Below are 66,525 nucleotides of genomic sequence, written 5' to 3' on the forward strand. Positions count from 1 at the left end.
CTAACAAGCTACCATCAACCGGAAGAATTCGGGAAAGGTCTCAAGGAGAGAGGAGACGCCAGTCCACATGTCCTACCAACCTCCCAGAATCCTCCTCGCTGGAATCCATCTTGGCTGAGCGATGCAAGCGCCACCAGGAAGGACCCTGAGTCAGAATGACTGGCCTGAGACAACCTGGAAACTAACCCCATTCCCATAAAACCCGAGACTGCGAGCCACGTGGCCCAGCAGTTCTCCTGGGTTCCCTTACCCTGCTGCTCTCCACCCGGGTGCCCCTTCCCAATAACGTCTCTTGCTTTGTCAGCACATGTGTCTCCTCGGACAATTCATTTCTGAGTGTCAGACAAGAGCCCACTCTCGGGGCCTGGAAGGGGTCCCCTTTCCTGCAACATCTATATATCTATATCTGGGGGAGGCGGGTACTATATATATCTATACAGAGATGGAGAGAGAGAGAGAGAGAGACATCCTATTGGTTCTATTCCTCTGGAGAACCCTGACTAATAAATACAAGCTCCTAGAAAGAGAACAAGGGCAAGGAAAGTCTAGAGGAAGGCTTTAGAGGGCAAGGGAGAAAAACCAGAGGGAGAGCAGAATCTAGTGGCTACAAGAGGCAGTTAGCCAGCTACCACATTGTGAGAAATAACATTTGGCAGATGCCAAAGAGTGCAAGGAAACAGTCACTCTTAACCCACATAAGAGTACTTGAGTGACTCCCCTTTCCTTGTACTTTTTAAACTTGTATTCAATTGTTTTAATTTTACTTTGCAATTTCGTTTTTTCTTAATTTCAGAATTACTCCAAGGAGCCCCTACTTCCTTCAGAGAGGCAGCAAGGCATAGTGAGCAAAGAATCTGAAGCCAACCTGCCTGAGTCTGAACCCTGCCCTGCCTCTTCCTGGCTGTACCAGGCACTGTACTAAACCTTGACCTGCCTCAGTCCTCTTATCTGTAAAATGGGGATAATGACAGTACCTACATCATGGAATTGTTGTGAGGAGTAATTGAGTTGCTGCATTTTACATGATTAATACCTTTTGTGTGGTCAGAGCAGTGCTTAACACATAAGAAGCTTCACATAAACATTTGTTATTATTCACAAGCCCACTATCTTTCTTTTTTTTTTTTTTTGCATTATGTGCTCTAGGCAGAAAAACCATGTAGCCTTCACTGTCTCTAAAGAGAAACATAATAACTAAATCAATGACCCCCACAATTCTAGCCTTTGCTTATTGTTTAAAACCAGTGGTCTCCAACCATCCCATCAATAAACATTTTTTAAGCATGAACCCAATATATGTGTATTTATTTATCTATCTATGAAGTATTGGCAGGCACTACTATCATTAATATTTCAAAGCATAATGCACACATAGGAGGACAGTCATCATGGGTAATAATGGACGTAAATCGATATTTCAAGTAGTTGTGATCATTATGAACTTTTTGGCCAAATTTTAGTCAGATCTCATTAGCTTATCATTAAGCTAATGCAGCCAGTGAAGAGCCATATTAGTGCTCACATTTGTCTGTTCCTTTGCATCTGCAATAGTAGTATCGTCATTCTGCTGTTTCTCTGCGAGAAACTAGGAAACTTCTTAAACCATCTGTCCATTTTGTGAGATTTTGTTTATTTAAAACTAGATACTGTAATCCATAAATCCATTTAGTCAGGCATACAGAAGTTACAATATGTCACAGTACACTGAAAACAAACGATCAACTTTGGGTATCACGGGCCTCCGCTCCCCACTGAGGCCACGGTGCCTTGGGCACTGACTGACCTCTGATGGATGGACAGAAAGGACCACTGTCAATCCAGACGTTAAACATTCGTAAAGCTTTTGTGCTGGTTGTTCTCTTCTTGTCCCCGAAGATCCATTCTCCGCTCCTCTGCTTAGCTCAGCACCCTGGAAGACTGACCACAAAGGGCTGCGTCCCCCAGACTCTCTTGCCAGTTGGCATCTGGTTGGGTTTGTCCAATGGGAGGTGCTGGCAGAGACCAGGGCAGAAAGACAAAGAGTTCAGGGTCCTTCTTGCCTGCTCTCTCCTGACTGGCCCCTGGTCTCTGGCAGAAGCTGCAGCCCTCCTTCACATAAACCCTCCTTATGGCTCCAGCCATCACGAGGCCCCTCCTCAAACCTGGGAGAAGTAATTTTCCTTGTTGCTCATCTCTGGGGGCCTCAGCATCTTTTGTGTTCCCTTAACCCTGCCCACACCTGTCTGAGTAGTCCCTTCAATGGAATTACACGAGATTATTTCCTGCCAGAAGCCTCACAGATAATTTCTTTACTTCTTACTCTTTAACGGAGAAATCAATGGAAGTTTTCTTTTTTTTTTTCCTTCCAGCACCTCACTTTGGAGACCACTGGTTTGAAGAGCTATTCTGATGACTGAGCCAAATCACTTTTCCTGACCAGTGTGAATGGAAGCCTTAGATTCCCATCACTCTTTGCTCAAGCCAACAAATGCAGGCTGAAAAGAGGAGGGCTCACAAGATGAGCCCCGGACAGCCGGTCAGCAGACTCAGCTTCTACTCAGGGCTGTCACAGCAGGGCTGAACCTCAGGGAAGTCACTTCTGTTCTCCTAACTCAGTTTCCTCATCTTTAACAGGCAGGTGGGTTGGATTAGCTAGTCTCTAGGTCCCTTTTAGCTCATATAGCCTTTCGTGATTTTAGGAAATCATATAATAGTTCAGAGGAAACGATGTTATTTTGTCTTTTTATTTCTTGTTATTTTTCCTTCAACACTCTCTCCATCCCCTCCCAACTCCCACAACAGGCACATATACACTCTTTATCAGTTAGAATTTTTCTTGGGTGAAAGTCCTTTAAATTTTATAAACTCCAAGGTAATAAGAAATAAAGGAAGCCCAGCTGCAACATCAATAATAAATTGAATCCTACTCTTTCCCAAATGCTTTCAAATACATTTTTAACTGCCATAGCAACCCTGTAAGGTAGATACAAGTATCATCCTCACTTGACAAATGTGGAAACTGGGGATGCTCAGAGAAATTATATGATGTGTTCAATATCACACAGTGCGGCAGGCTGGAGCTGGCTCGTGAGAGCTGAGCTGAATGGATTCATCTTTTTCCAACCTCACACTCAGTGGCATGTTGGTAAATTAAAATCAGCCATAGTGGGGATATCTATACCTCAGAAATCAGCAAGAGCTACAAATCAGAGCTTTTTTTTTTTTTTTTTTTGAGAGAGAGCTGATTTTTAAACATTTACTATCACCCACTCTCGACACACAGTTACTAAACCACAGAGGTAGGTTTTAAGCTCAGATCTGATCCTAAACCTGGTGTCCTTTTATGACTCTACAGCTGTCTTTCCCACACAGCATCTAGTACGATATCTTGTGAAGAGTCTTTGTGAAATACATATTTCCTGCACCAGGTGCCCCGGGGTCTCCAGGCTAAACCCTCATTAGCCTTGCCATCCAAATGGTCTTTCTTTTAGAGGAAGACTTGCCAGCAAATAGCTGAAAGACTGCTTGGCTTGTGTTCATAACCCTGGCCCTAGTAGACGGGAAGAGATCACGTACAGAGCACAGCCCTGCATCCGTTTCCCTCCTATGTACGAACACAGCCCCCTCTTCCCCTCTCCCAGTTAGGATGCGCCCCTCTTTCTAGGTCGGGCATTTCACAACTCTGAAGTGCTTCGACATGAGTGCAATTTTTTTTGAACTATAATTGATTTACAATATTGTGTTAGTTTCAGGTATACAGCAAAGTGATTCAGTTATGCATATGAATATATATATATATTCTTTTTCAGGTTCTTTTCTATTATAGGTTATGACAAGATATTGAATATATAGTTCCCTGTGCTATACAGTAAATCCTTGTAGTTTATCTATTTTATGTATAGTGGTGTGCATCTGTTAATCCCATAGTCCTAATTTATACTCCCCCATTGCTTCTTCTTTGGTAACCATAAGCTTATTTTCTATGTCTGTGAGTCTGTTTCTGTTTTGTAAATAAGTTCAGTTGTATTATCAAAAGTGATATTATATGCTATTTGCCTTTCTCTTTCTGACTTACTTCACTTAGTGTGATAATCTCTGGGTCCATCCATGTTGCTGCAAATGGCAATATTTCATTATTTTTTGTGCCTAATTAATATAATTTTAACTTGAAAAAAACAGAGACGGGAGAAACCCTGAATTCAGGCAACCCTAAAAGCATGAACTTCATAGATTTAAGGACATTAAACCTAACAGAGATCTCAAGATGTGATCTGGTCCCGCTTCTACCACCTTCCTAAGGCTTTACAGATGAGACAACTAAGGGTTAGAAATGCTAATTATCTGCTGAAAACAGGACCCTACTCTGTAATTTGCTAATTATAGTAACAGGATGTTGAGTATCTCTTGTCCCAGAACTTTGTTGTGGGTTTTTTTTTTCCCATTATGTGTTAATTTTAACTAGTTTAACTATCACAGGTTACCTCACTTCCTAGTTCAGGGGACAACTGTTTTTTTCAAGTACTTCTCACAGGGGCCACATTCCTTAACTCAAAGAGCAGTTGCCTGGGCATATAACTGAGGAAGAAACTCTAGTCACTCTTTTTTAATTTCTGAACACAGTTCACAGAGTCATAGGTACAGGGGTGAAGGGACATACATTAAAGAAACACATTAAACTTTGTGGTCTATTTCACAGAATCACTTATGACATAAAGTGTTGTGTCTCCTATATGATCCCTGGAAGATTTTTTTTAAGTTGGAAATGTCCCTACTTTTGTTTTGGTTTTTGCCCAGCTTTTTTGAGATATAATTAACATATAACATCATGTAAGGTTAAGGTAAAACAACATGATGAATTGATACACACATATATTGCTAAATGATACCACAATTAAAGTTGATCATCTCACTTAATTACCATTTTTTGGTGTCTGTGGTGAAAAGATTTAAGATCTACTCTCTGAGCAACTTTCAAGTATATAATACATTGTTAACTAGAGTCACCAGGCTGTACATTAGATCCCCAGAACTTATTCATCTTATAACTGAAAGTTTGTACCCTTTGACCAACAGCTCCCCATTTCCTCCGCCTCCCAGCCCCTGTCTGTTTCTATGAGTTTGGCTTTTTTAGATTCCACATAAGTGAGATCATATAGCATTTGTCTTTCTCTGTCTACTTATTTTACTTAGCATAATGCCCTCAAGGTCCATCCATGTTGTCACCAATGGCAAGATTTCCTTCTTTTTCGTGGCTGAATAACATTCCATTACATATTTTTAAATATATTATATTAAAATATATATTTCATATGTAATATATATATTATATATGTATATATTTATATATCACATATTCTTTATCCATTCCTATGTTGATGGACACTTTAGTCTGCTTCCGTGTCTTGGCTATTGTGAACAATCCTGCAATGAAGTCCCAGAACTTGGGATAAAACCCAGTGCAGAGGACAAATGGTGCCGAGTATCCTGACATTCTAAGTTCAAGAGCTGGAGCCAGCCACCAACCTGAAGGGCTTATGGAGAGGCCAAAATCAACTCGACTCCCTCCATCCTCTGAATCAGTGTAATAGGAGGAGTGAAGAGAAGGGAGGACAGTGCTCATGGAAAGAGCCTATCCCCTCGCCTACATCACAGCAGGGACTCCAGGAGAATCATTCATAAAGCCCAGGAGTTCCAGTGATCTGCAAGACTGGCATTTCATTCCCCTACAGATGGCTGCTTGGGCAACAGGCTTGCAACTGTTACCTGGGCAGCGGAAGAGAGACTCGGAGAGGACACTGGCCTGGGAGATGAAAGGGCAGCGAGGCATCTTGCCATGTCCCCAGCAGCATACAAGGGTGTGCAAGTTTCCCCTGGGTGGAGTGGACACTAAGAAGGTAGCTGGGCTTGAGCCATCTCCTCTGCGACTCGTGAAGAGGGTGTCTCCCACGTCAGCGCCTGCAGCAGCCACTGAGGGGGCGGGGACTGAAGCGGGGTCGGGGAAGAGGCTGCACAGGAGGCAGCTCTCCACGCCGGGAAGTGGGGGGCGACAGACTCCCAAATGGAATTCCAAAGGACTGGCTCTCACAAGCCACGGGAGCCCCAGCTTCGGGCACCTGCCCCAGAGAGGACCAGCTGCAAATCAGCTGGAGATACAGCAACAACCCGTGTAGAGAGGACGGAAACCTCGTCCTGGACTGCTCAGTAAGGCGAAATCTCTGCCTACTCCCCAATGCCACCCTCCTACCCCCCCCCCACCTAAGCTCCAGGAGGAGAAACAGCCACGGGGAAACAAGCAGCCGCTGCGCCCACAGCCTCCCCTGCACTGGCGGGGAGGGGAGGGGAGCTACGCAGGGAGTCTGAGAGAGACGTTATCAAATAAACCAGGCTGAGGCTCAGGACCGGACTGAAACTGCTAATAACCAGCAGGAACTGAAAAGCTGCAGAATTTGGCCTGAAGGTCATCAAGGAAGCTGTTCCCATGAAGCCTCAGAAAGAGCCATATAAAACAGCTGGGAGCCAATACTGAAAACATATGTATTTTCATGTTGATGCCCCAAAGTGACACTTCTCATTAAGCTACTTCCAATGTATTCAATATTATCGCCTACTGTATGCCTGGTACTAGGTCTACTGAGGCAAAAAAGACAGCTAGAGTCATTGTATTTGAGGAGCCCACATACTTACAGGGGAGAGCCGGCATACAAACCAGTAATTTTAATATTCTACAGCCAGGTATACATGAGGTTCAGCAAAGACACAAGAATATTTATATTGAATAGGCTTTTCTGTGTTTCAATTTCCTCATCTATAAAACAGGAACAGTGACAGCGCCTACCTCATAGGATGGTTGGTTGGATTAAATGAGCTATTTTATGGAGAAAAGTGCCTGGCACAGAGTAAGTTGAACACTTGTTAGTAGTCAATATTGTAGTTATTGTTGTTACTTTTATACTGAATAGCAAGGCACTGTTCTAAGCGTGCTAAATGGTTGCTTAATCTCAACAATTCTATGAAACAGGTACTACTTATTATTCCCATTTTACAGAGAGAACTGAGGCAAAGGAGGATGAGCAGCTTGCCCAAGGACACACAGTGGAACTGGAATTCAAACTTAGGCTGTCTAAATCCAGAACCCGCACTCACTGTGTAACATAGGAGTTAAGACTGGCCGATTTTGCTGGGCACTTCCAAGAATGCAAAGGCGAAAGTACTTTTTCCAAAACAGCAACCGATAAAATGTAGTCCTAAAATAACTTGCAACGAAAAAAGTCTGGCTCTGGACTCTTTAAAAACATTCGCACAAATTTTTAATCCAATTTTAAATTTGAAAAGGCAAAAATTATCATGGGGTCCTGTGCATGCACACATGAGTTCGCTGGTCGATATGGCTGGGGCCCCTCCTGGCATGCTGATCTGTCAACACTGCCTCTGGCTCTGCTGCAGAAAGCTGCATGCTGCCCCTCGGCCAGGTGCCTGTTGTGATTTGGGTGCCAAGCCCTCCAAAGGGGAATTTCAGGTCCTCAAAATGCAGCCTGGACAAGCTAGGCTTGCTCTCCATGTTTATATAACCATCCCAGCTCCAAAACAAGAGATGCCGGTACTCTGCAATTACAGGCTTGCAGGCCTCTCACTGGGGAGAGAAAACATGGGTTATAGCTCCATCTGCCTGTGGGATCCAAACTCTGTCTGGAAGCCTAAGAAAGCTCCATGAAAAGCTCCATGAAATAGCACCACCATTCAAAACATCCTTTTTTATTAAATAAACAGAATTTGGCTGTCCCAAAACTGAGCATGGCTGTAGCACTGTAAATGATATCATCTCATCTGGGTAGCATTTTGTTAAAATTGAGAGGCTCCGATAAAAGTTCCTAGCCACAAAACCCACCCTTCAAACATGTTCTTTAATCAAGAACAGCAAGAAAAGAGTTCAACTTGAGAAGTATTAAAAAAAAAAAAAAGTTCATTAACCCACACTATGCATCAGGATTCCAGATATCGAAATCTTGTTTCTCTTTTACGCACTAAATTGTGAGCTCGTGTTCACTGTTCCCATGGGGGGTTGGCGATCCCAGCTTTCAATTCTACTGCATTTCATCAATCCTAAGATTAACATTCTTTTCATTTTTCATATCTTTGAATTCAGGCTGCATCTTACAATCCACGGCATCTTAGATATAATGAAACACGGACTCATGATTGAAAAACATGTAGCCCATCAAGTCTACTTTTAAATCTCTCTCTGGTCAGCCCCTCCTCTCCTTCTCCACTGCCTTCCCCCCGACTAGGGCCCTCAGCATCGCTTGCCTGGAAATTTACAAGAGGTGCTTGTCTCCCCATCTCCAGCCTGAACCCCTCCAACATATCTACCTTGCTGCCCAAGAGATCTTTCTAGAACACATTATCTAATCATAGCACTTCCCTGTTTATAATCATTCAATAGATAATTGTCGAATCTGAATAATAGGTAAATGAAGATTCTTTTTGCCACTTCTTCTGATTTTAGGTAGGTGTCTTAGTCTCAGGCTGCCATAACAAAATAACACAGTCTGGGGCCTTTAACAACAAAAATTAATTTTTTCACATTTCCAGAGCCTGGAAGGTCCGAGATCAAGGTCTGGTAGGGTCCAGTTTCTGGTGAGTGCTCTCTTCCAGACTTGCAGACACCCATCTTCTCACTGTGGCCTCGGATGACAGACACTTGACCTCATTTAATCTTAATTTCCTCCTAAAGACCCTATCTCCGAATACAGTCATGTTGGGGGTTAGGGCTGCAACATGTGAATTTCAGGGGGGGTACACAATCCAGCCCATTGCAGTAGGTTTGAAAACATACATAATAAAATTTGTAATGCATCACCCAGACTATTAACAATGGCTACCTCCGGATGGGGGGAACAGGGGTGGGTGAGCGTGATTTCAATGGACCCAGAAGAGAGCAGTGAAAGGGGACTTTCACTCTTATTTTTTTTTAAATAAATTTATTTATTTATTTATTATTCATTTATTTTTTTATTTTTGGCTACGTTGGGTCTTCGTTGCTGCGCGCGGGCTTTCTCTAGTTGTGGCGAGCGGGGGCTACTCTTCCTTGCAGTGCGCGGGCTTCTCATTGCGGTGGCTTCTCTTGTGGAGCACGGGCTCTAGGCGCGCGGGCTTCAGTAGTTGTGGCATGTGGACTCAGTAGTTGTGGCTCACGGTCTCTAGAGCACAGGCTCAGTAGTTGTGGCACACAGGCTTAGTTGCTCCGCAGCATGTGGGATCTTCCTGGACCAGGGCTCAAACCTGTGTCCCCTGCATTGGCAGGCGGATTCTTAACCACTGCGCCACCAGGGAAGCCCTGGACTAACTTTTAATTCACATCATTTGCTTTGGAAACTTGCTGCATCCCACTGAGGGGCAAATCAGATATTAGAAACAGGTGCATTGACATCATTTATCTGCACTATAAAGATATGAGGCAAAACCAAAGAAGTTTTTGAAGGCTATGCCAGAGAGAACTCACAAAAGAGAGGGCTGAGATAAGCAAGGGCAGCATGCCAAACGTCCTACTTTATTATAAGCTCCAGATTAGGAGCAAACCACTCAGCTTGACAACCTGTACTGGGCTGGATATTTTCCATTTGCTGCTCCAGATCCACTCTCCACTCCTCTCCACCCTCTTTGTCACCTGAAAGGCTGACCCGTGCGAACGGCATCTGTGGATCTCTTGCCTGTGGCTTCTAGTTAGATCCGGCCAATGGAAGGAAGACAGAGATCTGGAGGCGGAGGCAGGGTGGAAGGCAGCTTATTTACTCCTGCCAACACCTCCCTGTGGTAATCAACTACCACAACCCTAGAGGCGTAGAGCAGCACACATTCATTATTTCACAGTGTTCGGCAGGCCACAAGTCTAGAATGGGTTGGCAGCGCTGGTTCCTCCTGGAGGCTCTAAGGGAGAATCCACTCCTTTGCCTTTTCCAGCTTCCAGAGGCTGCCTGCTTTCCTAGGCTCTTAGCCCCACATCTCTCTGACCTCTGCTTCCACCGTCGCACTTCCTTTTCTGCCTCTTGAGTGTCCATCCTCCACCCTAGAAAGGATGCTTGGTCCCAACGGCACTCTCATCCTGTCTAGCTCATTCTCCACGCAGCAGCAAATCAGATCATGTCACTTGTGTATTTAGGACCCTTTGGTGGGTTTCCGTTACACTTAGAATAAAACCTAATTTCTTACCAAGGGCTGGTAAGGCCCTCCATGATCTGTCCCGCCTATCTTTCTAGACTCATCTCACCCCACTCTCCTTGTTATACTCCAGCCACACTCACTCTCTGTCAAGCCCTTGAACTTGTCAAGTTATTTCCCCACCTCAAAGCCTTTGTACTGTTTCTTCTTCCTAGGCTCTTTCTTATCATCAGGGCTTAAATGTCACGTACTCAAGGAAGCCTTCCTTTAGTTCCCCATGCAAAGTAGGGTCTGACCTTCCTCCCCCATCCCAACTCCATTATTCTATATTTCAACCCTTCGATTATTTCCTTGGTGGTGCCTATTACAATTTGTAATGATTTCACTTGCTTGTCTTTTTTTAAATATTTATTTATTTATCTGGCTGGGTTGGGTCTTAGTTGCAGCACGCAGGATCTCCATTGCCACGTGTGGGATCTTCGTTCTGGCATGCAGGCTCTTTAGTTGCGGCATGCGGGATCTAGTTCCCTGACCAGAGATCGAACCCGGGCCCCCCCTGCATTGGGAGTGCGGAGTCTTAACCACTGGACCACCGGGGAAGTCCTTGTTTGTCTTTTTAATGTATTCTCTACTAGATTGTAAATCCATGAGCACAAGGATTATGTCTTACCTAATATTGTATCCCTAACATCTTGAGTGTGACAAAGCAGACCCTTAATGTAATATTTGCTGCGTGTGGTATACGGCCATTTCTCAGACTCTAAGAAGCAATGGTTAATAAAGCCAAAATTGTAGACTTTATTGCTGTGTGAGCCAGTTTCCTTTACTTGTTTACGAACTCTCTAACCTGACCAGCTGATGCCATCTTGTATCCCCAGCCCCACTATAATGCTGCAGGTAATAAATACATTAAATAAAAATCCTTACCATCACTATTCAATTCACTCGATTCAACAGCTACTTAGAAGCACTACACACTGTGTATCTTACAAGGAGAAGGGTGAGGGTGAGTGTCATCATCTACTTGTTTTTTGTTGGGTTTTTCAAGTTTAAATAATTTTTATTTGAGCACTGATTTTACAAAATGTGATAGATAGTTCAAAAGGTGAACTAAATTTACAACTTAATTTGTTCATGTAAATTGCTTTCAAAATACATTGGAGCTAGATGTGTATATAAGATTTTACATGTGTTTTGGAAGAAATCACACAGAAGCAGCTGCCTTTTTCAATAAAAACTTGGCCAGTTTCACATCTCTTTTCATCAGTCCACCACAGTCATGTGATTTGAGAGTTATCTGGACCTTGTTGTACACATTGAACCACTCCAGGTGATGATTCATCTTCTCTGTTTGTAGGGCAACTCAGGACATAAAGCCAAATGCCTTGGATAGTTACTCCTCCTTCTCAGACTTGGCTTCCTCACATGGGAGGAAGGGGGCGGACCAGTGATGTGTGTGACCCACTGTGTGACTCGATGACCAGCATAAGGAGATAAGTGCTGTGTTCCCTGATTAAAATTTTTGAAAAAGAACTCTTTGTAGATGGCCTCTCTCTTAGTTCCGACCATCCTGCTGCTTTAAGGTCAAGTGTAACTCGGTGCCTCTCCTCTGCTATCAACCAGCACGCATCTGTGGACTTCATGGCCGCAAAACAGAGTGTTCATCTTCTCCATCATCGAGTTATTTTACATTTCTTCTATTAAAGAATTCCGAACTGCCAAATGGGCTCATGGCCACGAGGCTCTGGCTCCTGCCTCTCAGTGCAGCGAACCCTGTTTGTTTTGCCATTGTCGCTGTTGTTTATCTGGCCGCGCCACAGGGCATGCATGATCTTAGTTCCCAGACCAGGGATCGAACACGCGCCCCCTGCATTGGAAGCACGGAGTCTTAACCACTGGACCACCAGGGAAGTCCCCTGTCATCATCTACTTGTAATGAAGAATAGCATTACTTTACTTATACATGTAAATAATAGCAGGAATTAGTTACAATGCCTATTATGGGCCAGAAACCATGATAAATTTGTTATATACATCATCTCATTTAATCTTCAAAACAGCCCTACTACAGTATAGCATACCAACTAAGAACATAGGGTCTAGAATCATATTGATTTGGGTTCAAACGCCAGGTTTGCTACTCTTGCAAAGTTCCTTAACTTCTCTGTGCTTCCATTTCTTCATGGGTAAAATGGGGCTAATAGTAATAGCCACATCTTGTTAGGGTCGTTGAGAGGATTAAACGAGATCACGTATGTGAATGTGCTTAGTTCAGTGCCTGGCACATAGAAAGCATTCTACAGATGCCAGCTGCTTCTTCTTAACTTGCTCTTCTGGGGAACACTGTATGTCCTACAGCATCACACGATGCGACCAGCACACAGGGAGGGAGACTGGGTTAGCCAGGCTGAGTTCCTGCCCTTTAGAAGCACACCATCCGAGACAGCTGTGAGCACACACTCAGAATTCAGAAGAGAGCAACATGTTCCTCCAAATGGCTGTTCATTTCATAGGCCAAGCCCAGTAAACCCATGTTCTCATTTCCTTTTCCACCAAAATAGCTATCTCTGGTCCCTGAAGAGGCCTTGGATTATTATAGTTCCCTAAATGCCCTGAAATTCTCAGGAGAGAAGGAATGTTCTTTTTTTTTTTTTAAAGCAGGCACAGCTTGGAGCTAGAAGACAAAAGGTTAAATTATCTTAAGCTACAACAATGTAACTCATTTCCTGTTTTTCTCAACTGTCTAGACGCAGATCTCATAAGCATTAGCCATGAATCCCACCATCAGGTTAAAAATAGAAGGTTTAAATATGAAATGCTCTTGAGGGGAAAGATTGTAGGTTTCTACCTTCATCCGCAAAATGACTACTTTGAAACAGGATATTTTGTCTTTGTTGTTAGTTTTTCCATAAGTTCTGTTGAGCTGTATTTCAATAAGCAGGAGTGGAGAACACCTTTTTTCTAAAGAATATATCTGCCCCTTGTTGAAGAAAATGTAATTTTCCCCATAGATTTTTAAAAGCCATCTGAAGACATACCTTATAGCAGCTTCTCTTAACAAGGAATGCGGTCACACTTACTTTAAAAATTTCATGTTATTGTGCAGACCAACATTTAGTCCCAAATAAATTTATACAATATTGCACATAAATTTGACGTTTTCTTCTTCTTTTATATCTTCTGCTTCTATAAAGTTTGTCTGATATTTTGTTTATAAAATATAATTTTTCTGGAAAACATATTTTTAAGAAAACTCCTTTAATAATCCCTGAGCAGTGCTACACAGGTGTGGGGGGATCTACCGTGACAAGTTTCCCAAATTCACTGGACCACAGAGCCCTTGCATCCTGATGAGCCTATTAACACCTCCCAAAACAGTATCCCATGGAATACCAGTTTAGGAAACACGAACTGGATACCTCTATGATTTTTTTTTCTGTTTTCAGAATTCTATGAGGTTAGGTCTCTTCTCTAATAACCTCAGCTATGTGAATCATAACATAAAACTGAAAGTAAACAAGTACTACTGACTTTATTTCAAGTAAACAAGCAATATTGTAATGTTCTCCTTATTTGGGGGAGACGAATAGAAGCGTAGCTTGCAGATACTCATGCATTTACTTTAGAATGAAAATATTCATTATGGCTTTTCATATTTATACAGATTCATACTGAAATAAACGTAGATGTGTGTGTGTTAGTATACATACACATATTTCCTAGCTCTGTCCACTGAGAGGACCTAGAAACAATGACACCCCAGTAGCAATGAGCACACCCACCACCAAGATCGTGGTTTCTAAATCCATTCTCCAATAGAAGGAACTAGTACTTTTCGGAAAAAAGGTTGATTCCAGGGTTGGGGCAAGGAAAATGCAAGATGAGCTTAGAAAAAGAAGGAAGTGCCATAACGTAAGATGGTACACACAAATGATAGAGTATGTTGAAAGGATACAGGAGCCAAGCTGATTATGCTCCTAGTGGCCAAAACTGGAACAATTTGAGCAACAAAATTAATAATGATAGTATTAGATTATAACCCATAAAATAAAATGTGTATAAGCTCATTCTAATATAAATAAGTGGGGGAGAAGGAACAACTCTTCCCTAGAGAGGAATTCCAATTAATAAATATAGTCATGAAGGAAATAGAAAATCTCCAGTAAGCAAATACCACATTAGTAATTGTTGCTGGCAAGAATCCTCCACAGATGCTAAAACTAGTGTGCAAAAGTACGAGAAACAGAATATATTCATAGTCTCAAAGTATCTCCCCAAGATATTTGTTAGCTACAAAAGGTAAAACAGTAACTTAAAATGGAGAAACCTGACAAGTATCACTTTAGCCAAGAGGTCAAGGTTAGCAACACCAGTTATAAAATATATTGGTGTCATGTACCTCCTGATATGGTACATGGTGGAAGATGTAACATTACTTCTGAGGTATCCTTGCCGAAACTGCATTACCTCAGTTTAATCAAAGAAAACACAGACAAACCCAAATTGAAGGACATTCCACAAAGTAACTGATGAGTTCTTTTCAAGTGTCGAGATCATGAAACACAATAAAAAACTACATTAGAGGAGACTAAGCTAGTCTCGTCTCATAAATTCACTGGATTGCTATAGGAAATTGGAAAGTTAAACAGGAAAACAAGCAATTTCAAGTAAGATCTGTAATTTACTTAATAGTATTATATCAATCTTAATTTCCTGGTTTTGATCATCATACTGTGGTTAATTAAGATGTTAACATTAGGGAAAGCTAGTGAAGCATATATAGGAATTCTCTATACATATGATGAGATGTGCTCATCATAAACTATAAAAAAAAAATTTTAAAGAAAAAGATGAGGTCATACTGGAGTAGGGTGGCCCTTAACCCAATATGGCTAGTCTCCTTAGAAGAAGAGGAAGCAGAAACACACAGGGAGAGGACAACAATGTGACTTTGGAGACAGAGACTAGAATGATGCGTCTACACGCCAAGGAATGTAACCACCAGAAGCTAGAAAAGCCACGAAAGGATTCTCCCCTACCGGTTTCAGAGGGAGCGTGGCCCTGATGACACCCTGATTTCAGACTTCGAGCTTCCAGAATTGTTAGAATTTGTGTCAGTTATTTTAAGCCACTGAGTTTGTGGTACTTTGTTATGCATGCAGCCCTAGGAAATGTATACAATTGCTTTAACAAGGCTAAGTTTACAAAAAGGTCATGTTTCTGCCCTCCGAAAGTTTGCATTACTAAATAAACAGATACAGTCAACACAGGTACACTTTTAAGTATCTGTGCTGGTTATTCACCATTTACACACACTCTCCTCCATTCCCTACCTTTCTGTGTGGCCTGGAGGGGCTGATTCTGAAGGACTGCAGTGTCCAGGCTCCTTTGCCCTTAGCTTCTGGTTGGGTTTGGCCAAAGGGTGACAACAACTGGGAACTGGAGGAAAGGATATGGAAGGTTGGATATTTCCTGCTCTCTCCCTGCCTCAGTGTTCTGGCAATGTCTTCATCTCTCTACTACTACAGCTCCTGCTGGGCCCCCTGCCCAACTCACAACTGCCACCTGCAGCTCTGAGATCCATGATACAACTTCCTCCCCTGCTCCTTCAGGCCTTGGTGTGGAACAGCTTCCCTCTGCTGCCAGCCCCTGAGAGCCTCAACACCCCTATTGGTTCCTTTTATCCCTGCCTATTACGGGCTGCTTCTTTCTGTCCCCCCCCCCAATTTCATATGTTGAAGCTCTAACCCACAATGTGATGGTATTTGGAGGTGGGACATTTGGGAGGTACTTAGGTGTAGATTAGGTCATGAGGGTGGGGTCCGCATAGTGGGATAAGTGCCCTTTTAAGCAGAGCAAGAAAAACCAGAGGGACTTCCCTGGTGGTCCAGTGGGTAAGACTCCGCACTCCCAATGCAGGGGGTCCGGGTTTGATCCCTGGTCAGGGAATTAGATCCCACATGCATGCTGCAACTAAGAGTCTGCATGCCACAACTAAGAGTCTGCATGCCACAACTAAGAAGTCTGCATGCTGCAACTAAAAGATACCGCATGCCGCAACGAAGATCCCATGTGCCGCAACTAAGACCCGGCACGACCAAAATAAATAAATAAGTATTTTTTAAAAAAAGAGAGAGACCAGAGCTTTCCTCTGCCTCCATGCAAGGAGAAAGAGGGCAGTCATCTGCAAGCCAGGAAAAGAGCCCTCACCAAGGCTCTGGTCTTAGACTTCCCAGCCTCCAGAACTGTGAGAAATAAACATCTGTACTTTCAGCCACTTAATCTATGATACTTTTATAGAAGCTCAAGCTAAGACACTGACTCACCTGGGTTAACAGTCCCTTCATTAAATTGTCTTCAAAATCCTGGCTGAGTGTACCTTAGATTTTCCTTCCAAGACCCTGACTAACAGATCGGCCATAATGTAAAACCAAACAGATATAAACCTGGCCAATGCTGGACTCTGTCAGGGTGACTCATACCTGCAGTTTTCCCTTCTGGGCAATGGATTTTTTAAATTATTGTATGAGTTACAAGGGTCCACTCAGGTCCATCCAACCTAGAAAACTACCTTTATGAATAACTCGAGAAGTGCTTTAACTCTGGGCTCTAGGAAGACCACAAAATAATGCATTAAAAATGATTATAACATTGTAAATCAACTATATGCCAACAAAAATTTTTTTAGAAAGTGACTGGGCCCAACACTCTACAAAATACATGCCCAATTCTCCTCAAAACTGTCAAGGTCATGAAAAACAAACAAAGATTGAGAAACTGTCACAGACTAGAGGAGACTAAAGAGACACAACAACTAATTCAATGTGGTGGTATCCTAAACTGAACTGTAGAACAGAAAAGGGACATTACTCTATTTTCTGTGTTTCTTGAATGGAGCACTTAGGTTATTGAAATGAACCTTTGGTTTCAACCAGAGTGGGATACGTCTGGGGAGACCCTGAGAAATAGCCCTACGGAGAGCAGCTTCAGATGGAACACAGACTCCTTCAGACATCTGGACGTAAGCCCCAGCCTTAAGCCCTCATCCCTTTCATTCTCCAAGCTACAAAATGGGTCCATCTCATCAGGTATTAACCCTTAGCAAAGAGCAGTGGGCATGAAGGGTATCTGGGGCCACGGTAAGAATAAGCTCACACGGGCCCTTCAGAGCATGGACAGCATCTCACAGTCTCTTTTACCTCTCCAAATTCCTAGCAGAGGTAGGGCCAGCACACACATTTTTGTTGATGCTGCTAACAGAAAATGAGATTCTACACAGAAACACACATAGCAGGGACTTGTCTCCTATATACACCTGTATTCCCTTGGCCTGGTTAGTGTCTGTATAGTAGGCACTCAATAATCATTTATTTGGTGAATTAATTAGTTTATCAATCAACTGCTGCCCCTTGGCACTGATGACATCTTAAAAAAAGGTGTTACAAGGTCCCCATCCAACAGTCTCAAAGTTTTATTCACATTTTTTTGTTTTTTATTTGGACCTCTCCACCTCATTCAAAAAGTCACTATATGTCCCAAATATACAACACAAAAGAATTCCGTGATTTTGTTATTTTTCCATTGATTAAAAAATAATAACAATTGATGATTTTTGACAAGGTTACTAATATCAAAGGGGAAAGAACAGTCTCTTCAACAAATGGTGTTGGGAAAACTAGATATCCAAAGGGAAAAGAATGAAGTTAGAACCTTATCTTACACCATACACAAAAACTAACTCAAAATGGATTAAAGACTTAAAAATCTAAAACTGTAAAACTCCTAGAAGAAAACACAGGGGAAAAGCTTTATGACATTGGACTTGGCAATGATTTCTTGGATATGACAGCAAAAGCACAGGCAACAAAAGCAAAAGTAGACAAATGGGATTACATCAAACTTTAAAATTTTGTGCATTAAAAGACACAATCAATAGAGTTAAAAGCCAACCTATGGAATGAGAGAAAATGTTTGCAAATCATGAATCTGATAAGGAGTTAATATCCAGAATATATAAAGAACTCCTACAACTCAACAACAAAAAATCAAATAACCTGATTTTAAAATGAGCAAAGGACTTGAATAAACATTTCTCCAAAGATGATACGCAAACAGCCAACAAGCATATGAAAAGATGCTTAACATCACTAATCTTAAGGGAAACGCAAGTCAAAATCATAGAGAGATACCACCTCACACCCATTAGGATGGCTACTATTAAAAAAAAAAAAAAAACAGAAAATACAAGTGTTGGTGAGAATGTGGAGAAATTGGAACACTTGTGCACTGTTGATGGGATTGTAAATGGTAAAAAACATGTAAAACACCATAAAAAACAGTTATGGCAGGTCCTCAAAAAATTAAAAATAGAACTACCATGTGACCCAGCAACCTACACCTGGATATATATTCAAAAGAATTGAAATTAAAAAAAAAAGAATTGAAATCAGGTTCTTGAAGAAGTATTTGCACACCCATGCTTCAGCACTATTCACAATAGCCAAAAATGGAAGCAACCCAAATATCAATTGATAGATGAATGGATGAACAAAATGTGGTATATACATACAATGGAATATTATTCAGCCTTAAAAAGGAGGGAGATCCTGTCAAGTGCTATACAACATATTATTCAGCCTTAAAAAGGAGGGAGATCCTGTCAAGTGCTATACAACATGGATGAACCTCAAGGGCACTATGCTAAGTGAAATAAGCTAGTCACAAAAGAAGACAAATACAGCATGATTCCACTTATATCAGGTATCTAAAGTTGTCAAACTCACAGAAACAATAAATAAATGGTGGCTACCAGGGGCTGGGGAGAGAAAGGAAAAGGGTGTTGTTCTTCAATGGGTAAAAATGTCCATTTTGCAAGATGAAAAGGCTCTACAAATCTATTTCACATCAGTGTGAATATACTTAACACTACTGAACTGTATACTTAAAATGGTTAAGATAGTAAATGTTATGGTTTTTTAAAAAAATAAATTTTGAATTCATTGATATTTGGGGGTTGGGGAGAAGGCATATTTCCTTGTTTGGGGCCTGTGCTAGAATCTTTGTCTCCCAAGGTCCATTTCCACGTCGTCTCTTGACCTCATGGCCATCTCCTTGCTCCTGGTCCCTTGCTTCATTTGTTTACCTCTCACTCATAGCCCTTGAACCTGTCTCTTGTATTCACTGATCATCTGGCCTTCACCTCTCCCTTTCTTTCTTGTCCACAAATCCTACAGGTTTTGGTCTTCTTCTAAGTACGCCCGGGAACCCCCTGGATTGCTGAATGTGAATAGCCAGTAATCAACTTATTAAATCAGACCCTTAACAATATTCTGTATTCAAGATATTAATGTCAAGTTTAAAGAGATTGATAAAACACCTAATGCAAAAAGTGCCATATTACGAAAGCACTTTAAAAATTATTCCAAACATGAAATAGCATTTAAACTCCATTATACTAACAATCTTATGATATTAACTTCCACGCATTATCTGGTGGGAATGTAAATTGGTACAAACCTTTAGAAAAGTAACTTGGCAATATGTTTTGAGAATCATAAAAATATCCATGCCCTTTAACCTATTAACCCCATTTCCAGGAATTTGCTCGAAGGAAAGTATACTATAAAAGAAAAAAAAGGCTTATGTATAAAAGATGTTTATTTCCAAGTTATTTATGTAACTGCTGGTGGACATAATCAAAACATACTTTGTTTTTCTCCCACCATCCCTCCAAAAATTTATTCATTTGAGGGGGAGTGCCAGTAGGAGGAAAAAAGGAGCTTGTCCTTGACTCCATATGACAACTATTGCAGGACCCTGCCTGCTCTGGTCGCTTCCAAGTAATGACAGTCTGATGTCACATCAAGTCACAAACATGGTCTTAAGAGAGTAATTCAATGTGTCAGGTCATTATATTAATCAACAATTCAGTGTCATCCCAACGCTTTCCTCCCCCTTCCCAGCTAGAGCCAGCAGTTCAGTGACAGGTGTCGGGGGGGAAGGGGGTCTCATATGCAATTTCTTCTCTCTTCCACTACTCTTTCACATTCCCTCCCCCACTCACTAGCTGCTGCTTTGGATCCCATGTCAAAGTACCAATGGTGTAGAGGTAAATGGTTACGTCCGGAAATACTTTAATTGGCTTGTGACTGGCACCGTCGTAAGCCGACTTCGTGCTCTCTGGGCTTCGAAGCTATAAAAAACTGCCTCTTGCTTGTGCACTTTTCATGGGATCTTTGGAGATCCCCATCTCTGGGGACCTCTCCAGTTTTAATTCTCAGGACAAAGGAGAAGCATTCCCTCCCAGCTGCCACTACCCCCTCTGCCCCGGGCTCCCTGGCAATCCTCTCCATTCAGACTTCATCATTTGATTTCCTCTCACCCTCCCAGAAAGTCTGCTGGGCAGGACTTAAAATGACTCCCACTGGGACTGGATAAACTATATATAGGTATACGATTAAATACTACTAAGCTATAAAAAAGAATGAACTATTGATATGCGCAACAACATGGCTGGAACTCAAGGCTGTTATTTCTGCTGAGTGAAAAAAGCCAATCTCAAAAGGTTACACACTGCATAATTCTGCTATGTAACACTCTTGAAATGATAAAATTATAGTGATGGAGAAGAGATTAGTCATTGCCAGGGAATAGGGTCCACTGGAGGGTCTGACTGCAAAGATGGAGTGTGAGGGAGCTTCTTCCTAGTTATGGGGCAACTGTGTATCCTGACTGTGGTGGTAATTACATAAATCTACAAATCTATACACGTGATAAAATTTCATAGTAACACATACACACGTGCATGTAAAAAATGATAAAAACCAAGACACTGTACCGATGTCAATGTCAATTCCCTAGTTTTGAAAATGCACTATGGTTATATAAGATGTTATCATTGGGGAAAGCTGGGTGAAGGGCACACGGGAACTCTCTGTTTTATTTTTGCAACTTCTTGTGAGTCTTAGAGGATTTTTTTTTAATATATTTTTTAAAATAGCTCTAACCTAGTACTCTCTCTCCCAAGTGACTCACATTTGAGTCCTAGGAAACACTCTCTCATCCTTTGCCCCAACAAACCCTGGGAGGGCAGAACCAAACACCACCCTCTGTGTCCTGCTGCCACAGGCCAGTCTAGCCACTTCTCTTTGCCCCCAACAGTAGAAAAAAATATCTCAAGCTCAATATGTGGTCCTAAGGAAGCCCCCATCATACACCTTCAGATAAGGAGGTAGCACCCTGGCCTTTCCCCTGGGGAGGGAGGGAGGAGTCCCAACATGCAATGCTCTCTCCAACAGCATCTCTCCACCCTCCGCCCGTTTCCACACGCCCACTTGTGTATTCAGTCTGGCTGCAGGGATCCAGGACTTAGACGACAGGTCCATGAGAATTCCCCTGGTGTAGTGGATGCTGTGTTCTCTGCCCAGATCTCCCCACAGGACTGAGGCCCTCACTGCCACCCTGAGTCTCTTTGAAAATTGGTCTAAGCTAGCTATCTCACCCAAGGTCATGGCCACTTCCCAGGGGCAATCTGCATCCAATGACTGGTCTGTATAGAGGTAAAAAGACCCAATCTCCTTGCCCCAATAGGGAACAATTCTGCAAGACCATCTCAGCTCCAGAGCTAACAGAGGGCCAGCTGAAGCCTTTGTAGTGACTGCATCAAAGTTCAACTATTCCTTCTTCCAGCGCTACTTCCTTTATTCCTCCATAGGTGTTGATCCCCAAACACTCTTCAATTAACCTCCTGTACAAAAATCTCCATCAGGAGGCTTTTCCGGGGAACCTGACCTGTGACACGTGGTGAATGCCATATATGATTATCAGTCTCACTCTCACTTTGCAATCTGATATCTATTGAATTGGTGCCTGAGTCAAAATTGAGAAAGGAAAAGCCCCGCTTAACACCATGTTATGCTTATAACAGGAATAACCAAAGAGAAATTTATTAATAAATCATGACAAATCAGCTTCATGGGATAGTAAATAGCCAGTAAAAATTATGAACATTTTGTACCAAAATATTTCAGAAAAATGACCATGATCTAATATTAAGAGAATACAAAATTGATTCTGGATCAAAAGAAAAGAAAAAGAAAAAGCAATAAAGGACATCTTGGCGATATTCGGGGAAATCTGAATATAGACAATGTATTAGATAATACGGTTTCATCAATATTAACTTCTTGGACATGATAATAATAGTATTGTGATTAGGCAGAAAACTGGTTTTGTTCTTAGGAAATCCTATTGAGAGAGAAAGAGAAAGAGAGAGAAGCTCTTTCCGGTGAAGAGCAAGAACTCACTCCCTGTAGCAGTGTTATTCCCATTCCTGTGCTCAACGCTCCCCCTTGTGTACCAAGAGAGCAGAATGCATTCATCAAAATGCATTTTAAAACGCCCCTGCACAGTGGGAAGGCAAAACTCCAAGACTTCTAGAGAAGGCAATCAAAGTGGGGCACATTTTAATGCACTCTCTCCAAACCCCTAACCAACAGTGTAGTTCCCATTCCCCAGTTTGCTGTCCACGTGTCAAAATCTGAGCTTCAGTTCTGGTGGAGGGAGAGTGTGGCTGGCCAAGGGGTGGGGAGGAGGGTACCTGCAGCCTTGCCTGTGAAGGTCATGGGCTCCAGAGTCAAATAACCCGGGGGCTAAATCCCACTTGGTTCACTTCCTAGCTGGGTGACCGCTTTGAGCACCAGCTTCCTCATCTGTGAGGCAGGGATGACAGCAGTACCTACCAAAGGGTAACTGGGAGGATTAAATGCCATAATGCAGCCCAAGACATAGCCTAGGGCTTGGCCCATGGTCTAATTAAAGTTCAGTAAGTATTAATCAATTTGTATGATCTACTAACCTCTTCTTGAGAGATCCTTAGAAGTCCTACTGCCTTGTAAAGCACAGTTTGAAAAATACTGCACTGGAGTATCTCATTTGTAGAATTTACTTTTGGGTGAGAACCCATCTTATGATTTTCCTACAAAGCTAAGATTACTCATCTCATATTAAAAACAAAAAATAAATTAAAAAAAAGAAACTCCCCTTACATGCACTGAAAAGGACTATTTCGTTAGGTTTATCTTTCCTCATAAGTGATTTCCAGAAAAAGTATTTTTTTAGTTCTCCACCAATTTTTCTGCTCACCGCTGTGCCTCCTCTGGGTCTTCTGCTTTTGACCCTCTCACCATGGTCTCCTTCGAGGCAAGTCACCCTCAGGCCCCAGACCAAGACGCCTGGAGACTCTCATCCTCGCTTCAGTGTCATGCACCCAACTGCCTTTGCCTCCTCCTTCCTCTTGCTCCATCTCTTCCTTTCAACAAATCCTCACTGAGCATCTATCTGTGAAAGACACTGTTCTTGTTGATCTTGGTTACAAAATGATCGGGATCATAGTTTCTGCCTTTTATTAGTTTATACTGGAGTCTAACTGGCCAGACTCTAGTAGGAAAGCCAGACATGTAAAAAGACTCAGGGAGTTGTTACAGCAGATACAAAACATGGTTAGCAGAAAATAACATCAGGAGCCCACTGGGTTTAGGAGAGCTGAATTAAAATCCTAGATTTCCTACAGACTGGATTTGTAAGCTTGAAGAAGTGAAATAACCTCTCTGGGCCTAGCTAGTATCATCTGTCAACTGCCTTAGGCTGGGTTCCCCCAAAGCAGACCTTGAGACGGGGGATCCCAGGAAGCACCAGCAAGGAGTGGGGAAGTGAGTCAGGAGAGGCAAGGAAGCAGGTTGCTGAGCAGGTGTTGAGTGGGTAGCGGGGGCTCGACCCTGCTGGGGACCCCTGGGAGAGGGTGCAGCACCCCACTCAGAGCTCTACCCTTTGAGGAGAAAAAAAGCAGAAGCATTTATCCACCAGCTCCAGCACATCAGCAGCTGAAGGCTGCACCGGGCGTGTTAAGTCCTACCTGCTTCCAGCCTGCCTGAGCCAGGGCCAAGTGCATTAGGACCAGGGAAAGCCCTTCACGGACGCACAAGGGCTTCACTCGGGTGAGGAAGAGTAAGGGGAGATGGGCACTATAGGGGAGGGAGGGATTGACAGCATCTGCTACACCTTCTAGAAGAACTGTTTTGGCGGACAAATGCGAGACTCGGGAAGCCCTGAGCAGAGTATGTGGCGGATGCATTAAACGCACCCGAATGTAAAAGTACGATGAAGCATCTCCTCTACGCACCCCTGCATGATAGGGCATCTTAAGCATGCACTTATCTCCTTGCTTCCTCATCAACCTTCAACTGCTGTGAGCCCGACCAAATCCTCAAAACAAAATCTCCCAGACCCATCCTTCCTCCCATTTCTATGATGGTCTCCATAGTCCTGACCCCCATCTGTTTGCATGCGGAGGCCTCTTCCCTCTGGTCTCCCCTCTGCCAGCCCCCACCTGACAATCACAGCTCAAGGACACCCTACAAAATGCTAGTTTCCCCACATCTCTCCCCTGTTTAAGAGCTTGTCCCCGTGTCCCCTTTTTTTCCTACAAGATTAAGCCCTGAATCTCATCTTGAGGTTCGAGGCTCTCATGCAGTAAAGACACCCCGCATTCCAAAGACAGGCCACCCCATCACTTCCCTAGGCTCTCACTTCTATAATCCACCCAGCATCTCAGTCCAGAGACCAGCTTGAGAAGCAATGCCCTAATTTCGCCTTTGGATTTATTCCAATGTGACTGGACTGTCATCTTAGGGGGTAGTAATTCTGGAGTCAGACCCAGGTTCAGATCACGTTCGTCTGAGTAGTAACTGTGCTCCTTTGGAAACATTGTCCACGCCTGTTTCCTCATCTGAGAAACAGAGATAATAATAATCCCTACTTCATAAGGCTGTTGTAAGGATTAATCTTTTCTTTTTTTTAATATAAATTTCTTTATTTATTTAATTTTGGCTGTGTTGGGTCTTCGTTGCTGCACGCGGGCTTTCTCTAGTTGTGGTGAGCGGGGGCTACTGTTGTGGTGCGTGGGCTTCTCATTGCAGTGGCTTCTCTTGTTGCGGAGCACGGGCTCTAGGCACGTGGGCTTCAGTAGTTGTGGCACGTGGGCTCAGTAGTTGTGGCTCGCGGGCTCTAGGCACGCGGGCTCAGTAGTTGTGGCGCACGGGCTTAGTTGCTCCGCGGCATGTGGGATCTTCCCCGACCAGGGCTCAAACCCGTGTCCCCTGCATTGGCAGGCGGATTCTTAACCACTGCGCCACCAGAGAAGTCCAAGGATTAATCATTTTATACACAATCAGTAACTTTGACCAGTGCCTGCTACAAAATGAGTGCCCAATAAATGTTGGCTATCATTATGGGTTCCCGCAAGGGGTAATTTTAAGATTCTTAAGAGAAATCAAGAGACATCTACTAAGAAGGTTTCCTCTCTGCATGAGCTCACGCTTCCTGAGCCTTCCTGCACCCAAACTGCAGCTCAAAGCCATATAAGGCACCGAAACACCCCTCACCAGTGCACAAACAGCTTGTCAGCCAGTCATTTAAAGGTCTCACCTTTACTCACAGCAATCAAATCAAAGGTTAGAACCGCTGGACAAAAGGCTAAGAGCAGTATAATAGAAAAACAATTTGGGGAATTCTTCCTCGTTCCTCAGTCTCTCGTCATGTGAATACTGCCGGCAATTTCTGTAAGTGTGTGTCACACATCCCGGCTTTTTGTGCTGCTGGTCAATGCAGCTTTCACTACAGAGAGCATCTGAGGCTTTATCTGTTAAAAGCTGTGTTTGTTTATTAAAAAACTAGTCATGTGGGTAAATGTGTGAGTGAGGGAAGGTGTGGTTTATATATTTTTTATTTTTAATGAGTAATATATTCACAGGGCTCACAACTCTTAAAAACACAAAGGGATATACGATGAAGTTTCCCTCCCTCCTCTGACACCAGCCACCCAGTTCTCCTGTCCAGAGGCCACTAACATTACCAGTTTGTTTTGGATGTTGGATATTCTTTCAGATATTCTGCACAAATACATATTTTTTCTCTTTTAGTACATACTTTTTCACTTGCTTCTTAGATTTAATTTTACTAAATATCTAATACAGGCAAAAGAATATAACATAAGCTTAAGATAAAGAGTAAAAACACCACTACTCAGCTTAAGAAACATAACCTTCCTCATTTGTTTTCATAGCTTCATAATGTTTTCTTCCATAGCTATATTATAATTCATTTCATCAGTCCCCAGTGGGTGAGCTGGTAGGTGGTTTCCAACGTTTTGTTGTTACACTGAGTAACCTTGTTTATCCATCATCTTACATATGTACAGTATATCCGTAAGATAAATTCCTAGAAGGGGAATTCCTAAGCCAAAGGTATGCGCATAGGTCATTTTTACAAATAAATTATCTGGATTGCCTTCCACAGAGTTTGAAACAAATTGATTTTTTTATTTTTGAAAATTTCCAAGATGCCTAGAAGTTTAATAAGTGCCAACATCATTTAAGTGACAGAGCTAAGAGGATGGGAAAGCGAAAGGGTCACTTTAAAGTGACATTTTTTTTTTTAAAGGATGCACTAAATATCTTTTTTGTTTCACCCTGAAGTAATCATATAAAACAAGTCCTGGCTTCTCCTTCAATACTCAGTAAAGAGTCCAAGTATATACTTTATTCTGGTTTAATTCCTGTAAGGATTAATATTGTTCAGAACTGACCAAAATAATTATTTCCCGTAATGAGGTAATTATGTAATCAAGTTCAGCAACACTTCTTTCTAATTTTGTTTACTTAAAAATGCCTAATGCAGGGCTTCCCTGGTGGCGCAGTAGTTAAGAATCCGCCTGCCAATGCAGGGGACATGGGTTCAAGCCCTGGTCTGGGAAGATCCCACATGCCGCAGAGCAACTCAGCCCGGGCGCCAGAACTACTGAGCCTGCACTCTAGAGCCCGCGAGCCACAACTACTGAAGCCCTCACACCTGGAGCCTGTGCTCCACAAGAGAAGCCATCGCAATGAGAAGCCTGCGCACCTCAATGAAGAGTAGCCCCCGCTCGCTGCAACTAGAGAAAGCCCACGGGCAGCAACGAAGACCCAACACAGCCAAAAATTAAAAAAAATTTTTTTAATTAAAAAAAAAATGCCTAATGCCTTAGATATTTAAGAAGTATATCTTGGGTTCCAAATTTTGAAATAAAAATCCCTGTGATATATAAGTTCTCTTGACATTCAATAGCATCAGGAACAGGCTTCCCTGGTGGCGCAGTGGTTGAGAATCTGCCTGCCAATGCAGGGCACACGGGTTCGAGCCCTGGTCTGGGAAGATCCCACATGCCGCGGAGCAACTAGGCCCGTGAGCCACAATTACTGAGCCTGCGTGTCTGGAGCCTGTGCTCCGCAACAAGAGAGGCCGCGATGGTGAGAGGCCCGCGCACCGCGATGAAGAGTGGCCCCTGCAACTAGAGAAAGCCCTCGCACAGAAACGAAGACCCAACACAGCCAAAAATAAATAAATAAATAAATAAATAAATAATAAAAATAAAGGAATTCCTTTAAAAAAAAAAAAGTTCTTAAAAAAAAAAATAGCATCAGGAACAAGCAGGATGACTATTAACTAAAGTATTTATCTGGAAATACAACCACTGTCAGATTATAGGAAACTATGAAATGGAATGTCACAGCCTCTGGAATGTGGCATTGGAGATTCATGTAAATAAGTACAGTGAGTTAGTGACTTACTCAAAGCCAACATTACTTCTAATCACGAATCCATTTACAGCAAAAGAAGTAAGTCAATGAAGTGGTGCGTCCAGGATTCTCTGGTTTTACAACGCTCCCCATAACCCAGAAGTAGGTGATCTTCCGGATGGTAGAATAAATGACCTATTGAAGGCTGAGGCACAGTACCAGCTGGGAGACACCACCTGGTGATATTGAGGTCCTGTCCTCAAGAATGCGGTAAGCCATGACGGTGCTGCCAGAATCCATGGGCCCAGGCACCAAGGGAGAGTAGTGAAGCATCTCTGGCTGCTACACCCAATGACCCTGCTCTCCAAATGTTTGTTTCCCTTCTCTGTGACTCTGAATCAAATCCTTTTCGGCTTCAAGCAGCAAGAGTGACTTCTGTTACCTGCAACTGAAGCCTGACTGGTATGCTTACTGAATCAGCATCCCTCAGGGAGGGTTCTGAGCATCTGCCTTTTTTTTTTTTTTAACAAACTCGCCAACAAATCTTAAGCTCAAAAAGTTTGAAATTAATTGATAAACATTGTTTGCAGTAACTACAAAGTTGGTTAATTCAGGTAGATAGCTTTGAAAGACACTTTGCCCAGGCCACGGGGAAACTGGATGCCCCATTCCTGCCCCACGATAGAGAACACCTCTCTAGCGACTGGAATTTGCTTACAGAATGTGGAGGTGAACTGGGAACTGGGTAAAGATGATGGCAGCCTGGTCCTAAAGTGGGATTATCTGGATTCAAATCTTGCCTCTGCCACTCACTAGCTATGTGGCTTTGGGTAAGTTACTTTAACTCACTGTGCCTTGGTTTCCCCATCTGCAACATGGGGAGAGTAACAGTTATCTACCTTACATTGTTGTTTTAAGGATTAAATGGGTTAATACACATACAGGACTTAGAAGGCCTATCTAGCACCTACTAGGCACACAGTAAGTGTTAGCTATTCAAAACATGTTACCTTCAGAGTTATGAAAAATTCCCTCTCCCTCTCTCAGACACACACACACAATCTCATCTGAGCCTCAAAATAACTCTTTCTTAAGTGAAGCAATGAAGGCCCAGAGAGGTTAAGTGACTTCCTCAAGGTCACACAGCAAGTGACTAACAAAAGCACAGCTACAGGGCTTCCCTGGTGGCGCAGTGGTTGAGAATCTGCCTGCCAATGCAGGGGACACGGGTTCGAGCTCTGGTCTGGGAAGATCCCACATGCCGTGGAGCAACTAAGCCCGTGTGCCACAACTACTGAGCCTGCGCATCTGGAGCCTGTGCCCCGCAACAAGAGAGGCCCCCACAGTGAAAGGCCCGCGCACCGCGATGAAGAGTGGCCCCCGCTTGCCTCAACTAGAGAAAGCCCTCGCACAGAAACGAAGACCCAACACAACCATAAATAAATAAATAAATTAATTAAAAAAAAAAAAAAAGCACAGCTACAATGGGGACTAAGGACTCAAATCTGATTTTTCCTGTATTCTGAGTGCAGGCACTAGGTCTCCTCCACACCTGGCCCCGAGGAGGTCACACGCAGCTCTGCACCCTGTGGGCCTTGGGTGGGAAGTGACTCATCCATTGCCCGTGGTTCTAGAAACGGTGTGTGCCAGAACAGTAACGTTATTAACATTTTGCCCCTCAATTTCTTTCCAATGTTCTTCCCAGAAATTGCTCTAAAATACCAGATCCCCATGGAAACCACAGGAAAGATTGCCTACTGACTCTAAGTGAAATTCTGCTACAACTGCTCCCTTGATAACAAATGGATGTTATTAAAAGCCTGGCTCTAACAGATGCCTGCCATAGCTCATGGTGAAAGCCATGCTCTCCTTGGACTGAGAGGGTGAAATGAAAGCAATAGTTAATTCTCTGATGCCAGGCTATGTGGTCAGCTTAGAAGAAAGAAGGAAAAAGTAATGTGATCCCCAACTGTCACGACCAGACACACAGGACAAGGTGCTTTCAATATATGTTTGCAACAGGTGACTAGAGTGAGGAACCCACCAAGAGTGTGACAGTGGCAATGATTCAATCAACTCGTGATAATCTCTGCTATCTCTGGAAGTCATCTGTAATGTGCTTTCTAGACCAAAAGGTGAAAGAATAGTAGGGCTTGGAGTGGAGGCCTGCGAGACTGCTAAAAAAAAGGACAGTACAACCTAAACGAGAATTATGTATCTTTTCTAAACAGTACTGTTTGCAAAAGGACAGTATAATCTGAAAAAAGAACAGAATCCAGTCAAAGGGGAAACTGCAAAGAGCAAGAATTTAGCAGCACTTTTCCAGCATTACCCAGAGATCCTGCGGGGGATGGGAGGAGACCTGACCTTCCAGACCCCTGCAGTAACAGGAATTGTTCCTTCATTAAATATTTGAGGCACGTTTGTTGAGTGCCTACACTGTGGCAGACACTGTACTAGGCAAGGCAGAGAGAGCTCATAGGCTAGTGAAAAGAAATTGAAAACAGACTTTACACAAATACATACACAAAATCATTTCAGGTAGTGATAACTGCTATGAAGGAAAACAGTGGTGAAGCAGCCTGACGCTGACTGGGGCAGGCAGCTTCCGACGCATGACCAGGGAAGGATCAGTTGACCTGTCAGGGAGCTAACAGCCAAGAAGAAATATGGGGGGAAAGGGTCAAATCAGAGCAAATGGAACGTGAGGTCCTTAAGGAAGGAATGAGTTCATCCTGCTCAGAGACAGAAACCTCACAGGGGAGGCAGGACGGGGAATGGCTGGGAGTGGTGGAGCTGGAATCACAGACGCAGCCAATTCAGACCACGCAGGGCCTTGTGGGCCAGAGTAAGAACAGCGGATTTTACCTTAAGTACATGTTGAAGCCAGTGTGAAGTGGTGGTGCTGGTGGTTTTAAAGAAGGGAAGTGAGATGATCTGGTTTACATTTTTAAAAGATCACTCTGGCTGCTTTGTGCAGAAAACACTGAAAGGTGGGAAGGGGACAAGGAAAAAAGCAGGGAGCCTATTAGTGGTTGTGGCAAGGCTTCTCCACGGCCCGCATGAAACACAGCCGGCCCGCTCTCCACCGGTTCCACATCTGTGCACTTTTTTTTTTTCCTTAAGTTATTTTTATTTATTTTTTAATTGGGGTATAGTTGTTTCACAATGTTGTGTTAGTTTCCACCGTACAGCAAAGTGGAGTTCCCTGTGCTATACAGCGGATTCTCATTAGTCATCTATTTTATACATACTAGTGTATATATGTCAATCCCAATCTCTCAATTCATCCCACCTCCTTTTCCCCCCTTGGTGTCCATACATTTGTTCTCTACGTCTGTGTCTCTATTTCTGCCTTGCAAATAGGTTCACCTGTACCATCTTTCTAAATTCCACATATATGCGTTAATAGACGATACGTTTTTCTCTGACTTACTTCACTCTGTATGACAGCCTCTAGGTCCATCTGCATCTCTACAAATGACCCATTTTTTATGGATGAGTAATATTCCATTGTATATATGTACCACATCTTCTTTATCCATTCGCCTGTCAATGGGCATTTAGGTTGCTTCCATGACCTGGCTATTGTAAATAGTGCCGCAATGAACACTGGGGTGCATGTGTCTTTTTAAGTTATGGTTTTCTCTGGATATATGCCCAGTAGTGGGATTGCTGGGTCATATGGTAATTCTATTTTTAGTTTTTTAAGGAACCTCCATACTGTTCTCCATAGTAGCTGTATCAATTCACATTCCCACCAACAGTGCAAGAGGGTTCCCTTTTCTCCACATCCTCTCCAGCATTTGCTGTTTGTAGATCTTTTGATGATGGCCATTCTGACCGGAGTGACGTGATACCTCATTGTAGTTTTGATTTGCATTTCTCTAATGATTAGTGATGTTGAGCATCCTTTCATGTGTTTGTTGGCCATCTGTATATCTTCTTTGGAGAAATGTCTATTTAGGTCTTCTGCCCATTTTTGGATTGGGTTTTTTTTTGATATTGAGCTGCATGAGCTGCTTGTAAATTTTGAAGATTAATCCTTTGTCCGGTGATTCGTTCACAAATATTTTCTCCCGTTCTGAGGGTTGTCTTTTCATCTTATGGTTTCCTTTGCTGTGCAAAAGCTTTTAAGTTTCATTAGGTCCCATTTGCTTATTTTTATTTCCATTACTCTAGAAGATGGGTCAAAAAAGATCTCGCTGTAATTTATGTCAGAGAGGGTTCTTCCTGTTTTCCTCTAAGAGTTTTATAGTGTCTGGCCTTACATACAGGTCTTTAATCCATTTTGAGTTTATTTTTACAAATGGTGTTAGAGAGTGTTCTAATTTCATTCTTTTACAGGTAGCTGTCCAGTTTTCCCAGCACCACTTATTGAAGAGACTGTCTTTTCTCCATTGTATATTCTTGCCTCCTTTGTCATAGATTAGTTGACCACAGGTGCGTGGGTTTATCCCTGGGCTTGCTATCCTGTTCCATTGATCTATATTTCTGTTTTCGTGCCAGTACCATACTGTCTTGATTACTGTAGCTTTGTAGTACAGTCTGAAGTAATGGAGCCTGATCCCTCCAGCTCCATTTTTTTTTTCTCAAGATTGCTTTGGCTATTCGGGGTCTTTTATGTCTCCATACAAATTTTAAGATTTTTTTTGGTTTTAGTTCTGTGAAGAATGCCATTGGTAATTTGATAGGAATTGCATTGATGAAATACAGCCGGCCCGCTATCCACAGGTTCCGCACCTGTGGATTTCAATCTGCAGTTTTCCATCCATGGTTGGTTGAGTCCATTGATATGGAACCCATGGTTACTGAGGGCCAACTGCATTGTCCCATTTTACATAAGGTACTTGAGCAACCATGGAGCATGGTATCCGTGGGGGATCCTGGAACCAATCCCCCACAGGTACCAAGAGATGACTATACCTCTGGGGGTATCCAGCTTTCTTTCTTCCATGTCAATGCTGAGGAAGGCTGCATGAACCAAGGGATGCATCTAGTCAAGAACGGAGCAGTGTTTGCCCTGCATGAGAACAACGGGCCTGGAGGACAGGTCTTTGATGTCCCTAGAAGTCTCTCTGGAGGGCTAGAAATGGTAAATTTGTTCATTATAAAGGAAGAACTGGGTGATGGCCAGGTTCAGAGCTGTCCCCCTTGACCCACGTCCCCCTCCAGTACTGCCCCACTTCTCTGTTCCTTTTACCATACCACTCTGCCTCCTTCTTCCCTTTCCCTCCTGAACCATTTCAAGTAGGCTTTCATCCCCATCACTCCTCTGAACTTGCTCTGAAGACCTCTGAAGACACTGCCAAAGCCAACGGTCATCTCAGTCCTCAGCTTACTGAACTGATCATCAACATCTGATGTGTCAGAGCCCTCTCTCCCTGCTGAATCACTTTCTTCTCCGAGCTTTCCTTGTCTTCTCTTCCCTCCCTGACCAACCCCTCCCTCTGTCCTCCTTCTGGTGTCTCTTCATCTCCTGACCTCTAAACGTAAAAGCTCCCAGAGCTATGTCCCCCTACTTCTTCTCTGTCTTCACTCATTCTCTGAGTGATCTTACTGAGTCCTGTGCCTTTAAATACCATCTGTTAACTGAGGTCTCCCCATTTCATATTCCCAGCCTGAACATCTCCCCTGAATCCCAGTCTCCTTTATCCAACTCCTATCTGACATCTCCTCTTAGACATTGAACTGGCATCTCAAATTTAAGATGTCCAAAATAAAACTCCTGATCTTCCTCCCCAGAAGTGCTCCACCCACAATCTTCTCCAATTCGGTAAATAGCAACCATTCTTCCACACATAGTATGTGTCCATTGTCTGTCTTCTCCACCAGAATGTGAGCTCTATGAGTGCAGGGGCTTGTTTTCTTCACTGCTGAATCACCAGGGCAGGAACAGTGCTTGGCACATAGGAGGAGCTATTTGTTTGAAAGGATGAAACACTTCCTCAAGAAGCCTCCCAACTCCCTTTAACCAGCTAATTTCCCTCATTACATGTTCTCATAGAACTGGTACCATTCCTTGACAGCACTTTCACAGTTGCAATTGTACAGCCATCTGTGTGATTCTTTGATTGATGTCAGTCTCCATCGTCAGCCTACAAGCTACAAGAGAGCAAAAGCTATTCTGGTTTCCGTTACCAGCATCTAACCTGGAGCCTGAGGTTATAGAGTAGGTCCTCAATAGATAAAAATAATAATAAATATTGTTAAATGAATAAATAGGTAATACAAGCTATGTGTCCTCTCTCCAGGAAAATATACTCATATACACACTCAATGTGTGTTAGGACTCCAGGTTAGGAACCCTTTGTCTTAGTCCATTTGGGCTGCTATAACAAAATACCACAGCTGGGTAGCTTATAAGCAACAGAAATTTATTGCTCACAGTTCTGGAGGCTGCAAGTCCAATCAGGGTGCCGGCAAGGTTGGGTAAAATCACAGGTCGCAGACTTCTCGTTGTGTCCTCACAGAGCAGAAGGAGCTCCGGGGGATCTCTTTTATAGCACCACTAATCCCATTCATGAGGGCCCCACCCTCCTAATCTAATCTAATCACACACACACACCCACCACCTCCTATTACCACCACCTTTGGGGGTTAGGATTACACTATATGAATTTGGGGAGTGGGGTAGGGGGGATACAAATATTCAAGCCATAGCACCCTTGCTATATTACAAGGGGCTAAATTTACTCTGCGGTTCACCATGGTGAAATACAGGGGTATTGTGTATTGTTCCTTCCCTCTGTCTCTTCAGTCATGGCACACAGGGAAGTAGATACCCTGACAAAATGTTCTCATTAGTTGGGACACTTCTGAATCCTCTTCTCAGAAACAGCACAAATAATGTCCAAACAGGATTGGGAGGGAGCACAGTGGGACAAAGGGCAAAAGAATAGGCTGAGAGAGAAGCTCTCCCACAGTGCATTTCTGTCATTTCTCTGCCAAGAGAAAAAACGGTGGTAATAGTTGTCTCACAACCAAATTCAACCTAATCGACTGGCTGCAGCTGTTTTATGTGCACAACTACACATCATTTCATCGATTTTATAACTAGCAGCACTCATGGAAACACACTGAGAGAACCTCATAAATATATATTCATTCATGTAGCAAATGTTTATTGAGCATCTACTGTGTGCCACATGCTGAAAGATAATGCAGTATGGGGGACTACTTAGCACTTTTTGCCCACACTGAGTATCAGAAGCTGGTCTATAATATTTACAGCACTCAGTCTGAACACCTCACTGCAGTTATAACTAGACAGCTTCTTTCACTCAGTGTCTTATGAAGGTGGCAAAAGGACTTGCTCAGAGAAACTGTCACTAGCCTCCAGAATGAGTACTATGGACTCAACTATATATTACTGATACATACCTACAGCTACTACACAGAAGAGGCAGTGGTGCCAACATAAGTCTCCAGCTCTTGCTCACTGAAGAGCTGACGGTAACCCCTAACTAGGGGAACTAAGTGAATAATTCTGGTTCAGGCTGGATTGGTCTTTCTGGTCCTAGGAATGCTCATGTGTTTCCAAATTTTCTGGTTCTGTACTGGAATAATCACTTCTTCCTTCAAGATCCTTTTAAATAATTACAGAAAAGTCCTTCATTTTGGCTTATATATTTGTTCAAAGCGCAATCTCTAAGTGCCATGTCTTTACCAAAAGATTTCTATACAACAGGCTCCTCCAAGGCCGGCCCTCTGCTTTACATGCTAATGAAAGTGAGGTAATAAAAGACATACTAATAAAGGACAGAGGTTCTGTCCCTTGAACCTGAGCACTCTGCATGTCTTCTCTTAGGACAGTTCTGCCTTATTCATCAGGGCCTAACTTTGCAAATAGTAGGCATGTAATACACGCTGGGTGGGTGGATAGAGGGAGGGAGGGAGGGAGGGAGGCAACCTGCCTGTATCTTCTAACTCCGTTCTCCAAATGTATTCAAGGCAAATGACTATGACTTCCCCTTCCCCGAATGGTAAGTACCTGGTATGTCCCAGGCTTCCAACCACCAGTGAGTACAAACTTATCACTTTTATAGTAATCCCAACTCTTCATGATTTAAGCACATATTCACCAAAACTAAGTCCAGCTTTTTAATAAGCATTCTTCACCAAGAACTTCTATGAATTGTCAGGGGTGCTTGCTATTATAAACTGAATGTACGCAAGCCCCCCACTAGCTTGTGAATCCTATATAAGGTCATTTTCTACTTCGAAGTCCTGATGAGATGGAGACACGCTCAGCCTCCTCACCTTCACAAGCCCCCATGCTCCCCGCTGGCATCAGCATCCTGCTCAGGAAGGCCCTCCTCCCCTCTGCCTGGTTCACCCTGGCTGTGCCCAACCCCACACGACTCCCGGAATTCATCACAGACACAGAGTCGACCACTGACCGACTAGCCTTGACCACTGATCAAGGCAGGCTTCACTGAAGATGAAGAAACTACCACTGACTTGTATTTGGAGAACGTGCAGACTTTTGCTGTATCTACTGAGGTGAAATTAAACACCCTTGAGCTCTGAGGAAGAAGTCACTGAGGCCACCGTTGATTATCATTCTCTTCCCACAGAGAACTTTCGGAGTAAAGATTGGAGTAAAGAACTTCGGAGTAAAGAAGACGTCATTGCTGGTTTTTCTGAAGAGCCTATGACTGAAGCCCCAGATGAGCCCAGCATCCTCATGGGAAGCAACGAGTCCAGCTCAGTGTTTTTTTTTTTTTTTCAGAAAATGAAGCAGATTCTCCACTAGCTGTGACCATCACTCTACTAACAACTTTCTAAGAAGATTCTGAGCTTCTGAACAAGGTTACCATTCCATTATAGGAGTTTGAATAACTATAAAAGAATAATGAGACATATGATGATAAACAGAGTGGCAGGAATTGTACACAGACAGAAGAGGGGCCTCTCTTAACCATGCCCCCATTTAACACAGGCTTAATAAGTGTTTATTTGAATTGAACAGCAACCAAAAAAAAGTCCTGATTAAATGGGGATTCACAGAAAATCAGAGCCACAGCCTTCAGGCTTTATCATGCTTCTGCTCTGTTGCTCTGAGCCAACCACTCAACCACCACAATTCCAACCTCTCAGGCCACTGGCCTCCACTGTTCTCCTTTGATGCCCAAGACCAGCTACTTGCAAGGTTCCCAGAGAGCCGTGTTGGGCCCCTAGTGACACAGTTCTTTCCCTTCATTCCCAGAGGACAGGGCTTTCAAGAGGGTGAGAGAGCAAGGAAAGGGGTGCACCGCATGAAGGGTGAGCAATGAGGAAGCACACCTCACGCTGTACCTGCCACCGGTGGTCCCTCTAACCACCAGGCCCCGTTGCCAGATCTGGTCCACTCAGCCATGTGTCTTCCTCACTCAAGAGTGATTTTCCCTCAGGAATCTGTTTTCCTCTCCTCTAGCTAAGATAGCTCTGAGGACCCCTAGTCCATCAGACAGGCCCACACATGTCTGAACTGTAAATGAGGACAGGATTCATTTGGCTTCTTTCCCACAAGGCTCTCAAACCTCATGCAAAATAAGAGGTATGGATGGATATCTGTGTTCAGTGTTCCTGAACATTCTGCAAAGGGCAATAATCCCACAAACACTCCAGGACACTTAAGGGGCAGCTTGCACGAAAACACCGAGGATCTAACTCCACATGGAACATCACAAAGTCTCATTTCCAACCCAGGAGAAATACCCTGTGACAAGTCCTGAATGGGCATTGTATTAACTAGGGAGGGCTAAACTGCAGAATCAAGACTCACCAATGACTCTGTGACTTAAAAAAATACACAAGTGTGTCTCTTATGGAACAGTTCTACAATATACTTTTCAGGCAGGCCTGCAGCTCGGCTCCATAGGGTCATTCAGGAACCCAGGTTGATGGTGGCTCTGCCATCTTCAGTGGGTGGCTTCCAAGGTCATTCTAGTCACCATCATATCATCCAGTAGGAAAGCGGGGAGAGGTGTGAAGGAGTGGGTGGGCAACGTCCCACAAGTCAGCCCTGTAAGTGACACACACCCCTCCCCTTACATTCCTACGGTGAGAACCTGGTCACATGGCTATACCGAGCTGCAAAGGACACTGGGAAATGTAGTCCCTGGCAGAGCAGCCACAAGGCCAGCTGCACCTCTGTGACTCTGAAACAAGGGACAGCAAACTGTAGCCCAAGGGTCAAATCCTCGAGCCCCCACATTTTATAAACAAAGTTTTCCTGGAGCCCAGCCGCATCCATTCATTTATATATCGTCTATGGCTGCTTACCAGCTACAAAGGCCGAGTTGAGCAGCTACAGCAGAGACCTTATAGCCTGCAAAGCCTAAAATATTTACTGTTTGGCCCTTTATAGAAAACATTTGTATCCCTTTTTCTAGAAAAAAAGGAGAATGGATTCGGTGGGACAATTAGCAGTCTACACCTCCAAAATTTATCTCAGAAATTGCTATAAAGACACATGGCCAAAAATACTCCTGGAACCTTTTTTTTTTTTGGGTCATAACAAAAGACTACAACAACTTCAGGACTGTTCAATTATGGACCATGCACACCACAGAATACAATGTATCCCTTAAAAGGAAAGAGGAAATTCAACATGTACTGATTGGAAAATATCCAAATATATTAACTTTAAAAAGTAAAATGCAGAACAATACTTTTAGAGTGTTACCATTTGTGGGAAGAAAAAAACCCCAGAATTTAATACATAATGCTATATGCTTCCATGGGCATAAAAAAATTCCTGTAAGGATAGAAAAGGAACTGAAAACAGGTTGTTTCTGGGTAGGGAAATCAGAAAACTGAAGGTAAGAATGGGAGGGAAGAGTACTTTTCACTATATACCTTTTTATATCTTTTGCGTTTGTACAATGTACATGTGCCATCTATTTTTAAATAATTAAAAATTAAACTGAGAAAAACCACACACAAAAAAGCGTTTGTCTTTACTTCCACTGCTAACAACCCCTTCTTCTGAAAGACACAATCACTTGTAAAAGCCACGGTAATACCCACAATCAGGTATAGTCAGTTCTATTGACCTGGGAGCCATTTTATATTGTGTTTTGCTTTCCCGTCAGATTCTCAGAGATACCTTATTTCTCTTATTTTCATAGTCAACTACAAATTCTATTTTAGTCCCCTGCTTTTCTTGAAAGTTCCTCTTTCCAAACAGCATTTATCAGTATTTATTCAGTTCTCTCACACATATTGAGTATAAAGAGAAGCAAATCTGACCTCAGAGAAAAATTAAGCACAGAGAGACAAAAGAAACAGTTCCTGATAAAATCAACAATTCTGAAGAAAAATCTTGCAAGGGAGCTTACCTTTCAGTTAAAAATGACAGCGATCCAACTCACACAAACTGAAGAGAAAAAGGAACCCACTGGTTTGTATAACTGGCAAGTTCGAAAATTGGGGTTGGTTTGAAGCAAAGAAAGATCCAGGCACTCAGAAGTGTCCTTGGGGCTCCCGCTCTGCTTGGGTGCATTATGCAGGCAGGCCTTTCTTCTGTGGCAGTCAAGATACCCACCAGCAGCCCCAAACTCCCAGGGGCCCTAGCCCAGCAGTCCTGCTGGACAGAGAATTATCCTCTCTTAATGTCAATACAGCAATTCCAGAGAACATTGTGACAGGCTATTCCTAGACTTGTCCAGGGGTGGGGTCCAAGCCTGGCCCGGTTTAGGCTACATGCCTCTGTTTATGGGCCACTAGGACTATATACAATATATGATATACTCAAAGAAGAGTTCCCCAAAGGGCACTGTAAGAGTGGTAGGTAGAAATAACAGATGTCCTCTATTGCTTCTAACAAGTCATGACAACAGCCACTGGATATGTTAACATAACTATAAACCTTGCTCATCACACTGATTAGAAGTAGGGGGTTTTCAACTTCAAGGCAAGGTGGCTGGAAAGTTCAAACTTACACACACAAGATTGTCTGACTGGTCTGCACTAGACATAATTTTGAATACCAGATTGGAAACCTGCTCATAAATTGGCAGGAGAAAAAAAAAAAACCAAAAACCAAAGCTCCAAAAAATGCAATTTGTAAATCAGATCACAATCCTTTGGGGTCTCTGAATTCTTTTTGCTCAGGGCAAAGTATTTCTGTGGTACAACCTGCCAAAATCTATCTTCTTTATCGTAGTCACATACTTTTTAAATGACCATCGGAAACTCAACAAAGTTATCTAAGTTTAGGGTCTATATTTAACTCTAAATTATAAAAATAATTTAGGTTGTATTTGTATTCCTCTTACCGAAGTTGATTCACTTTCTCCCAGCATCTTCCAGGTCAGCCGAGCCAAACGGATATATGATCTTTCCTTTGACTGACTGACTGACTGACTCCTGAGGAAATGACTGCAGGTGTCCCTCCAGAGCACAAGGCAGAGGATTTGAATGGAAGTTTCTGAGTAAGCAGAAGACTCATCTAAGAGCAAAAGTTTGCGCAGCCCTGTTATAAGAAATTTGCTCATTTTTACAACAGAACCATGGAGGACGTGAATGAGAGCTAGTGCTATATGCTGGTTTAATACCAAACATCTTTTATCTGGAATTATATGATGAAAGCCAAATTTCCAAAACATCTTTAGGAAGGAAGACTGATCAATGTATTTTAAAGCAATGGTTCCCATCTATAATTGAGACATTCTTGGGTATCCCAGATTATCAAAGAGGGACACAAAATCTTCAAAGCAAAATTAATTTAGGTCAATTTTATTTAAAAACGTATATAAATAGGCCAAACAACACCTAAGCCTGAGAGGGCTGCGATCTCTGCTAAGAACAGAATGAATGGTCCAGAAAGACTAATACTTATTGCTGACTGAGCTCCCAACGTCAGCCCTCTTCAGGCAGCAGCACAGTCACTAGCAAACATTTTACGGGCACCTTTTATGGGCATTAGAGATTCACAGAGCAACGGGCCACAGCCCTGCCCTCAAGGAGCTTACAGTATAGCTGGAGAGACATGAACCATCCAAAACAGACACAAAGTCCACACATTTATCATAACAAAAGCAATTACTGGCATAAGTCTTCACATTTTTTTAACAAATGAGCAGTAGGAATATCTGAGCAACTACATCAAGTTTCAACCTCACATACCAAAAAGAAATTGTTTCTATTTATTCTTTTGTTCACTTATGCTTCAACTCAATTGAATTAAAAGAGGAAAGCATAATTCCAAGCCAAATGTACCATAATGTTTGCTGTCTCAGATGAAGGGGTGGATTGTTCACGTCCTAGAATTTCTCCATGGCACTACATCCAGAGGTCAATTTCAGTAGTTCTGACTGCCAAACCGATGTACAAATTCAGACAGTGAGTAGACGGCTCCCCATCCTACCTCAGGATCCATACTGATAAAATCATTCAGGTTCATTTTGGAATCTACAAAAATACATGAAAGAAATGTCCACTGAAAGCACAATTCTGGCTCAACAGCAATAAAACAACCCAGAAGACCAAAAGTAGGGAAAATTATTCAAATGTTTCATAAGGGGTCAATATCACTTCTCTGGTATTTTTGTCTCAAATGCATAACATCAATCTAATCATGACAAAACATCACACAAACCCAAACTGAGGGACACTATACATAGTCAATGACCAGTACCTTCAAAAGGGTAAAAGTTGTAAAGAAAAACAATAAAAATAAAAATAAATAAATTGTCACAGATTGAAGGAGAATGAGATGAGGAGACACGACAACTACATGTAATATCCTGGGTTAGATTCTGGACCAGAAAACAGAAATAGGGGGAAAAGTTACAAAATTTAAGTAAGGTCTGTAAGTTAACAGTACTGTGTCAATATTTTCATACTGATTTATTATCTTCTTGATTTAGATAATTACACTATGGTTTTCTCAGATCCCCCTGGAATCTGAGTAAGAGGTATACAGGAGCTCTCTGTACTGTTTTAACCAATTCCCTAGCAGTCTAAAGTTATTTCAAAATAAAAAGTTAAATGAAAAAATGCATAAATAAGCAAACTGCCAGTTTACTGGATACAGCTGCCAATTTATAGGAAATACAGAGGATAAAAAAGAGATACAATCAGCAAAATCCAGACCATTTCTCCCAGATTCATTTCTTCAACAAATAAATTACAAGAAAAAAAAAAAAAAACAGAGAGTGGGACTAGGAATCTCTACATATTAAAAAAGACTCTAAAGAGACATGCCAACCAAGCACGATGGGGGGGTTGTATGTGGACCTTGATTCAAATGAACAAACTACATGAAAAAAGATTATGACTTCATGAGATAACTGCGATAATCTCAACACTGACTACAGAGATATAGGTTGATTTTAAAGAATTATTGTTAATTTTTTTAGATGTAATAATGGCATTGTGGTCATATATTTTTTAAACTAATCCTTATATTTCAGAGATTCATACTGAAATATTTAGAGTTGAAAGGATATAATATCTGGAATTTGCTTCAACATAATACAAGAAGGGGGAAAGTGGATGGGATATACGTGGATGGGATATCAGCCGTGAGCTGATAACTGCTGAAAGTCTAATATACTGTTCTGCCTTGTTTTGTATATGATTTAAATTTTCCATACTACAAATTTTTAAGTGTGTACAGAGATGCTTCTACTCATCAAAGAACTGTTATGGGAACTGCACTTCCACCACAGACTGTCAGAAAAGTGGACAAAATATATTTAGCGACTGTTTCCAGACACTAGACAATGGGCAACACACGACTGACTGCTAAGAAAAGAGAAACAAGGGCAGGAGCTGTAGGATCCCTCCAGCTCACTGCCCGGGGGGCTGTTTCCAGACCACAGCACTGAGGCAGGGACACAAACAGCATGGGAGTTTCCCGCTGATGGGAAGACAGAGATCCAAGTTCAGGAGGGCCTGGCAGCTACATGTGAGGGACACAGTGTGGGAGAGGAGAGAACTACGCAGAGAGTGTCCCGGATTTCTGCAGAGGGAACTCACTCCTCTACCCCTAAGTCTTTGGTTAAGGACTAATCTCATGAGGCCAGGAAAGAAGCACCAAAAAGCAGTCAGTCTAATAACTCCCAGAACTTCCATGGTCCCCACCAGCCAGGGTAGAGAGAACTCATAACACATGGGCACTTGATAGAATCCTCAGAAGGGTCACACCAGAGCAGTGGGGCTAAATTAGCCCTGGGTGAAAGGCTGCTTTGAACTAAAAAAGCCTAAAACCAAGCCCTGAAAGGATCCAGCTGACCCCCGGGAATTTAAGTGCATGCCAGAAGCAAATCCAACACTGTTTTTAAAAGTACCTCAAATTCACAAAGCCCGGCACCCAACCAAGTATTACGAATCACACAAAGAAACAGGAAAATATGACTCAACATCAGGAGAAAAATCAATCAACATTCACAGACAGAAACGACAGAGATAACAGAATCAGCAGACAACGACCAGCTATTATAAACATGCTCCGTATACTCAAAAGGGTAGAGTAAAACATGAGCATGACAAAGAGGGAAATGGAAGATATTAAATCAGCCCCAAATGGAATGTCTAGAGATGAAAAAATAAAATATGTACAATGAAAAAAAAAAAAAGCACTGGATGGGATTAACAGCAAATTAGTTAATGAAGAAGAAAAGATCAATAAATTTATAGACAAAATAATTATTCAAAATGAAGCACATACAGAAAAAGTCTGAAAAAAAATGAACATCATTGACCTAAGAGAAGTAACAAGCCATCTAACATACATGCAGGGGAAGGACAAGAATTTTTTTTAAAAAAGGGGTGAGGTCAGAAAATATATTTGAAGAAATAATGGCCAAATGTTTCCAAATTCGATGAAAACTATAAATCCACCAATCTAAGAATCTTAACAAACCTCAAGTTGAATAAGCCTAAAGAAAACTATGCTACAGTCCATCATAACCAAATTGCTGAAATCGAGAGATAAAGAGAAAAACCTTAAAAAGCAGCCGGAGCAGGGAAAAAACACACACTACATTTAGAGAAACAAACACAAGAACAATGGCATGCTCCTTGATCAGAAACTAAGCAAGCAGAGAACAAGAGAGAGACACCTTTAAAAAAACTGAAAGAACAACATGTAAAACTAGCATACATTTACCCAACAATATATCTTTCAAAAATGAAGGTAAGCACTTAGGATACAGAAAACTAGAAACAGAGTCACTCCCACCCTTACAACAAGAAAAGCTAGATAATCAGCAAAAGCAGGACTTCTGTTGAAGTCATCAGAGAGCCAGGGATGCACGATGACCAAGGAATCCAAAATAAAGGAAAAACAGGCACCTCCCAGGAGAGATGGGGCAAAAGTTCTTGCTTACCTGGGGTAGATGCCAGACTCCATGCAAGTCAGCTAAAATCTTTTAACAATGCTAAATGAAACCTCAACTTCTGAAATACAACTGTATTCATTTTCTAGGGCTTTTTAATGTAAGTAAATAAAGATGATTACGATCTGCAGGCATTCATTACCTAATAACATATAAAAATAAAATAAGAATTTTTTTTAATTTTTAAAGATCAACGTATAACAGATCAGCACTTGCCTATAATCTCCCCAAGAGGCACTACAACATTTCTGTTTACATAACACTGGTCCTCCAGCTGGGCTCAAATTAGCCAGTGTTACTATAACACGTCACCTGAGACAAGGAGATGCGAGGTAAACGCGGACAAAAGGCAGCAAAGGGCTCAGAAAGAGAAGGGAACAAATATGGCAGACCCTATAACTCAGCCCAAGACTTGGGAAATGTCCTTAAGAACTGAACCATCTGTGGCTGGTACTGGAACTGAGCCTTCAGAGCAAGGCTGCAAAACTGTGAATCTCCGTTTCCTTCTTTTTTCAGGGAGGGGAGAAAAAAAAAAAAAGAGTTCCTTTATTTAAAATACACTAAATGCTGAATTGAAAATAGTGGGCCTGCCGACACATGACCACCAAAATTATTAAATGTATAGGCTTAATTGTAATGTGCAACACATCAAATGTACTAAATTTTAAGCCCTAAAGGCCAATTCCATAACTAAATGCAGGGGACCAAGGAAAGCTGCTATGAAAAAAACAAAGCTGCATCAGTTTAAAGTTTGATGTCTTCTTGAACCATTTTTTTTTCTTTTTTAACCTTTTTTTTTTTTACAAAGCAATACTAATTAGCTAAAGGTAATTCCCCTGTCTCCTAACTTCAAATACATTCCTTTGATAAATACAGGGCTTGAAGTAATGGATTTACCACACAAGAGACCATGAACATGTGGTTAAATTACTACACGAGAAACCAGTATGCTTATCCCACATTCAGAGCAGATTCCTTTGAGTCCCAATGTCAACCTCAGGAGGCCCCTGATGAGCTAGTACATAGAAGGCAAAAAAAGATACCGCGCTCCCCGCTCCTGAGCACAGGGTACTAATGGAGCCTACTTCCTTCCAGCTGGGCACCGGGGGCAGGCGGAGGCCTGAACCTTCACGCGCTCCAGTGCACGTCTACCAAGTGAAGAGTAAGTGTAAATAAGACGTGAAGGGGTTGGCACAAAGCCTGGCACCTTTGCCAGGCACCTCCTGGGAAGTAGTCATTAAAACCCAAAGGAACGACCGGGGCTGACAAGGTGGTGTTTACTGAAGGTCCACGACGTGTCAGGCTCTGCGTTAGTGCTCACGTGTAAAAGAGAAACGGGGAGCCGTGCAAGCATTGTCCAGACCACGCCGCATAGCAGGGTTTGTGAGACTGAAAGCAAGACCCATGATGCCCTTTCCTGACCTGAGCTATCCCAATTCTAATGCTGAGGCTGGGAACCAGGTTGGTGAACCCAAAGTAACTCCAATATAAACTTTAAAAATCATGAGAGCTTTTCACAGAGAGCCTCAAAATTCAGAGTTGGAATCCTCTTTCAGTGTTCACTCACTTCAAATACACCAAATATATTTTTTACTTTCTTCCGTGCTGAACTCTGAACACTAATGTCCTATTTTTCTGGCATCCTTCACGGCTTACAGAGCATTTTCACTCAGACGGTATCATCCTTGTGAGGGGATGTTCCACCAATAAATGCAACGTTGCGAATTAATTCCCACCATAAGTAATGTTTCCAACTCAGGTGAATGCCAAACAATAGTAACACGGTGAAGAATCTTTTACCTACTTAAGTCTCGAGAAAGCACATAAATGAGATGAGTGGGGCAATAAAACCTGCTAGCTCTCACCTCCTTCTAATGCAGATTTTGTCACAGAGCCAGTGAAACGACATTTCACATATCCCAAAGATGCACTGGGGATTTCCTTCACCATCACGTGACACCCACCACGGCAAGGCGCTACCAGTCCCACCGCTAAGCGGCACAAACACGCAGATCTCCCCAAGTCCAGGGCGCGAGCAGCAGGTACACCCAGCACTCCGGCAACGGGGTCGTGGTTCGGCTCCCTCACGCCTTTCCTCTCCCATGAGTTCTGGCACCTTCCGGTCCTGCGCCCTGTGCCTTCATTTCTGCATCTGATAAACGTAAGAACTACACTCCCTCTTACCTCTCACCACTCAGGAAGTCTTACCCGAAGAACAACGCGCTTCTCGTCCCTGGTTAAGGGGCCACGCTCATCTGCACAGTGATGGGCAACCCCTGTGAGAGGGCGTCCTTGGCTCACCTCCAGTCTCAATGCAGGGATATGATGGAGGAGGTTCTCTCCAGTTTCCACTGGAGTCTTTCATGTGAGATCGGTCAGAAGCAAAGTTCTTCAAATAGGAATCTGCGCGGATCACTCTAAATTTCCTGTACATAAACCAACATTCGTTTATATCACAGTTGAAATTCTAACTCAATTCTCATATAGACTCATTTTCTATGACATGCACAAAACTAGACAGGCATTTTTGTACTATTAGTGATACACAAATATATATGTAGCTTTAATACCTGTTAAAGATGCCATGAGAAATGATCAGCTGAAATCCCAAACTACAAAGGCATGGAAGTGTACCCGGTTGCCTTTACTTACTCAGTGTATATATGAGGGGCAAAGGGCGTAATTTCCAGGTGCTGCCATCTCAGCCCTCAGACTTCTGTCATCACCAGGCATCCAGCTCCGCCACCCCACCACCCACCCACCCAAAACGAAGAGTATGAGAGAAATCCCCAAAACGACTGTTAGAAAATGTTCTGGATCTCATCACACAAATTTTTAAAGACTGCCAACCTTTTATACAACGGACAACCTTTAAAACTTTAAAACATTTTGAATTTTCTGTAGAGCACATGATTCTCAAACATCAACTCAATGGTGAAGCCAAGACAAGTGATCTTTACAAAACCAATGCAAAAACAAACACACAAAGTAACGCTGTCTAATTGTCAAGGTCCAACTTCAGAAAGTAGGTAAATCCACCCTGAATTTCCTCACCTTCTGAACTGTGGATGGATGTCCTCATCAGACTTAAAGGCATCTTCCACATAAGTATCAAAGGGGCAGGGAAATGGCAGAACAGTGTCAAGATCATAAATGAAGCTCTGTCCTCCACTTGAAACATGAAGCAAGACAACATGGTAATCCTAGAAGTAAAAGTTGCTGAAGTTAACCAGGTTACCTTATGATGGTGTATTCCAAGGTTATAGTAATAATGCATATATATCATCAAAAACAGATACAAGGCACTTCCCTGGTGGTCCAGTGGTAAAGAATCCACCTTACAATGCAGGGGACGTGGGTTCAATCCCTGGTCAGGGAACTAGATCCCACATGCTGCAGGGCAACTAAGCCCGCGCACCACAACTACTGAGCTCGCGCACCTCAACTAGAGAGCCCGCGTGCCGCAAACTAGAGCCCATGCGCTCTGGAACCCGTGCACCACAACTAGAGAGAGAAAACCCGCACACCACAACTAGAGAGAAGCCCGCGTGCACCAACAAAAGATCCCACATGCCTCAACGAAGATACCACGTGTTGCAACTAAGACCCGACACAGCCAAAAATAAATAAATAATAAATCTTAAAAAAAAAAAAAAGTTGAAGCCTTAAAAACAAACAAAAAAACATATACAAGACTAAGACAGTCCTCCTTATAATAGCAAACTAAAGCAAACACAAAACCCTGAAAGCAGACCAAATGTCCAGCGACAGGGAACAGTCAAATAGTGGAAATGTTCATGTACATTAAATGTTCACCTTTCGATCCAGCAATTTTACCATTAGGGATCCAGCCTATAGAAGTATGGCCACATGCATGTAAAGGTATATAAACAAAGAAAATCTCTGCAGCACTGTTTATAACACTGAAAATTCAGAAACAACCAGAAGTCCACCAAGAGGGGAATGGTTAACAAACCACGATGCAGCCATAGGACGGAGTCCTACGCAGCTGCTAAAGAGAAGTAGGTAAATTTTTGTGGAAATTGGACTAAGGCCATGTTACACAGTTGGATGGAAAAAGCAAATTGAAGATTATGTATTATACATTATTTTTTAAATTTATGTGTATATAAAGACAGACATGTGCATTCAGAAGTACACATGCATGCATATGAGTACAGAGAAACAGGTCTACAAGGATATTCTCCAAACCATTAACAAAGGGGACAGCTTGAGGTGAGCCTGGAGAGGGGAAGGACTTTAAAATGTGGTTGTTATTGTTTTTAAGTCAGCCAAGCCCTAATCTGTAGCCATTAAGGAAGAAGAATACAGACAGCTTCTCCTGCACAGCTGGGTCCCAGCGCACGTGTGAATTCTCACTCTCACTCCCGGACACGGGGCACTGCCCAAACCAGCTAAGGGCTGGAAGGGACGTCAGGGAGGTTTATCAATGGACATGAGGGCAGTGTGATGCTTAGAGCTCCTCAGAAGAAAAACGTGCTCACAGAGAACAGCACTGCGAGATAAAAAGTACAATCACATTAATACAATGTTAGAAATACCATCTTACATTTCTAGTACTTCAGAGCTTACAAAGCACTTTCTCAAACGATGTTTCATTTGACCCAGTGAGGTGGGGAACATAATTGAGACTGGAGATGTTGCACCATCAGAGCTGAAAGTGCTTCCTTTGGCTCCAGTTCTATCTTAGAAAGCAGAATAGCATCGGAAACGAAAGCTTATTCCCTGTCCTCCCCTTAATGCATCCTACCCTCCAGATACATGAACTAAGCGCCGCTCCCCCGGTAACAGTCCACGACTCCCTTCCCCCAGGCGTGCTCGTTACTCGGCTCCATCTGCACCACCTTCTCCTCCGCTCTCCGCACATCTATCACTCAAGCTCCGGCTCAGATGCTTTCTTCCCCATGAGCCCATCTTTGATCTTCTCCCACCCCTGCCAGAAGTAGTCTCCGCCGTATCCAAAATCTGTTTCTCTCTTGACGTCTTCTATGCTGTATTACTGTTTTGTTGGAAATATGTACTCCCTATTTTTTTGTGGGGAACCACGCTATTAAAATACAGATACGAAGATGAGAAAGATAGGTCCTTACCCTCAAGGAGTTCCTAGAGAAGCGAGTGGGAAACACAAGTCAACTGCTGCAGACCAACGAGATGATGAGGTAATTCAGCGGAGGTGGGGGAGCACGCAGGCAAAGGCACCTGAAGCGGGGCCACCTGGCTCAGCCTCAGCCCCACCACCAGCCAGCTTCCTCCTCTATAGGACGGAGATCACTGCGGTGTTTACCTCACAGTATTACTCACAGTATTAGTGAGAGAATTAATGAGACTACTATGTAAATAATCAGCCTTATAAAAAGCCAACCAAGGTGTGGGGGGGTGGGTGTGGGCGGGGAGGAAAAGGCAGGCAACTGCTAAGGAGCGTTTCACTGAGGAAAGGCTGCCGTCACTGCCTCTTGCCTGAAGGGGAGAGCTTCCCAGAAGGAGGACACAACTTGTGGAAAGGCACAAACAGGGACTTCCCTGGCGGTCCAGCGTTTAAGACCCCACACTTCCACTGCAGGGAGCGTGTGCTCATCCCCTGGTCGGGGAACTAAGACCAGGGAACGAGGTGCAACCCAAAAAAAAAAAGAGAGAGGAAAAAGCATAAACAAGGAATATCCTTCTGGTTAGCTCGGGTCCATATTCCTACTTAACAGATGGTTGGTGAACTCGAGAGGGAAAGCAGGTCTCAACTAGGAGTCACCTTCACGGCAGAGATGGGGAACCAAGGAATGCAGATTCCAGCAATAGCCTCACTCTCTGAGTTGGGTACAGAGCTTGTCCAAATGCCTGGAAAAGACCCAGTGGGGCTAGAGGCAGGGATGTCCACTTAGAAAGTGATCTGTTCCTTCGGGGATCGTGCCTCTACCCACTTAGGGAAGCCTACCCATTCCCTGCAACAGGACAGCAGTGAGACCCAGATCAATCTGCCAGAGACTTACTCCACATAGAAAATCTGTGGGGACACTTCCTGAAACAAGGTTCCCCACCCTGAGCCGCCATGAGCTGCTGTGTAAAGGGGGACAGGTCCTTTCCCTGCGAGTTTCCTGAAGACAGGAAGCAAGACCGTGACTCAAAATCAGCTGAGCACTTCAGCAATGGGCATGATTGCTAGGGCAGATGGACAGTACGCAACTGGGGTTATTGTAGCTCTGCTAACAATAATAGCTAACTCTTCTAGAGCACTGGTACCAGATACCAGGACAATGCTTCAAATGCATTATCTCACCAAAGCCTCCAGTGACCAGAGGAAGACACTGAAGAAAGAGCGTAAACAACCTGTCCAGCTCACACAGCCCTCCAACGTGAGGACTGGGGTTTAACCCCAATGTGTCCGACTCAGCCTGCACTCCTAACCCAACACTGCTGGATTTGGGCTTCAATGTTAGAGCAGCGGATCCCCTGCTGGTGAAGGAAGCAAGAGCATGAGGCCAAGGATTTCAGTCTATTTTGAGCGTGGCATATAAGAGGCACTCAATAAATATATGTTAAGTAAGTGAATGAAGCCAATTCAAATGATATCTTATTCTAAATAAGCATCAGAAACCCGATGTTTGTTGCATTATCATGAATGGAGTTTTACTTTATCTTCATGTTTCTTAGCATAAACAATTCCATTCTTCAGGGGACCAGTTTAAGGTGACATATGGATGTGTACCGGAAAGGACCCAGCCCTGACAATGATCAGCTAAATGACCCTGAGCTATTCACTTTGCCTTTCTTGGCTTGTTTCTTCACCTGAAAAATGAAGGGGTTGGAGCAGATCCATGTTTTCCAAATGCCAGTCATATTCACTCAGAAGTTTACTAAGAACACTAATTCCTGAACCTCTAGATCGACTAGATCAAAAACCTTTATTTTTTTTTTCTTTTTTCTTTTTTTTTCTGCCATGTCGCACATCTTGCAGGATCTTAGCTCCCCGACCAGGGATTGAACCCAGGCCCCTGCCAGTGAAAGCCCTGAGTCCTAACCACTGGACTGCCAGGGAATTCCCAGAAACCTGTATTTTTAACAGTCTCTGGATAATTCTACTGTGCAGCTGGACTAGATACTGCTCAAGTTCCTTCCAGTGCTAAATAGACAAGAGTCTAGATAACAAATATATCTGCTACATCAGCCATTTAAAATCATTCCTATAATAATTTCAAAATTAAAAGAAAACATGCCCATAAGTGCTTCTACCTTAGACCAAATAACATCTATCGTCAAGAAGTCAAATTATTAATAATTATCATAGTCTTTCTCTACTGCCCCATCATTTCTGCTCTACCAAAACATAAAGACCACTCATGGATTACAAGTACTATTGCATCAGAAGCTGTCTGTGTTGACCATCTTACCCAGATCACAGGTCCATCTCCAGGTCTTGCCTGCTGTTTCCAGATAGGTATCTACAAAATACAATAACTCTCCTAAGCCACAACTTCAGTTAAACCACTACTAAATTCTTTAAAGCAATACATACATGAAAAATAAAATACTTCTAGACAACCAACAATCAAGGTGAAAGAATGAATGGATAAGAAGAAATCCAAATCCTTCCAAGTGTCCTTAACAATGAAGGAGCAATAATTAATTACAAGATGTTTTCTGGAGAGTAGAAAGAGACCTAAACTAGGAATTTGAATTCCTGGCAGGTTCAAATCTTGCTTTCCCACTTAATTATTCATGGGACCTCCCTGAGTCTCTATTTCCTCATCTATAAAACGGAGACAGCTGTCTGGACCTTGTCTACTTCACAGGGTTTCCATTGGGATCAACCAAGATGATGCTCGCAAAAGTGCTTTACAAAATATTAAGGGCTTACTTTTCTTAATACTTCATAGAAGTTTACTACAGTTCCATTAAAACTCCAGAAACAAAGAAACCTTTACTTCAAACCTGAGAATATGTGCCTCTAACTTAATTTAAAAATTAAGTTTAATTTAAAATGCTCTAACTTAATACCTAAAGAAAGTAGATTTTATTTGCATAAACATACCATCACATATTTCCTTATCTGCAAGTAAGGGACTAAGCTCTACTAACTCAACCATGTCCTGGTAGGAAAAAAATCTCATTCAAAAACAAACTTTAAAATGTTGCTGTATTTTATAAAGCACATTTTAGAACAGTGCTAAACCCATGGTCTATTTAGCTTCTAATGTAATCTTAAATTTCCACAATCACTCCCCAACTTACCATCTTCCTCTCATTAGATATGAAGACAGCATAACACTCTTCTAAAGGATACTGGTCGTGGTTTTTGATGTATTCACAGAGCTTCCAAATATTTTCTTCACTGAAATAAAGTAATTGTTTAATCAATATAATTAAGCAAGAACGCTCTATGTCTTTCCAATTTGAACAAAAGACTGATAATGACATTTAAAAAAAATTGGTAGAGACCTGAAACACCATCTCATCCAACAACTGGCTAACAGTTGAACCTTCTCAAAAACATCCCCAGCAAGGGACTTTGCTGGTGGCGCAGTGGTTAAGAATCCGCCTGCCAATGCAGGGGACACGGGTTTGATCCCTGGTCTGGGAAGATTCCCACGTGCCGCGGAGCAGCGAAGCCTGTGTGCCACAACTACTGAGCCTGCGCTCTAGAGCCTGCGAGCCACAACTTCTGAGCCCACATGCCTACAGCCCATGGTCCGCAACAAGAGAAGCCACAGCACTGAGGAGCCCGTGCACCGCCACGAAGAGTAGCCCCCCGCTCGCCGCAACTAGAGAAAGCCCGCGCGCAGCAACGAAGACCCAACACAGCCAAACATAAATTAAAAATAAAAAATTAAAAAGCTTTAAAAAAATAAATCCCCAGCAAGCTGTTACCAACCTAAACTGCGCATGGACCCCTCTGCAGACGCAGAGCTCGTTACCTCTGTCAGCAGTACTAGGGTATGGAGGCATTTAATAAACTACTCAAATGCTATGGCAATATTCCATAAGCTTTGAGTCCAGGGACTTGAGATACAGCTGGAACTCCAACTCAGCCACTCACAAGGTAAGATGTTTTGGACATCTTGACCTCCCTGAGTGTCTGCTTTTCTCCTCTGTAAAATGGGTATAATCACATCATAATCACTCAAGAAATCTTAGTTAACATTGTGTTTCCTGCTCCCCTTTGGAATGGGGCAGGATGGGTATTTTGTAGGAGGACTCCTGACTGGAAAAGTAAATCCGGGACTGCGATGTGATATGTCCAGGAATTCTTTTGGAGGGAGCCCCTTGTGAGTGGGTATTCCCTGAGCCTCTCCGGTACGGAAGAGGTCCTGACTTTTGGAAAGTTCTTCCTCATACTGAACTGAAATCCCCTTCCTTATACTTCTGCCCCAGATGAATCTCTTCTATATGAGAGGCCTTCAGCTATCTGAAGCAGTGGTTAGAGCCCTCCAAGTAAAGCAATGTCCAGTGCATCAAACCAAGCCACACTGGTAGCCACACTCCAGCATGGGCAAGCCCAGTCACTCCTGGCAGTATTCACAGCCCAGGCTTTGGGGTCCTGTCTTCTTCTAATGAGGTCCACACAGCACCGTCCGCTCAAATGAGCTACACCAACACCCTGCTCCACACAACTGACTCGATTTGTCAAAAACCTAATTTCCAGCCACCTACAACACCATGCTACCCCCGAAAATGAGGCAAGACACAAACGGCACTGAGGACTGGCGCCTTTCTGTGGAAGAACAACACTTTCCCTTCAGTCTTGCTCTCGTCACCTGTCTCAACGCTCCATACAACTAGGCTTAAAGTACCGAAGTTGAGCGTCTGTATTTTTCTATGATTTTGTTTTCCCTAAAACACCTAAGAAGCCTTAACAGAAAAAAAATGGTGGTAGAGGTACCAACAGGAGATTGCTACTAATTCTACAGGATGTGTAGCACGGAGTAACAAAATTTACTGTTTCAATGTGAACATGTAACACGTAGTAGCGAAAATTTTTTTAATCTGGATGTTTCTCAGACCAAGTTTTGAGAAAACATTTGTCTGCCCATCCTATAGACATTTTGGAGAGTTGACCACAAGAGCCTGTGATGTACAAAGCACTGTGCTAAGTGCCTGGAGGATGTAATGATAAATTAGAGCTCACAGACGTTCAGAGGAGCCCTACAGATCCATAAATAAGTAAGCGTCATAAAGGCCATAGAAGATGCATAGAGCAAACACAGAGGAGGGAGTCATTAATTCTGAGGGATACAGGAAGATGGAGGAGGTATAGGTCAGTGGGTGCTCCTTGATGTTCCCCTTCCCCCTCCCAAGAATGGGCACAGAGTTAATCCAAAAAGTTCTTGAATGCACATGTACCACAAGCACTAGTGGTAGGCTGAATACACATGTAGCCTGGACATACTCTGCTATCACTTTTCAAGTATGTGTGAATGTTACACAGAGAAAAAGCAAAATTAAACATGAGTTACTGAATTTGCAATCCCTTTTTCTGGATTTTTTTTGGCAAGAGTACAATCAATATTATGGAGGAGGATCTCGAGACTTTTGATGCTAATAAAAATAAGAGGGCCTTATCTTTGGAAATGCTGGGAGTCACTGTTGGAATAGAAAGTGCCCTGGATCGGGTGTGAGTCCTGGAACTCATTTAACTGGTTTAAAAAAAAAAAAAAAAAAAAGTGGGTGATAATAATAATGCCCCAGGCTGTCAGTTGATTATTTGGGTAGCAGAAATGCTGACAAAGCAGTATTAGGGCTGGGATTCTGCAAGGGTTAACGGTGATGGGCTGAGGTCAGAGAAGCATGCAGAAGGGGAGAATCTCTAGCACACAGCAAGTGCTCAACAAATGTTTGAAAAAATCCAGAACAATCACAACAGAATCAAAAATGCTTTGCAAACTGCACAGAGCCACACAAACATTGGCTTCCACTATTATCATTAAGTTGGGTCTTAAAAGATAAGTAACATCTGACAGAGGCTAACAGTAGTAGAGGGGAGGCATTTATTTCAAGTTAGAAGCATCCGCAGGAGCAAACGTAGAAAGGTGCACCTACCTGATGTGTTCAGACAGGATAGAGCACTGGTTCTCCATGAGAGGCGATTTTGCCCCCCAGGGGACATCTGGCAATGTCTGGTGACATTCTGGATTGTGATAGACTGGGCGAGGGTGGTATGGGCATCTAGTGGGTAGAGCCTGCCATGCACAGGACAGGCCCCCAAACAAAGAATTTCCATGCTCAAAATGTCAACAGAGGCAAGGCTGAGAAACCCTCGGGTAGAGCAGAGACGGCAGGTTCACAATGAGGTCAAAGGAACAGGTGGTGACCAGATCTTCAGACGGCTTGCTACACTCAGATGACAGACTTTATTGTCTAGGCCTGAGTTCCTTGAAACGTGATTGATGGACCAAACTCAGACTCCTCTACCGTGCTGCTCACATATCCAGACTCTCTGGGGTAGGACCCTAAATCTGCATGTTTTACAAGCTCCAGGTGATTCTCTGGCACGTTCATATTTAGAATGGCTTTGAGCAGTGTGAAGCCAGCTGAAGTTAAAGACCTAACGGGCTAGTGGAGAGCTGGGCAGCAGATGCTTGTTAGGAAGGACTGAAACAGGCCCCAACGGCCAGCTGAGGGGTCTGGCCCATGGCTGAAGGAACTATAAGGAGACGTTCTATTAAAGAGACATTCACCCTCCTCCTATTCTTCCACCGGACTGCTCCACTCCAATCGTGAGGCCTCCTTGTCTTTCCTAGAATACTCTCGCACGCTTCCTTCTGAGAGTCTCTGCACCTGCTGTTCCCCCTGCTGGCATGATCTCCTGCCAATACCCACAAAGCTCCCGCCCTCTTTTCTTCAGCTCTCTGTTCAATGTCATTTATAAATAATATCTTTTGTGGTTTCTGGAATACAAAAGAATTTCTTAGGGATTTTTTTAATTAAACATCTTTATTGTAGTACTAAATAAATAAATAAAATCTTTAAATATCCTAATAATATAGTGACGTCATCATCCCTTACCTTGTTCTATGTTTCTCATAGCACTTAACACTCCCAAACATGGTTAAACTTGGTTTTGTCCTGCTTTCCCCCAACCAAAATGTAAGAAGTACGAGGATCTTACCAGGGAACATGTCTATTTTCTCACTGCTGTATCTCTAGTGTCCTAGAATCAGGCATCACACGCTCCAATAAAACATTTACTGAATGAATGAATAAAACAATCAATGGATGTTAGGGACAAGAACTAACAGGACTGAGGTGAGAGACAGGGCAGAAGTAAAGTGCAGAAGAAGCATGGTCCCACCATTGCAGAGGTTCCAGGTTCAGCACCACCACTGGCTAGATGTGTGACCTTGGGCAAACAACAGGCCTCTCTGTGGCTCAGTCTTTTCATGAGGAGAATGATAACAAAAGACCTATCTCCTAAGCATAGATGGAAGTACTTGGCACTAGGCTTGACATGCAGTCAGAGCTGAACAAATGGGGAGCTCTTCATAGCATCGGTTTGGTGACCATCTGAAGGAGGGAAAGGTAGTTTTAGAGGGCCCTAAGGTTTTTTGTGCAGGGACTGGAAAGTGGGGTTAGAAGTCATTATTCAAGCAAGGGAAAGGTAGGTGTGAGAGTGAAAAGGACCAAGATAAGAGTGGTGATTCAGCCACAGAGGTGGCCTAGGACAGGGGTACAGTGTGTGGACTCCAGAGCCAAACTCTGCGTGTAAATCCCCATTCCTTCACTCACAAGCTATGTGGCCTTAGGCAAATTACTTGCATCCCTCTGTGCTCCAATGTACTCACCTTTAAAATGGGGACAACAGTACCGACCTCCTCGTGTAACTGTGGGGCTCACATGACTTCGTTTACATAAACGTCTCAGAACAATGCTTGGCATACATCAAGTGCTACGTGTAAATGTAATCACTATTATAATGACGACACGGCGGTTCAGATCCTGGTTTCTGGTACAAAAGGGCCTGACGGGCTACTATTAGCTGGGTGATGTTGGGAATGTTACTGTAAGATCTTTGCGCTTTCATTCTCTTCCAAAATTAAGATGACCTTCACATCAGTGTAAAACCACGCAGGCTTCAGCAGAATAATTTCCAAAGGCTCTCTGCGGTCCACCCTCCACCTCCAACTCCCCTTCCTGGCCGCCCAAGCCTTGAGATCTGCTGACAAACGTCCAAGCGAAAGGAGCCGGGCAGAAGTAACGCACCACCGACCCTACCACTCTGGCGAATACCCACTCACCCACCCAAACGCCCACACTCGACTCAAGGAACAAGGGCTGCAACTCCCGCTCCCTCCTCCCCTCAAACCGGAAAACTCGCCAGCCAAGGCCCCAAGCGCCCCCGGGGAGGGGCCGGGAAGAGGCGGGGCCCGGCTGCGACGCCGCGGTCGAGCAGGCCAGGGAGATGCCGGGAGCCGGCCCCGCGCCCCCTCACCAGTAGCAGCTGTTGTAGACACAGGCGTCCCGCGGGGGGCTGGCCGGCTGGTAGTGGGCGGCTGCGGCGGCGGAGACGTCCCCTTCCATGGTGGGCCTCGGCACAGGCCTGAGGCGGACCGACTGGACCAGCCCCGCGGGCGGGCCTCGGCGAAGGCGTCGGCGCACTACGCGCAACGAGGGTTCGGGGGACGGAGTAGGCGGAGCTCGAGGCCGCTGGTGGCGTCCCCGGGTGGTGGGGCCTAGGGCAGGGTAGGCGGAGCCTGGGCGAGCAGGCGCGCAGGATCCCCGCGCACGGAGTTTGAGGCGCGCGTTGCAGATTCCGGAAGGGTGGAGCCGGGGCGGGGGGGCGGGGGTGGTGGTGGTCAGTGGGCGGACGCGAGCTGCCCTGGGTTGGTGGGGCAAGTCCTGTTGGGCGGAGCCTGGGCGGGGCGAGCGACGCAAAGTCCCGGCGTGCGAAGCGTGGAACGAGGTGGGCGGAGCTCGAGGCGCGCAGTGCTGGTCCCGTGGGGGTGGAGCCAGGGCGACATAGGCGGATCCGGGGTTGGGTGAAGGCGTGAGTTCACAGTGGGCGGAGCCCAGGGCGAGGAGGACGGCGTGGTTCCTGGTGGGCGAAGCCCCGCCAGTTGGGTGGGGCCAGGGGCGGGGCGGAGCGGCACGTGGTCCTAGAGCGGCTGCGGCGCCAGGCTTGCTGGAGGTTTTGGGAACAGCGGGGTTGTAGTCAGCGTGGGGGAAAAGGGGGGTCACCGGCTGGCCGCTTGAGAGAGGAGGGCTTGGAGTTGGTAAACGGTGCTTCGTGAGTCTCCGAGGAGTCTGAGACCCTGTAACCTGTTGCCGGCTGTGGCAGATGAGACTCGGAAGACTCCACGTGTGCAAGTAAAATAAGAGGACCTCTGTGTGAAAAACAGGTTTAGTTTGAGTCTGGAGTTGGGGGGGGGGGAGCGGAGAGGATGATGGGGGGAGGTTAATTCCAAATATATTGGCTCAGAAAGGTATAAGTAAGAACAGTTTTGAAAGGGTCCTCATGATATCCTTTTTGTGTTAATCATATATTTGTTTATTTGCTGGCAGTCTGGAAGGAAAGACACCAGATTGTCAAACGTTTATCGCTGCGTGCGCCACAATTCCTGAGCCTGCGCTCTAGAGCCCATGAGCGCGCCTAGATCCCGCGCTTTGCAGCAAGACAAGCCACTGCAATGAGAAGCCCGCGCACCACAACTAGAGAAAACCCGTGTGCTGCGACGAAGACCCAACCTAGCCAAAAAGAAAAAACTTTAAAAAAAAAAGTGTTTATCTCTGGTTAATGAGTGGTATGGAGGACTATCACTTTAGACTTATATCCTTCTGAATGTTTAAATTTGCAAGTGACATATATAGCTGATCAGGGTATTTCCCATTATAAAACTTAAATTGTTAGATTATTTTATTGGTTTTTAGATTCTCCCAATCTCATGAATTGTAAAGCCCAAAAGTCCTAAAGACTTTGAACATAAGTCATTGTGTCAGTGTATTGCCTCTCAGGTCCAAATACATACTTCAACATAGGCTCTGTGATAAAAAATGGAATTCCTTTAAGCATTTCTTCTTTAAAGTGAGCACGATATTAAGCCTTCTCAGTTAAGTTCGCTGGAGGAAGAAGCTTCCTTCAGTTTCTGGGACCTGACCAGAGTTAGGAGTGTGGTTAGGAGAGACCTGACCAGAGTTAGGAGTGTGGTCATGAAAATATCCAGTAGGGTCTGCTCCAGCCACAGGCCCAGACTCTGTCCTTCTGCGACCTTGCAGCTTCAGCCTGGCAATAACCTTTATGCAGCCCTCTTGACACAGAAACCAGAGCCCCGCGAGGCCTGCAGGCAACCACCTGCCCATTGTCCTTCAGCAAGCCTTTTGGGGGGCAGGGTCACACACTGAGCAGTCCTGCCCCCCCACCCCAGTATTCCCTCCAGGCCTCTTGAAGGCCTTCTGTCCCTGCTGGCCCCCAGATTCCCGTGGCTACCCACAGGGCCGGTTGGTGATTGCTCGCCTCCACCAGCTTCTCTGCTGTTTGCCTAGCAACTCCAGACTGCCTGCAGCCTAGCTAAACCAGCAAACTTCTCTGCTATCTGGTAGCCAACCCATGCTTTCTCTAACGAGATCCAGACCCCTCTCAAATTTGTCCTTGCGTACTCTCCCTCAGCCCTAGTTACCATATAGTTTCCTTTTATCTTACAGTTCGCTTTTATCGTAGTTAATTCTTGACATTCAAATTCCCTTGTTTAACCTACCATGTGGTTTCTTCTTATTGGACCCAGACTACTGCAGGACTTTGAAGCCAAACTAGGTAGGTTCTACTACTTACTATTTGTGTGACCTTGGGCAAAGTTACTTCACCTCTCTATGCCTCAATTTCTTCATCTAAAATGAAGTTAATGATAATAACACCTACCTCATAGGGTTGTTATGAGGGTTGACTAAATTCATGTATATAAAGCAGTTAGAATATGTGCTGACACGTAATAATAAATGTTAGCTAGGACTTCCCTGGTTGCACAGTGGTTAAGACTCCGCGTTCCCAATGCAGGGGGCCCGGGTTCGATCCCTGGTCAGGGAACTAGATCTCACATGCATGCTGCAACTAAGGAGCTTGCAAGCCACAGCTAAGGAGCCCGCCTGCTGCAACTAAGACCCAGCATGGTCAAATAAATAATTTTTTTTAATTAAAAAAAATAATGTTAGCAACCACAATTTGTGGTATAATTTCACTCCATTATCTCCAATATACCGTATACTCCTGTCACTGAGTGTCTTACTACTCCTCAGACACTCTAAAACTGCAAAAGGTATACATATCTTCTATCTAATGTGTGCTCTTTCACTTTCCTTACTTGCAGCTTTTCCCAGGGAAAGTTCATTGCTGCCTTCCATTTTTGCACAGCTTTTTTTTTTTTTTTCTGTTTTGTCATGACTTTTTAGTCATATGTCTTCAATACTATTATCATCTTAAGTAACTCAACCTGACTCTACCTCTGCCATGAGCAGCTCCATGACACGGTCTTGTCTTGAGAGGTGAGACAAAATAATAGCTCCAGAGTCAGAGACTCTAGCTCAAATCCTTTCTCAGCTACTTCCTATCCTGTATGACCTTGGACAAGTCACCAACCTTTCTGTGTGTCAGTTTCTTTGTAAAATGAGAATAATAAAAGTCGAGTGTCTACCTAATGATGCTGTAGCGAGCATTAAATAAACTAATCTGTGCAAAAAGCATAGTGCCTGGCACAACAGAAGTACCCCATGTAGTAAACAACTACAGAGTTTTGCAGTTATGATTATTATCATTATATTTCTCTGTGAACAGAGTATAAGCACTGTGACTGGGATAAACCCTTGTTGAATTAATGACTTTGTTTTATTAGGATACAGGTGAGGTTACTGTCACAAAGAAACTCAAAAATGTAGTGGTTTAAATGAGATACAAATGCATTTCTCATATAACACCCTGAACATTTACATTCCAGAGCTGATGTAGTGTCTCCACAGTGTCTTGTTACCCAGGCTCCTGAGATTTGGATGGAAAGCCATATCTAGAGTGTTGTCCTGGTCCACATATTTCAAGAATGCTCACCACCATATCTGCTATAATTGCATGCTGGCCAGCAAAATCAGGAAAAAGCAGGAGCGGAAGGTTTAAGAACAAAATCCACAAGTTGTACACGTCACTTCTGCTCACATTCCACTGCCTAAAAGATAACCACAAGGTCACACCCAGGTGCAAGGGAGATTAGGGAATGGAGGGTTTATTTTGGGCAGCCCAGCTAACATCTGAGTATGTCAAGCAGAAGGAGGGAATGAATACTGAGAGAGCCAGCAGTCTCTGCCATAATGTGCTTTCTTTATGCTTCTAAACTTTGTCTCATAAGCAGGAATTACTCTTTAAATTGGAAAAAAATAGATCATATTTTTAAAATACATACAATTTCATGGTAAAGACTATAAAAAAGGATATGGTTTCAGAGGACTAGGAGGTGCATAGACCCAGATTCTGACCTACAAATCCCAGTGATCTGGATGTGGAAGAAATAAGAGATGCACTCACACAAGCCAATACCCACTGAAATCAGGATGTTAAAGGGCAGGGGTTTGGAGGAGGAACACATAACAAAGGAAAATATTAAAAAGGGCCATGGATGTGAAAGGGGAGATTCAGGAAGTCTATAGCACACAATACAGTCAGGTTTAATAGCAAAAAGGGCTTTTGTTTTTTATTGGGGGAGGGGGTATTTTATGCTCAATATTAAGAGCTAGAAGAAAAAGAAAGATAATCCCACTGCTTGAGACCACATGATACGATAATGATCAGACAACTGAAAGAACACAGAAATACCCAATGTCTGTCTATTTTGCTTGCATTTTCTATCAAAGAAAATGATCCTCAAGCTGTAAAGAACAAAGAAAATAGCAGTAGGAAGAAATTAAAAGCCAAGATAGGTGCGGTGGTAGAAATCACCAAGTTGCCTTAAATGGGTTAAAAATCTTTAGACTCAAATGAGTTACTTTCTATCATATTGATAGTGCTTTAGATTATGACCCCAAAGCCTTTCTTAAGGATCTTTGAGAAAATATGCTGGAAGAGATAACATAAGACTAAATATGAATAGTTGCTGTCTTCAGTTTCATAAAAGGAACAATACATATATTCCAGACAGTATACCCTGATGAACTTGATGTCTAGTCCCAGGATGATTTGTGACCATGAAAAAAGGTGATCATTTAGAGGCCTCTACTGGTTTGCCAAGCCCACTTCGTGCCAAATGGACCTCATTTCATGTTGCTGGAAGAATTATCTGATCGTTAGAATGGGATTATAGCACAAACAGTATAATTTGATTCCCACAAAGCAGCTGTCCCAGTTACACTAGTCATGACTCAATCAGTTAAAAGTCAAGGGAAGAGAGGCTGTTTATTAGCCCGTTGAACAGGAAGGACACTGAAGTGGCTCTCACAGTTAAAGGATGAGCTGCGGAAACCAGGGTCTCAAGGGACCAGAAGCAGAACTCACTTCCTCAGGCCTTCTTGCTCCCCCTCTCTGTCTGCTTCTCAGTGCTTGGCTTCATTCTCAGGTCACTTCACTTCTTGCTGTGGGAGGATGGCTGCTGGCAGCCCCATATTGTACTTTCCAGGCTTGACAACCCCAGTAGAAAGAGAAAACTTCTTTTTCCTCATGGCAATCACACAGAGTGACTTGTACCTTTATTTTTTACATTTCTGTACTGCTTGAATTTTTCACATGGGTTACTTTCCAATAACAAATTTTTTAATAAAACATTTCTAAAAAATCAAGTTTATCAACATCAGTATAAAAAGCTACATGGACAGACTATTGCTCACTTAACTTTTCCCCTACTGTTGTACATTTAGTTTGTTTTCAGATCCTACTATTATAAATAAAGCTGCAGTCAACGTCTTTGTACATAAATCTTGGTCCATGCCTCTAATTATTTATGTTTGGAGGGAGTCCTAGAAGTGGAATTCCTGGGCCAAAGGTTTTAAATATTTTCTAGGTCTCTTGTTACATGTTGCTATACTGCTTTTAAGAAACAAGCCTATGGGGCTTCCCTGGTGGTGCAGTGGTTGAGAGTCTGCCTGCCAATGCAGGGGACACGGGTTCGAGCCCTGGTCTGGGAGGATCCCACATGCTGCGGAGCAACTAAGCCCATGTGCCACAACTACTGAGCCTGTGCTATGACCTCATCTCAAATGAGGTAATGAATTATGATTAGCTCTTACTTCAGGCCTCTTTTCTGTCACATGTGAGGTAAGAACACTTGACCCTCTTTAGGAAGTCAGGGAGTATGGGAAAGAACTTCAGTTTCTACTGCCCCTCTTTTCCTAAATCAAGACATTCCTGTCGACAATAGCTAAGACTTCAGCAAAAGAAAGAAGTGACCTGCCAAAGACCAATTCCAGACCAATTCTGTAAGTTCCTAAGGCTGCTGTAACAAATTACCACAAATTGGGTGGCTTAACCCCCCCCCACACACACATGCGCACGCACACACACACACACGCACACACACACACATACACACAAATTTATTCTCTCACAGTTCAGGAGGCCAGAAGCCTGAAATCAAGGTGTCAGCAGGGCTGGTTCCTTCTGGAGTTTCTGAGGGAGAATGTTCCATACTTCTCTCCGAGCTTCTGGTGATTGCTGGCAATCCTTGGTGGTCCTTGGCTTACAGATGCATCACTCCAATTTCTGCCTCCATCTTCACATGACCTTCTTCTCTGTGAGTCTGTGTCAGATCTTCCTCTCCTTTCTCTTATGACACCAGACTTGGATTTAGGGTCCACCGTATATCCAGGATGATCTCATTTCAAGATCCTAATTACATCTGCAAAGGCCCTATTTCAAATTAGGTCATGTTTACAGACGCCAGAGTTTAGGACTTTGATGTATCCTGTTGGGGTACACAGATCAACCCACTACATCAACTAAAGGCTGAAGCAAGTATGGTAATTCTTAATGTTGTTGGAGAGAGAGTAAAGGAACAAAGAAAACTGTTTGGCTGGCTCCATCTCTTGGTGTTATGAAATTTCTATTTCTTTGCTTATTTAAAAAAACCTAAAAACTAAAATGACAGCTATAATTTCTGTGGAGGTCAATTTGGTAATATATAACAAAATCACAAATGTATATGCCTTTTGGGTGGAAGTTCTTTCCATAAATGTTTATCGATGTATAATATGCATAAAGAAAAGTGGACATACCATAATGGTAGACTATGCTACTTTAAATATTGTTCTTTCTGCTTTCATTTATATTGGGTAAACAATCTTTTTTTTATATATTTGAATTTTATTTTTTTATACAGCAGGTTCTTATTAGTTATCAATTTTATACATATTGGTGCATATATGTCAGTCCCAATCTCCCAATTCATCCCACCACCACCATCCCCCTAAACAATCATCTTAAAGCTTTCTTTTCCCTATTGTAAAAGTAATACATATTTAATGCAAAAAAAAAATCAGTACAGAGAAACTACACAACAACCATACTATTACCATCCAGAAATTAACCATTAACATTTTGTTGTAGTTTCTTTGGGGGGTTTTCCAATGCAAGTATACACATATACTTTTTTTTTTTGAATTTTTGAGTTTTATTTTATTTATTTTTTTATACAGCAGGTTCTTATTAGTTATCAATTTTATACATATTGGTGCATATATGTCAGTCCCAATCTCCCAATTCATCCCACCACCACCATCCCCCTAAACAATCATCTTAAAGCTTTTTTTTCCCTATTGTAAATGTAATACATATTTAGTGCAAAAAAAAAAAAACAGAAAAATTGAGAAAAGTACAGAGAAACTATACAACAACCATACTATTACCATCCAGAAATTAACCATTAACATTTTGTTGTAGTTTCTTTGGGGGTTTTTCCAATGCAAGTATACACATATACTTTTTTTTAAACAAAGATGTAACTGTATGGTATCTATTTCTTTGTACAGTCCTAACAAGTTACAATGTACTGTGCACAACTTTCCATATAATTAAATTAACACAGAGTTGCATCATAATTTTTAATGACTATTCTTCTTAAGGTCCCAATGAGGGACATTCAAGTTGTTTTCAGCTTTTTGACATTATAAATAATGCTGTGGTAAATATAATTTTTTTAAACTCTTAAAAGGCCAAATTTTAAGTGCTGAATATATAGTAACTTCTGTATCTTAAATGTGCATGGAAAGGAATTCCTGATATTCCCTCCAAACTTGCTTTAGCCAGAGCCTTCTCTAAGTTAGGTACAGCTCTATCTTGCCGTTAGCTCAAGCAAACAAACAAGCAACCAAATATTGGAGTCATCTTTGACTCTTCTCTTTCCCTCATGCCTAAATCCAATTAATTAGCAAATTTATGTGCTCTTTCTTCCAAAAATACCTAGTATTTGACCATTTCTCATTACCTCCACAGCTCTCATACTGGTCTGCGTCATGTCATCTCTTGCCTGGATAATTGTAGTGGCCTCCTAACTAGAGATGCCAGATTTAGCAAATAAAAATACAGGACAACAAGTTAAAGTTGAATTTCAGATTAACAACAATTTTTTTTAAGCATAAGTTTGTCCCCAATATTATTCTCCATGCAGCAGCCAGACGGATTCTTTCAAAAAGTCAGAATAAGTCACTCCTCTGTTCAAAACCCTGTGATGTCTTCTCATCTCATAATAAAAAGCAAAAGCCTAAAAGCTGAGGCCTTGCAGGGTCGGCTCCTAGCAGCTTTTTCCTCTTTGATCTCGTCGGCCCACTGTCCTCTCCTTCCCTCTGCTTGCATCTCTCTTCTCCCAGACATACCTAACCTCCTTTAGGTCTTTGCTTACACTTCGTGAGACCTTCCCTAATCGCCGTTTAAAACTGCACGCTTAAAAAAACAAAACAAAACAAAACAAAAAAACTGCACGCGTCTCTTCACCTTCCCTACTCTATATTTCTCTGTTAACACTTACTACCTTTTAACAAACGTATCATTTATTTAGTTTCTTGTCTTTCTCCTTTTACCAGAATTTAAGTTCCATGAGGGCATTTTTGCTCTCTTTGTTCACAGCTGCATCCCCAGTGCTTAGAATACTGCCTGGCACATAACAGATGCTCAATCAATATTTAATACATGTCGAATTAAGGAAATGTAGTTATCCAAATCAATAAATAGCTTTTGTTTGTTTCACTAGGGCTCCTCTCACATTCTGATCATTCAGCATGTTGCTATCTATTTCAAAGTAGTCACGTTAACTGTTTTAATTTTTTAGAGAAGCCATCTTCTGTAATTCTGTAATATTGGCAAACATTTATGTGCAGACACGGTTCTAAGGTATAATAAAATCTTAGAACCTCAGGTATTGTAATTAGAGTTAATACACAGATTAGGAAATTAAGACCCGGCGAGGTGAATCATTTGCTCAAGATCGCGGGATCTGTTGGCGCTGGGTACAGAACCTGCGTCTTTAACAATAATACTCTGAGCCGCT

General features: G+C 43.0%; 1 protein-coding gene across 3 annotated transcripts; it reads right to left on the reverse strand.

Annotated features, from left to right (window-relative positions):
* Nucleotides 1-1,871: 1,871 nt before the first annotated feature.
* On the reverse strand, nt 1,872-57,823 carry NTAQ1 (N-terminal glutamine amidase 1). Of its 3 annotated transcripts, XR_005017076.1 has the most exons (7): nt 57,516-57,814; nt 52,322-52,421; nt 51,481-51,531; nt 47,135-47,283; nt 46,382-46,506; nt 44,072-44,222; nt 41,025-41,147 (listed from the first exon to the last, which is right to left on the reverse strand). XR_005017076.1 is itself a non-coding variant. In XM_036830785.1 (6 exons), the coding sequence occupies exons 1-6, from the start codon at nt 57,602-57,604 to the stop codon at nt 1,897-1,899; spliced, it is 609 nt and encodes a 202-aa protein (XP_036686680.1). In that variant the 5' UTR covers nt 57,605-57,814; the 3' UTR covers nt 1,872-1,896. The 3 variants fall into 3 exon arrangements, 2 of the variants coding, with proteins under 2 accessions (XP_036686680.1, XP_036686679.1); XM_036830785.1 differs by lacking the exons at nt 41,025-41,147; nt 44,072-44,222 and adding an exon at nt 1,872-1,991; XM_036830784.1 differs by lacking the exon at nt 44,072-44,222 and having other exon boundaries at nt 40,461-41,147; nt 57,516-57,823.
* Between the last annotated feature and the right edge of the window lie 8,702 nt (nt 57,824-66,525).

This window comes from Balaenoptera musculus, chromosome 17 (genome assembly GCF_009873245.2).
Source record: "Balaenoptera musculus isolate JJ_BM4_2016_0621 chromosome 17, mBalMus1.pri.v3, whole genome shotgun sequence".
Classification (NCBI taxonomy): Eukaryota; Metazoa; Chordata; class Mammalia; order Artiodactyla; family Balaenopteridae; genus Balaenoptera; species Balaenoptera musculus.

Excerpts from the sequence above, each read along its gene's own strand:
- NTAQ1 (XM_036830784.1), bottom strand. The coding sequence starts at position 57,604 with ATGGAAGGGGACGTCTCCGCCGCCGCAGCCGCCCACTACCAGCCGGCC. Across the intron at positions 47,284-51,480 it reads GAGATGGACCTGTGATCTGG|GATTACCATGTTGTCTTGCT; the intron begins GTAAGATGGTCA and ends TTTTACTTCTAG. Across the intron at positions 41,148-46,381 it reads TCCCTGCATTGAGACTGGAG|ATTCCAAAATGAACCTGAAT; the intron begins GTGAGCCAAGGA and ends GTATTTTTGTAG.